The sequence below is a fragment of the Aythya fuligula genome, chromosome 17 (genome assembly GCF_009819795.1).
Source record: "Aythya fuligula isolate bAytFul2 chromosome 17, bAytFul2.pri, whole genome shotgun sequence".
NCBI lineage: Eukaryota > Metazoa > Chordata > Aves > Anseriformes > Anatidae > Aythya > Aythya fuligula.
In genome coordinates, this window is record NC_045575.1 from 9,642,899 (window position 1) to 9,698,883 (window position 55,985).

General features: G+C 56.3%; 8 protein-coding genes across 8 annotated transcripts; 4 read left to right on the forward strand and 4 right to left on the reverse strand.

Annotated features, from left to right (window-relative positions):
• Positions 1-3,660: 3,660 nt before the first annotated feature.
• TSSK2 (testis specific serine kinase 2) lies at positions 3,661-4,629 on the forward strand. Its single transcript, XM_032199101.1, has one exon. The coding sequence runs from the start codon at positions 3,661-3,663 to the stop codon at positions 4,627-4,629; it is 969 nt and encodes a 322-aa protein (XP_032054992.1).
• On the reverse strand, positions 4,621-14,304 carry ESS2 (ess-2 splicing factor homolog). The gene is made up of 10 exons (XM_032199292.1): positions 14,182-14,304; positions 13,881-14,049; positions 12,671-12,766; positions 11,915-12,081; positions 9,896-10,013; positions 9,145-9,278; positions 8,897-8,999; positions 7,445-7,554; positions 6,414-6,529; positions 4,621-5,871 (listed from the first exon to the last, which is right to left on the reverse strand). The coding sequence occupies exons 1-10, from the start codon at positions 14,299-14,301 to the stop codon at positions 5,586-5,588; spliced, it is 1,419 nt and encodes a 472-aa protein (XP_032055183.1). The 5' UTR covers positions 14,302-14,304; the 3' UTR covers positions 4,621-5,585.
• A 124-nt stretch (positions 14,305-14,428) lies between these two features.
• Positions 14,429-16,425, reverse strand: GSC2 (goosecoid homeobox 2). Its single transcript, XM_032199102.1, has 3 exons — positions 16,128-16,425; positions 15,054-15,301; positions 14,429-14,623 (listed from the first exon to the last, which is right to left on the reverse strand). The coding sequence occupies exons 1-3, from the start codon at positions 16,423-16,425 to the stop codon at positions 14,429-14,431; spliced, it is 741 nt and encodes a 246-aa protein (XP_032054993.1).
• A 4,136-nt stretch (positions 16,426-20,561) lies between these two features.
• On the forward strand, positions 20,562-26,154 carry LOC116496194. The gene is made up of 16 exons (XM_032199103.1): positions 20,562-20,674; positions 21,021-21,198; positions 21,313-21,399; positions 21,776-21,979; positions 22,082-22,204; positions 22,419-22,539; positions 22,799-22,950; positions 23,222-23,306; positions 23,512-23,648; positions 23,968-24,165; positions 24,284-24,965; positions 25,048-25,200; positions 25,298-25,407; positions 25,485-25,645; positions 25,846-26,006; positions 26,093-26,154. Exons 1-16 carry the CDS (start codon positions 20,562-20,564, stop codon positions 26,152-26,154), a joined length of 2,727 nt encoding a protein of 908 aa, XP_032054994.1.
• Positions 26,155-27,155: 1,001 nt separating this feature from the next.
• LOC116496195 (thyroid adenoma-associated protein homolog) lies at positions 27,156-31,757 on the forward strand. Its single transcript, XM_032199104.1, has 13 exons — positions 27,156-27,271; positions 27,408-27,512; positions 27,669-27,869; positions 28,142-28,292; positions 28,565-28,790; positions 28,898-29,134; positions 29,216-29,441; positions 29,588-29,794; positions 30,024-30,262; positions 30,448-30,630; positions 30,749-31,015; positions 31,155-31,360; positions 31,486-31,757. Exons 2-13 carry the CDS (start codon positions 27,429-27,431, stop codon positions 31,755-31,757), a joined length of 2,499 nt encoding a protein of 832 aa, XP_032054995.1. The 5' UTR covers positions 27,156-27,271; positions 27,408-27,428.
• An 894-nt stretch (positions 31,758-32,651) lies between these two features.
• On the forward strand, positions 32,652-34,626 carry LOC116496128 (vegetative cell wall protein gp1-like). Its single transcript, XM_032199035.1, has 2 exons — positions 32,652-33,538; positions 34,160-34,626. The coding sequence occupies exons 1-2, from the start codon at positions 32,719-32,721 to the stop codon at positions 34,366-34,368; spliced, it is 1,029 nt and encodes a 342-aa protein (XP_032054926.1). The 5' UTR covers positions 32,652-32,718; the 3' UTR covers positions 34,369-34,626.
• Positions 34,627-35,214: 588 nt separating this feature from the next.
• Positions 35,215-37,258, reverse strand: LOC116496130 (somatomedin-B and thrombospondin type-1 domain-containing protein-like). The gene is made up of 5 exons (XM_032199038.1): positions 37,060-37,258; positions 36,162-36,344; positions 35,979-36,069; positions 35,461-35,634; positions 35,215-35,345 (listed from the first exon to the last, which is right to left on the reverse strand). The coding sequence occupies exons 1-5, from the start codon at positions 37,256-37,258 to the stop codon at positions 35,240-35,242; spliced, it is 753 nt and encodes a 250-aa protein (XP_032054929.1). The 3' UTR covers positions 35,215-35,239.
• Positions 37,259-38,004: 746 nt separating this feature from the next.
• SLC25A1 (solute carrier family 25 member 1) lies at positions 38,005-49,258 on the reverse strand. Its single transcript, XM_032199037.1, has 9 exons — positions 49,158-49,258; positions 41,028-41,135; positions 40,813-40,912; positions 40,521-40,659; positions 40,347-40,431; positions 40,039-40,143; positions 39,712-39,827; positions 39,503-39,576; positions 38,005-39,312 (listed from the first exon to the last, which is right to left on the reverse strand). Exons 1-9 carry the CDS (start codon positions 49,246-49,248, stop codon positions 39,198-39,200), a joined length of 933 nt encoding a protein of 310 aa, XP_032054928.1. The 5' UTR covers positions 49,249-49,258; the 3' UTR covers positions 38,005-39,197.
• Positions 49,259-55,985: the final 6,727 nt, after the last annotated feature.

Here is a 55,985-nt window from a genome sequence, read left to right on the forward strand (position 1 = left end):
CCCGCACGCTGCCTGAAGCTTCTCGCCCTGCGCCCCTCAGGAGCCGAGCCCCAGCCCCGGGGGCTCCTTCCCCGCGATGCCGCGGGCAGACACGGCTCCCAGCCCACCAGGTTGGGGTGTGCTGACCCCAAAGGCAGCCAGACCCCAAGCCCACCTCACCTGGGGCCTGAGCATGGGGTGGGAGCAGTGCCCCAAGCCAAGCGGGGGCTGCTCTGCCCTCGCTTCGCACCCAGGGCCCCCGGCACAGCCCGAAGCGTCCCAGCAGGAGCGGGGCCCGGGCCCGGTAACACAGGGATGAGGACTGCACCGAGGGGGAAGCAGTCACGGCACCATCTTCCCCTCCCCTGCCCGGCTGGATTCGTTTCCATTATTTTTGCAGAGGAACAGCCCAGTCCTCCAAAATAACCCCAAAATAACCCAGTGTTTCCAACCGCAGCTTCCCATCCGTGCGAAACGTCCAGGGCAGGAGGAAGCAGCGCAGGGCCCCGAGCACGGCAGAAGCTGCCCATGGCAGGAGCAGAGCTGCGGGGCCAGGCTGCAGCCCCCGCCAGCCCCGTGCCACCCCTCGGCTGCTTTCAGGCACGGGGCCTGCCTCCTGCCTCCAGCAACTCATCCCGATCCTCCTGGCTCTTCAGTAACGGTTCTCGTAACTTTCTCTAACAATTACAGCCTGCCCTTGCCAAAACCAACACTGCTGAAGAGCCAGAATGCCCCAGTTTTCCTTCCCACTTACGCAAACAAGAAGCCCTTGTGCAGGGATCCCTCACCATCTCCTTTCCCCCACGGAGCCGAGCCCCGGGCTGCCCCTTCCCGCACAGACCCTGTAACGTGGGCACCGATATTACCACATCACAGCCCCACCTCGGGCCACGGCCCCAGCTCCACGGGGGCCACCCCGATTCCTTGCAGGCCAGCGCTGCCCCTCGCAGTGTCGCTCACTGCCGACAGCCTCCGTAGCTCCGCAAGTGCTCTGCCTCTTACTGCGGCCGAGGGAGGAAGCGTGCTTGGGCCTCACTTGTAAAAAGAAAAATAACGCTCAGAAAGTAAGAAGTCATCAACAACAAGCTGGTTTTTTCGCTTTTGATTTGGCCATGTAAAGCACGTTATCTGCTAGTGCTACAGTACCAAAAAAATCTGGCAACAAAGAGCCCACTGATTCCTTAATTACAGATAACAGGGTGCTCAAGGCTGCAGCAGGAAGCGGAGACAAGACATCAAAGCAAGTGTTACAGGAATAGCCCATCTGAAGAGCACTCCATAACCTTCAAGAGATCCAGTTTTATAGCATTTCACTGAAAATAAATTATAGTTCCAGCAAATACACGAAGGCCCTTCAATCTGGCAGAATCAAGACTAGGATGTTAGTGAGGTTGTGTAGGTTAATTCACTCCAGGGATGACAGAACCAACACTGTCCCACAAGATATTTGCTGCAATCTGCTTTTAGGCATGAATTGCACGATATGAAACTAACACTTCCCAGATTCCCCATTTGTCTACATGTTATTCTGTGAGCTGGCCACATCCTGGTATGAGCACAACTAGCCTGAAATACTAGGAAGCGTTCAGCCAAGGCCTTTCTGAGCAAAGAAATGCTTCTGTGTGTGAGCATCATCTGTTAACTAGGGACACTGATTGTCAGAACACTGTGAAATAAATGAATAGAAATGTTACCTAAAAACTTCATCGTTATTTACCCAGTTCGGTCCTCAATGGTCACTGAAAACATGGACACATTGGTAAACAGACATTCTTTACGTTCATTTATGAACATCTGAGAATAGTTTTTGTTTGTTTACCTGAAGAACAACTCAGCCCTCAGTTATTTCCAAATTAAAGAAACCAAAAACTCTTCATTTCATGCAGCCACAAACCCAGCAATGCCGGATTGATCAGTTCCTTTTCACAAGGTGCACTATAAAAACTCTTATTCACTTGGAAGGGCTTCCTGTTCAGGGACGTGAGTTTTGGAAGCGGCAGCGGAAACCGCGCGAGAGGAAGCTCTCCACCAGGACAAGCAAGGCAAACATCCCGGGCCTTACACAGGTCTGCAGGCACCGCTCAAAGAGCTGCCTAAAAATTTCCACGGATGTTCCCTGGGTAAAGCGTCACCTGATTATGGCAAACGTCAAGACTGCCAAGTGTTACACAGGCTGCCCTGTACTCAGGCGTGGTGCAAGAAGGGCACACACGTGGCTACGCCTGCTTCCTGCTCAAAAGGTGCTCAGAGATCAGCTCTTACTGGAACATGCACAGCTCCGAATGGTTAAAACTGCTCTTCATCTTTCTGGTTAATTACAACGATTAGCCAGAAGTTTCAAAGAAAGGGAGGAAAAAAGTTTTAAAAAGCCCCAGTCTGGCTGTCTGAGGTACTGCTTCAGTTCTTCAGAATGCTGTTGGTGTCCATGCTGGGGGACTGCACGATTGTCCCTAGCCCTGTGCTGTTCCCATCGCCGTCAAGTCTTTGAAGTCTGACACATGGAAGCTGAAAAATCAAGTTTGAAAAAGCTGAAACCAACACAAAGCACAAAGCTCCAGAGGCTGATGACAGTGAAGCAATCAACACGCAAAACAACAGGAATCCTCCAAACAGCTCTGAAGAAGGTGCTGTCCTGAACCTTTCTCGAGAATACCAGAAGCTGGAAGCCAGAACTTCCCAAAGAGTGAGGGTTTAAGAAAAAGCCAGATGCAAAGCCCACAAAAAGCAGCAAATCATGACCTGCAGAATTGAGGGGCTGAACGAAAACTAAGGAAATGAAGTTAAGGGATGGCACATCCTGCCCTTCCAAACCCCAAGCAAACAAACAAAAACCCACCACAATTCTTGAACGCAGCCATTGCAGACAAAACTGGTCCACTGTGGAACGAAAGCATTTAAGAAACTTAACAACAAGTCTTTTGTAAACTCAAGATAACCAAAAGAATTGCTAAGACTAGACTTCAATCTGTTAAGTAAAAAAGGAAACCTTCAGCAGTAGAAATATTTTAAAGGAGTTCTACTTCACTAAATTTAGTTACTTAAGACATTTTTCCAATAGCTTTATGCTTTCGGGAAGGAGCTTTTTCCTGAACATCATTATGAAAAATTCCTTCATATTACCCTGTGGAGGAGGGCAGGGAGGAGGAAGCTGGCAGACTAAAGACTGAAGAGGAGGATACCTCCCCCCCTCCCAAAATTCACCCCATGTGATTACATTCATTTTCCTTCTAATATGCCACAGATAATTCCCCACACCAATCAAATGTGTCTACCAAATTATTTACTGCACAGCTGAGCTCCTGGTTAACACAACGTTAGATATAAAAGATGTAGGCACATTTCAGAAAAAAAGAAAAACTTTTAAGCTGCTTCCACCCTACCAGCAAAACTAAACACAAAGACTGTTTTATGAAGAAGGGTGGAGCACGACCACTGTCCCTCAGACTTGCCACCACATTTTACCTCGGATGAGGTCACCCAGGGGCTGTGCAGGACTGGAATTGCCGATCTGACCGCGGGAGCTGTCTGTGACATCACACAGCGCCCGGTGCCGGGCCGGCCGGCCGCTCGCCCGCGGTTCCAGCAGCTCGGGCAGCCACCATGGTGCGCGGCCACACCACCTGCCACCACGCATGATGCTCACCAGCACCAGCTCACACAGCTCCCCAAAGCTCTCCCACCATGGACGATGCTGCGGTGCTTGAAAGGAAAGGTTACAGCCTGAGCGCCACGCTGGGAGAGGGCTCGTACGGCAAGGTGAAGTCAGCCTACTGCAACAAGTTGAAATGCAACGTGGCCGTAAAGATAATCGACAAGAGGAAAACTCCCCGGGACTTCCTGGAGAGATTTCTGCCCAGGGAAATAGCTGCTCTGAAACGCCTGCACCACCCATCGATCATCAAAACCTATGAGATCTTTGAGACATCAAATGGGAAAGTGTACATCATCATGGAGCTGGGGGTGAAGGGAGACCTCCTGGACTACATCAAGATCACGGGAGCCATGAAGGAGGACTTTGCTCGTTTAAAGTTCCAGCAGCTGGCTTCTGCCATCAAGCACTGCCATGACTCAGACCTTGCTCACAGGGACCTGAAATGTGAGAACATCCTTCTCGACAAAGACCTAAATGTCAAGTTGTCAGACTTTGGCTTTTCCAAACCCTTGTCTCGGGATGAAAATGGGAGAACTATTCTCAGTAAAACCTTCTGTGGGTCTGCTGCATACGCAGCCCCTGAAGTGCTGCAGGGCATTCCTTGCGACCCCAAGATTTCTGACATATGGAGCCTGGGCGTCATCCTCTATACAATGGTCTACGCATTAATGCCCTTTGATGATTCCAATGTTAGAAAAATGATCTATATTCAGAAACAACACAGGATTCCCTTCCCCAAGTCAAAATACCTGACTACAGAGTGCAAGGACCTTATTTACCACTTGCTCCAGCCCGATGTATCTCAGAGGCTGTGTATAGATGAAGTTCTGAAACACTCATGGTTGCAGACTCCAAAATCCCAAATCCCAACCTCTCCGTCAGCTGCAGAAACTGGTGAGTGTTCCCAAAACCTGCATGACAAAAAGCCTGAGCACAAACAGGAAGCCAAAACCCACCCTGCAGAACATGAAGGACAGAAGGAAAACGGATCCTCTTAAAAATCGGTCCAACTTGTGAACTGCTGGTTTTCAACTTGAGCTTCTCTGAACCCTTTAAGAAACACTCCTCGTCTTTTGCTTTACAAAGTATAGAAACACAAAATACAGTGCATCTGCTGAGCTGAACGAACACTGCTGTTTTAAAAGGCCTGTCTGATACGGTTTGCAGGGACCAGAAGTTACGGTCAAAAGCACATCAGAAAACTTTCAGGTCACAGTGCTGCTGACTGACACATTTCTCACACGTTTCTCAAGTTTCTGATTATACCAGCTGCAGAATTCAGTAAGTAACAGTGCAGATTATTAGGAAGTGTGAATTGATGTCTGGAACCGCATGCATACTTTTTTCACAACATAACAATTCTCTTGACAGGTCCATTGTACACTCAGGAGCATCAGTTTGAACTCCACTTACATTAAACAGAAGCCCTCTAAAATTCTGGGTCATGTCTCAATATATACACGGTTATATCCTCTCTTCTGCAAAGCACAAGACCAAAGAAGTTTGACAAGCAGGAGGAAAGTCCAGTCCAACCTTTTAGGAAGGCTTACCACGTTTTATAAATAGATATATCTGTACAGAAATGTATTTAAACGCATGGCCATCTTAAAAAAAAAAAAAGAAATATATCTTTAAAAAATTATCGCTGTTTTCTAAGAGTCCAGACTCTTCTCTGCCACTGCAGGAAGCATCCTTACAATACAGCAGCCCCGTGTAACACATCCGTGCAGTTCAGAGGGAAGTTATACCACAGCAGGAGATATTTTGCCTCCAAAAGCACATCACAAAGCTACTTCAGCCACATAGCCTAGACCTGGTCCCAGATCTAGTAACTGCTGCTTTCTGCTCTGGCAGCTGTACCTAGATACCCCTCACTACTGATGGCTTGTGACATCCAGCTTGCAGCCAGCTAAGCACAGACAGTTCGCTACTGCCTTGCTGATGACTGGAACATTTAGAAGAAATCAGATGCCTTCCTTCTTTTAGGAAGCTGCAGTAAATTGTCTGTGATCGATGTCGTGTCTTGAGATACTGGTGTCTGAGATACTGTCCTAGACTGTGGGGTGCCTGTGGGTGTCTGAGGCCCACTTGCAGGGGTCTTGTAACCCGGTGTTCCCGTGTGGGCTGGGGAAGGAGTATAGCTGGCTCGCAGGGCTTTGTCAGTGTATTTACTTGCAGTCCTGTTTACGAGTCGCTGCAAGGCCGGTGACATTGCTGGGCTTAGTCCTTTTGGAGTGAGGCTGGAATAGAAAAGACAGTTTTAACAGATTTTACAGTAAAAATTTGCTATTTATCAGGAATACTATCGATGCTTCCATAGGAGAGCTTGGTATCCACTCCCTCCACTGACCAGACCCACTGGCTGCAGAGGTCTTTCTGCCTGCAGGTAAATGCAGCCTGTCTCTCTAGAGAGAGAAGTAATGGAGAAACATCCAATACCCCTCCTAAACGTGACCAGCTCAGCCTGCCTTTTTCCTTTGAGCCTGTACTGTCCCTCCTGTGGCCCAGCCAAGCAAACCGTATCGCATCTCCTCTTACTGCAGTGAGGTGAGACACCGGCCAGGTGCGCTGCCTGGGTGGTGTGGGGCAGAACAGGAGCGAGTACCACGAACCACCACCACACACCTTCCCTTGGGAATTGAGTTCCTTCTTAAAGCTGTTGGCTTGCCTGTACCCCTTCTGCTCCCAGCACTCTTCTCATCCCTCCCTTTCTGTGTATGTTGATTTAAACCTCATCAGAAAACACCCCTTCCCAATTCCGCCGTCAGAACAGAAGTCTCACCTGGCCAAGTTTTCTGTGACTTTTCGAAGAGCCTCTTGCTTCTTTGCTCGGTTTTTAGCTGCCACTTCATTGGCCATCTTGAGTCCTAACCTCTCACGACGCCCAGGCTCCAGGATCTATAAATACATCACACAGTTTATTTGTCAAGGCACTAGCATGAGTGCTGCGTAGTGAGACAAAGCACCTCCACGGTTGGATTGCAGCTGACAAGGGCCTAAACCGGGAGGAGTGGGATCAGCCCACTCTTCTCTGCTGCTACATAAAAGCCAGAGAGGACACAGAGACCTTCAACCTGCCTTTGCAAGTAACAAAAATGGTAAAACCAGTTCAGTCAAGGAAGCAGCCATTACCTCTGGCATTTCCTCCCTCCTGCTGTCTCTGGTAGACAAACAATGTCACCTGTGTCTTGCCTAGCCTGGCCCGTAGCCAGCCGGCTCTCAGGCAAACACAGCCATAGCTAAACACAGCAGGAAAACCAGTCAAGGACTTTGACGTCTGACAAAACAGAGGCACACACAGAAAATTACACCTTCCTTAAACTAAGGAATCTCAGACAACTCACATTCAATGACACCAGCAGGAGACAGGTGGCATACAGAGTCAGGTGCCTTTAGCAAAGCCAGAGTACCTTCCCTACCCTCAAATGATACAGCTGCCTCAGACGGTGACAGACAGAAGATCAAGACAGAATAAAAGCTTATGATTTCTGCCTGTTCATACATTAAAATCAGAGAAACCAGGCACCTCCAAAAGCCCCTTCATCTGGGCCCAACATCGAACTCTGAGTCTCACTCTCTTGCCAACTGTGTGTTCCATCTCAGGTACCTTCACTAACTAGTTTTCACGTGCATCCATGTCCACCTCCACCCTCCAAGCAGAACCTAGGTTATTAGTCTCATGGACTGGAACGCAGCCCAGAGATGTGTCACACATCCCACAACAATGTTAATCTATTAGTTACTTGCTTGTCTTTCTCTTCTTAGTCCATCCCCACAAAAAAGAAGGACATCTTAACTCCTGACGTAAAATACCTTGAAAGCTGGCCCAGGTGTTCGGTCCACATATGGCGTTTCCGACCCATCCAGACGCAAAGGGGTGGTTTCGATTTCACCCCACGTCATGAAAGGAGACTCATTCACACCTAAAAACAAATTTGTAAAGTCATTCATGCAGGACATTTGACTATTTGGGCAGTACACACACACACACGCAAAAAAAAAAACATCCGGAGAGCCAAATTATGAAATGCGGCAGATTTATCAAGACACAAACGAGCCCTTCTCCTGCAGAGGAAATCACAGCCCATTTGAACAGTGACATGTTGTTCCCATTAAAAAGGCATGACCTTAAACTCCCAGGACTGCTTGTGGCTGTGACACCCTCTAGGTTACAACACCCAAGCTGTTCCTTCCATGTGTTTATTTTTCTATCCGGTATGCTTTTGCTTAGTGAAACTTTTTTTTTTTTTATGGTCTGAAAGCTCCTTCAACACGGGGAACTATTTAAAAATAGGGAAATGAGTAATGTATGTAATAAGCCAGATGTACTCGCAATTCACCTTGAGGTTAGCCTGTGCCAACCAGTGACAACATCTTGCCTAACAGAGCCTATTCTGTAGTTGTAGCTACGAGCCCAGCTAAGTCACCGGCTAGAAAATCCGGCTGTCCAGCATCTAGGAAAGGCATTTACACTGAGGAAAGGAAGCGCGTTCCACATGCCACCTACAGGCCTCTCAGATGAAAAGCCTCACTGTGCTCACCTTTTTGCACAGTGATAAAAGACAGGGAAACCCACACTAGTGAAGAACGGCTCAGAATTTGGATACCGTATCTGAAGTAGAAGAAAACCACCAGTATATTCTAACTAAAAGTATCCCGAAGCTAATACAGCTGAACAAAATGATCTGTTACACGCAAGTGTATTAAGATGAAAAGAAGAAATAGGAAGGAGGAAAATACTATGTTACAGTGTGAAGCCAGTGAGATAAAATATATCCCTATGCCCTGGGCTGAACCATCACACAACAACCTACAGGACACATGATCAGGAACGCTCCCCACTTTGTAAAAGGACCAACTGAACGTGTTGGAAGGTTAATGTTTGAATTTCTGTCTTTAAGCACTAGAGAAGCCTCACCCAGAGATTAAAAGAAAATAATAGCAGCCACTGAACACCAGGTGTAGGTTGCCTAGGATGGCTCAACCCTCTAGAGGATTCCTGTGCAATGGCAGAGCAGCTTGCTCAGAGCCTCTGGTACTGCGTGACTTTTAATCACTGCATCAAACTGGCACACACGGTACACAAGTCACCAGCACATGAGGCACATACAGCCTTGCCTCCTCATCACAAAAACAGCACTCCAGTGCTGAACAAACAGTACATCAACGAGTGCAGCAGCAATCCTCTTATATCACGGGGAGAAAAAAAATAAATAAATAAAAACCCACCACCACCAAAGACCCAACAACAACAAAAATTCTTACCAGGGGCAGGAGAGGGGGTAGCCACAAATCCGTATCCGTTCACTTTTGGAGACTCCTGGGGTATCAGCTCTTTCCCATCCGGTCCCACTTTGCCCTGTTTGTACTAAAATAATAGAAGACAATGTCATTCATCTGTCTTTAGAGAAAGGTGCCAGTCAGCTGTATCAAGCACACGCAGTTCTCCTGGCTGACAAACATCAGAGAGCAGTTTTAAAAGGCTTAGGTCAGAAGCAGTAAAATTATCCAACCTGAGCATTGAGGGCTGCAGCTTGCTGGAGCTGGGATTTGCTCACGGCTTGGCTAAAAGGGTCCTTCACAAAACGAGTGTTTCGATGGACAACTTCCCTGGGCTTCTTGAATGTGTCCTCCTCATCAGGTACACCTGGAAAAGCAGAAGTCTTTTATGGAAGGGCTCAGGTACCACCAGGATACGATTTGTAACACAAAAAAGATAAGTTAAGATCAGTGTTTTTTTGTTTGGTTGGTTGTGGTTGTTTGTTTTGTTTTTATTAAAGAAAAGAGTCAACTATATTTTCTTTTCTCTACTTCATTTTTTGGTAGAAATTATCATTTGTATATTTATAGCCAGAATGGAAGCTACAAAATGATGTAGTTTTCTATAGTAACCAAGGGACCAAGAAACAAAAGGTGCTTTGAGAAGCAAGGAATGAATAAAGATGACAGAAAAATGCTTATAAATAAGATAAACCAAACCGGAAAGATCTACGGCTCCTGTAAACAAGCACTTCTGTAACATGTTCAGTGATTGTGTTCAGTGACAGAACATGTTCAGGCTTTGCAATCAGAGGCAATGAAGCAAGATCCCAGGAACGGGGCGGGGTGCAGAAGACTAACAACTGCACATCTCTGAGCTCCACAGAATAAATAGCACAGTATCACCAGAAAGAGCTGCTCTGTCACCTACAGAAGTGCTCTAAGCACTGTTTGGAGTCAACCCACCTAAACCAGTGCATCTCCTGAGAGACTTGCATGCCTCACCTGTTGGATAATACATGAGGGTGTTTCGAGCAGTGTACTCCCAGGTCTCCAGCCCAGCTTTCACATTCTCCAGGGCTTGCTGCTCCGCTGAAGGAAGTGCCAGGTTTTCATTTCGTCGCTGGAAGAATGTAAATAATAATAATAATAAAAATGAAAAAATAGGTATGAAACAGACTCCTGCTATCTTTTAATCAGGCATATATATTACTTGGAGAGCTCAATCACCAGCTCAGCCACGTGCCCTAACGCACTTCACACCTGCATAGCATCAGCTCCCTCTCTCTAGCAACTGGCACTTGAGAAAACATCCTGTCCCGTAGGTGAGCTTCACAAACGAAAACTCTGTATGAAATTCTGGTATAAAATCAAGTGAAGACTAAAGACTTCTCAGAAAGATTATGACAATTACATCTTGCAACAACACTTAGAATGGTTCAACCTTTTTCTCTAGTAATGAAAATTAAAATGAAGCCTTCGTCACTAAAAAAGGGAACAGCAAGACATGCTATGTGTCTAATATCAAGGCAGTCTACAAGGCCAAAGAGAGTAACCCTGGGAGAATCTTTGTACCATCCCAGTCTCACGCAAAATGTATTAGCTGACATAAGAAGTAAGAAAAGAGCAGAAACTGCCTGAATACTCAGAGAACTGGTAAGCTTTTCCATAGGAATACAGCTATGGAAGTACTTGTCATATTGACACTATTACCTGCATGCCGGTACCAGCACAGTAGCATCACTAGTAGTTACAAGAAGCTAGCAGAATACAGTCAGCCATTGATAAGTTACTACACTTTTTATTTTTTCCACACTAAAATTCGACAATACTACCAGAACAGATTAACTGATATCATCCAGAGGTATCATCCATATACACTTATAAAGCAACATCATTGCTGAACACATCAAATGAGGCCACAGCGTCTGCTCCACAAGCAGGCATGCTGTGCAAGGAAGAGCAAGGTCTGAACACACAGCGCTGCCTGACAGGAAGACATGGCGCATCAGCACCAGGCTGGCTCTGACAACCTTGCCTTGACCCAAAACAATCCCTTTGGGGATGTTCTGCTGCCTGCCTTTTAATTCTGATTTAAAGCATTCTAGCCAAGAAGATGCACAAGGATACACAGAGGGTACTTTTATTGTAACAGGCTCTGAGGCTTCACATTATCTGGGATTTAAAAAAAAAAAAAAAAAACACAATGGCAAGCTTCACTTATGTATTAGTGCCAAAATTAATTCAAAAGGCATTGCAGCTCAGATCCACATTGACACATCTGGCAACACTGCGAGCTACTCACTACTGATCTAGAAAGACTGACGTGGCAGCCCCAGAACAGCTCCTGTATCTCCCATAAAGCTAGCTGACGAAGACAGCACAGCCAGCCACAGTGTGCAGTATTTTACATCAGCAGTTGAACAGATTATTACTGATAATAGACACAGAAAACTGAAATAAGAAAAATGATCCAACTGCAAATGATAAATGGTTAATGGACAAACATGGGGAACTGTACTTCAGCTGCTCGCTTTGATATTGCTGCCTCTGGAAGAGACTGCCAGGAACACTCACATGTGTACCTGGTGCTGTGCTTCCCAGGCTCAGAGCCCCAGGCAGAGAGAGATCTTCAGTGACTTACATCACTTTTATCACTGAAGACTATCCTTGTATTACAGATGGGAAAAACAGGATTTCAAAATGAAGCATTCAGCTATCACAGAAGCCAAAAAACTCAGGCTTAGCTCAGCTTTAGATGTGATCACTCCATGCACCTTCTATCAAGTTCTTTCTATTCTTATTGAAGAATTCAGTAATTCTATTCTTATTCAATAATTCAAAATTCAATAATTCAACAGCCCCATACTCAAAACCAATGAATTCTCCTCTGGATTTACAGCAGCTTTTGAAAACAGAAGGTAAGATAATATATTACTTATTCAAGCAAGAAATACAGCAAAATGTTGTTTCTGTGTTGTGTCATTTTGGAAAAGCAGCGCTACACTTGAGCCATTTCCTTACCTGGGTGTACTCCTCTTCTGCATTGTACAGCCACGCATGCTTGACTTTCTCCTTCTCTTTGGCCACTTCCATGATCTGCTCAAACGAAGCATTATCTTCGCTCGTGTGTTTTGCTAAGAAGCTGTCCAAATTGGGAAGCGCATCTTTATCATCTTTTTCTGCTTCTCCTAACAAGAGGAGGAAAAAAGCCTGAGAAAGGTTAATACCTCCCTTTCTATAACAGACCTACACGTAACTCCTTGTCCCTTCTGAGAGCTAGCCTTCTACTGACCCACTAATAATTAAACATAGTCAAAAAAGTACATACATGCAGAGTGGTAGAATATTATTTTTTTAGAAGACAACCAATTTTCACACAAAGGCTTCTACAGCATTTATAGCTACTTGTGTTAAAGGGAAAATGCACAAGCGGACAGCTGCTAGCAGACGTCTATAGTAAACTATACAAACATCTCTACCCCTACTACCATTGCTTATTGACCCTAATTTCAGGTGACACAGGAAAAAATTACTGCTTTGAAAGAAATAAGCTGAATTAAGAATTTGCACAGCCCTAACTCATAACTGAGAATTCACACACCCGATATGAAATTTGCATCAAGCCCAACTTCCAAGTGATCATTTTCACTTACTTAGAAGGTTAAAAGAAACTGCTTAAACCTTGGCTAAATACCCGAAACCTTCCCAGGAGACAGAGCTCACAAATATATGTTCCTGCTGCTGAAGAATTCAGCTACAGGAACATCATTCTCCTACCTTCCTCTGCAGCTTTGATGCCAGCTTTGGATTTATTTCCCAGTGGAAGACCACCTGGATGAACTTCTGGGGTTTCAAATGTAGCTGGAGTAACATCTGAGACAGAAACAAGAAGGTTTACATGGTTACCAGAGCACAGAACAGGCCACTGTCCGTGGTATCTTGCATCACAGTATGGGTCACGTACCAAATATGAGTCACAGAAGACGTATCACAAGAAGACTAATTTAATTAAAAAGTTGTGAAAAGACTACAAAATAGTCTTTTCAATACTGTGCTAATCACTGAACAAGATTTTGCTCTAAAACATTTTTTTCCTGCTGAGAAAAATACACAGGAGAACCAAGGCCCCATGTATTTGCCATCCTATGTACAGCTTTAACCAACAGAAGCAGCGGCATGAGCATGTTAACAATCTAACCCAGGTGAGTGTTAGCACCTATGGTAGGGAAGGAAAGGAAGCCACTTGGTGAGGTGTGTTCTTTTGCCATGAGAAGGCTAGTTACCTAAACTACGCAGCTAGAAGTCATCCAGGCACCGGGCTTTAGTGTAAAACACAGCTGAACTCAAAGTGAAAGCAAATATACAGTAAGGCATCAGATGCCTGCTACACAAACCTCTGACAGTCATGAACTTTCAACAACTTCCAACCTAAATATATGAAACTCTTCTTTATTTACAATTGCAACAAAATCCCCTGAAACTATAATAATGACTGAGCACATAGCCTAGAGCTTCTGATACTGCGAGTCAGAACATGTAACTTTCCCTGGAGCACATGAGCTTGACAAAATGTGGCTCTGAGTTATGGTTACTCTGCAGCTGTTTCCGCCCCCACTCCCCCAACAGCACTCCTTCTAAATGGCATTATTAAACGCCATCAGGGAGAAATTCAGCATTAGTCATCAGATATGGCTACTGCTGACTGCGGTATATGAAAGAATCAGGACTGACGTTACCTGGGACTTAGACAACCACCGCCAGCATGAAGTTAGGTAAAAGAGCCATAATATTAAATATAAAACCTTCCACCTTAAATAAACCTAATAAAAATAAAGTTCCAAACAGTTAAGGCAGCCTTTTTTCTTCCTTGCGTAGCCCACTGTATAAAAAGACAAAGCACAAGTGTGTTTTGTTTGTATTTTTTTTTTGTGGAAGCCACCTACGCTCTCAGCATAAGCACTAGGGCAGCCCGGCGAGCGGTTCTTACACGGCACAGGGGTGTCCCTCGAGGATTTGCCCAGCGAGGAGCCAAACTTAATAGCGATTTGCCTCATCTTCTCCAAGTCACCGTTTTCCTCCGCCTCCAGATACTCCTTCTGCGCTCGCAGCTTCTCCACGTCGGGGAAGAAGTCCCGCTGGATGATCTTCTCTAGACTCTACACGCGGGGAGAAACAAACAACGCGTAAACGAACCGCGGGGACGCTGAGGGGGCCCCGGGGCCGGGCCCAGGCCAGGCCGCGAGCAGCCGGGCGGGCAGAGCGCGGGGCCGGCCGCGCCCGCCGCGCACCTCGATGTACGCGTCCTCGTCCAGGATCTTCTTGGGGCCCGGCCGCGCCGCCGCCGCCTCCCTCTGGGCCGCCACCGGCACCAAGGCCCCGGCGGAGGCCGCGGGAGCCGCCGCCATCATGGCGCCTCCTCAGCCGCCGTAGCCGCCGCGCGGTGACGTCACGGCGCCCCCTGGCGGCCCGTTGCCATGGCAACGGCGCGGCCCGGTCCCGACCCCGTCCCTCCTCTCCCCCGCCTCAGCCCGCGGCCTACCCGGGGCGCCCCCCGAGCGCCGTGCCCCGAGCCGGGGCCGGGAAGGGCCGCGCCGCCTCGCCGCCGTCCTCCCGGCTGCCCCGAGCGCAGGGGGCTCCGGCCGGGGGCTCCTTGGTGCCCTGCAGGCCCAGCGCCGCGGCGGACGCCCTCTTCTGGTGGCGCCACTTGGCCCGGCGGTTCTTAAACCAGACCTGGAAGTGCAAAACACGAAGTGAACGCCCGCTGCAATCAGTGCGGCTCCCCACAGAGACTTTCCCCCACAATAAATGTAATACAAAGTGTAATCAGCCCTCCCCGGGTGATGGCATACATAAGGGACACAGGTTCAGGTGCAGGGCAGGAGCACGTCCATGGTTGTACAGGTGGTTCTGTGACAGGCTGGCTTTATGGCGCCAGAAACCAGAACAAATACCCCAGCCAAGCACTTTAACACTCTTCCATTACTTGCCAAACCTAAATTCAGGTCTTTTGTCAAATACCCGAGAAAGGTTTCACACTGAAGCCCTGCCTCTGCAGCTCCCAACACAGACAGTGCAACCCCTCAGCCTGTGTTCCCCTGGGGTGACAGCAGGCAGAGGCACAACGCTCCCCCTGCCACCTCACAGGGCTGCAGGACCTCACCTCCACCCTCTCCTCCTTCAGGTGGATGCGGTTCGCCAGGTGCTCTCTGGTGATGACGTCCGGGTACTGGTTCTGGTGGAAAAGCGTTTCCAGGGCCTGCAGCTGGTCCTCGGTGAATATGGTGCGATGGCGGCGCGTGCGGCGCTGAATCTGCTGGAAAGCCTGCAGCTCGCTCGGGCTGCCCTGGGGACTCCTGCAGGCTCTGGCTGCCGAGTGAAGCAGCCGCATGGGCCAGGGGAACCTGGCGTCTGCAAGGAGAGGGACAGTCAGCGCCATGGGGACAAGGGGCTAAGACACAGCCCTGGCTCAAGGCAGGTCAGGCACGGACTGCATCCACACCTGTGAGGTGGAAGGAGCACAGCAGGCCAGCTGGCATGGATGAAAAGCTGCACGATCATTATGCAAGTGTGAGAAGGGCTTAGGGCATCGCTCAGGGAAAAGTGTGCAGACAGGGAGCACTGGTGGTGTTTTCCTTGTTTACTTGCCAGTTACACAGTGGCCAGCTCCAGAAAATGACTGGAAACTTACATAGCGGATAGAGGTTGTGACTCCATCATGACTTGGGGGATTTCTGAACGTTCAGGATACTTTTGAACCACATGCTTGAGGTTTTTTACTTTTTCTTTTTTTTTTTTTTTCCCAGATGCAGAAGTTTTACTAGATGTAACCAAGAATATCTTTCCCTTAGAGGACAAGTGAGATTTCTGAGGGTGGGTTGCATCATGAAGCTCAGGCACAGCTCTGTGCACTGGCAGAATGACCATGGGCCCCCACACTCCCTGGAGAACTTCCACCCCTGGAAAGATCAGAGTTTGTGTGTTTTACAATAAAGCAGCCGTATGTGGTGATAAATAGCACCTGTTGTTTTTAAAACCCTGGCAGCATTGCAGGTAAGGTGCCTGCTCTCCCCAGCCACACTGAGAACAGATCCAGCAGTCTGAGGAAGCCAAGCTGGAGCTGTGGCAGGCCACATAGTGCCACATCGTCACACAATGTCCAGCATTTCCCCTCTACCCAGTGTCAGCACCAGCCCCTCCACAAGCAGCATGTAGTGGATCAACCCCAATGACTCACCCAGCCAACTCGGAGAGTCCTGCAGGGGCCGGACACTCGTGTGGGAGCAGCAGCAGCAGTTGCAACCTGCACCTTCCAGCTCTTCCTCCTCCTCCTCCTCTTCCTGCAGGTTGCTGGCCGTGATGGCCTCCAGCTGGCGCAGTCCCTTGGGCGTGCAGTCCAAGATGCCCTGCAGGCAGAGCGGGACCAGGACCTGGGAGCTCTTCTCAGCTGGGCTGGAGAGGATGTTCTCGATGCTGAACGAGCACTGCAGACCTCTTCTGCCCGAGCCGGTGTCTGGTGCTGGCTCTGCAGACATCCTCAGCCAGGAGCAGCGGCCGTGGGAACAGGAGCTCACGCTGAGTAGGGTCTGCTCTCTGTGCAGACTCTGGAATGGGGTCTTGCGAGGAAAAAAGGCAGCTTACATAGCCTTCAAAGCAGACCAGTGAGGCTATCCAGAATCGCTGCTTTGTCCCGGAGTTTCAAGTGACTGTCATTCTTGCAGCAGAGTTTTTATTTTATACACACGTGCACTTTTTCTCCCTCTAACCTAACTGCTTTATGACTGAAGCCACCCTAAATATATATGGAGAGATATAATCCTTTTGGAAAGAAAACCGTAAACCCCCTTGTGAATAAAATAAATTCTAACTAATCTTGGCGGCTTTGTGAAGGGTTAGTGTGGATCTAAGATTTAGCTAATCCCACAAAAATGACTCCAGAAGGAAATCTGATTTCTCCATCTCGGGTGTAGATTTGAGGCGGTTATGATCTCCATTGTGCCGGAGCCTCCAATTCAGGGCAGGGGGAGGACAGCCGTTCCCAGCCCGGAAATGGACCGGAGGATTAACTCCTTAAAAGAAGCAAATTATCCCTTTCTCTGGCCAAATGAAAGCTTTCCCATCAAAAGAGAGCTGTCATATCATACAATATGAGAGAGAATAGAGTTCAGCTTAATAAAAAGTCATTTTTAATGATAGCATAGCTTTGGCTGCACCAGAACTCTCTGCAAAAGTCGATTTATTTTCTGCTGAGAGCAGTGAAATCATATTTTCCCTCCTTCTCCTTTCCCCCACCTCCATTGCCCTAATCAGAGTAATAATACAGATGCCTTGCATATATCTAACATGCTCTTTGTCAGGATTCAAATCCCTTAAGAAATCAGATACGTGGCAGCTCAGTGGCATACAGCCACCTCCATAGAGCCACCTGTGAGGGGACAGGGGGACCGTGTCACCACTCAGCAGTTGGAGGGGACGGAAGGGAAGGGCACTGCCTCTGCACGCATGTAGGCAGCCCTGCTGCAGCTCCTGGGGAAACATGGCTAAATACTTCTAAATCCTGGCAGCCCAGAATTTAACCACTTATTTTATGCCCATTTTATGGGACAACCAGGCTTCTGCAAGGATTTGTTGGTTCAGTTAGCAACTTCTGTCCAGAAACAGAACCTCTGGGGAGGTAATATCCAAGAGCAGTCACTAGTCCAGGACTTGTCTCGGGCACGGATGAGGTTCTTGCGCTGGGCCTCATGAGAAAGACCAGGGCTGGTGGGCACGGTCTCTGCAGGAGAAGGGAGACCTTCTGTATCAGCCTAGTCTGAGACACTTCAGCACTAGAAATGCCCTGTTTCTTACAAGGCCTCAGTCTCAGGCACAGCATTTTTGTCACAGCCGCCATGGCATACATCACAGGGGAAGGAAGGGGCTTTGTAACCAGGAACAGCATAGGTATCTCCGGTTAAATTGGTGGTGATGACAAAGTGCTTGGGTTCATGACTAAAATAAGTAGCTGGAGCTAAAACAGGGAAGTTGTGGTTGAGCTCAGGTTGCTTTGGAAAGTTTAAACCTGAGTTTTCTTGCCCTCAGTGCACCTTAAGCTAGCGAGCTAGCGAGGCTTTGGGAACTTACTGGTGGAGCATTCCTGCTCGGTATTTCTTGGCAGGGGAGGTAAGGCACCAGCCACACTCCTGATGCAATGAGGAGATACACGAGAGCTGTGAAACTCCTGCACAACAAACATCCCTGTGGCAACTCGTGGAAATGGGAGCCTGTCCTCAGGGGGTCCCCATCTCTGGTCCTCTTCCTTTTTTTGGTCTTCCACCACCAGGAAGGGATACCAAATTGCCTTTCTACCCTCAAATCTCTTTAAAATCTCACTTAAAACAGTATTTTTTCTTCCATCCCCCTATTTTGCTTCTCCTTCAGTGGCACAGGGGACGGCATGGGGACGGGTCCTGCTCCCCACACCATGCTGCTGCGGGGCAGGCAAGCGTGGCGTGGTCAGGTGCAGGATGCGACCCGCCCTGCTCTCAGCTGTGATAATCATACAGCCGAAGCAGATTAATTCTCATTCCCCATCCTGCACAAAGGACGTCTTTCCCTGGCCTCCTCGGCCTGGCCCTGCCTTCCCACCACACATGCACTTAGCCTATTAGTATCTCCGCTGATTGCTTTCTTTCATTTCTCCCGTACCTTTCACTTCAGAAAATGGACTGGTAATACTTCTTTTATCAAAGAATTATGGGATTTAGGACCCAGATCTTACAAAGAGACTTTTGATAGCTGCTGGTAATCAAATCCCAATCGGCAGACACTTCTCTGCACCCTGTTACCGGAGAGGAATAAAGGAAAAGGATTACTGATGTTCTGTTTACTGAGCCTCTGAGAGATAGGATCGCTGGGCTATTTCATATTAGAAAAGGGAAGGAAAATAAAACAAGAAAGAAAAAAAATGCAGACAAGGGAGGACAATATAGATATAGATAAAAAGAAAAGAAACAGGCTCTTATCATTTTCTTATTGGTTAAGGAGATTCCAAAGCCATTATAGAGGATTAGCAAAAAGGTTAATCTGCTTTAGCCGTTTGCTTGTCAAAAGTGAATTTAGAGGGGTTGAAAATCCTTCCTATGGCAAAACCTGAAAAATCCTCCTCTTCCTCCCCAACCCCTGCCTTCTGCAGGCAGCACAAGGGGAAAGGGAACCACAGCCTCAGAGACCCTGAAACATGGGAGCCCCTTCCCTTGCCTGGGTGCAGGCACCATGGGCACGGGGGCTCTGCTTAGGCAGCGCACTCCCTGATTCCTCACCGCAGTGCTGGAGTGGGGAAGGAGTCGGTCTGCGGGTGCAAGCATCCTCCTGTGCCACCCTGATTTACTGGGCGGAAATCCAGGGATGTTTCCTTGGTTTATAATAGCAGCAGTGAGGGCAAACCTGGCCCCGTGGCTGGCTTTGGACTTCCAGGTTAATGTCTAAAGCAGAGCAGGGCTGGCAAACATTGCTGAAAAACATGGTCTGTCGGTTTCCAGATGCAGTGCTCTCCTGGGAGCCACGTCTTGGTGTCCTCCAAGCCGTGCTCTCCTGGGTGCCTGATGCAGCCATCACTCTCCTTAGTTCCTCTGCAGGAAGCAAAGCAGGAAAAATCACTCCTGCAGGGTCAAAACCAGCAAAGAGCATCCCGGGGAAACAAGCAGATGAGCTCACCCCATTCCTTGTGACAGAAGGTCCCATTGCTGGTGACAAGAGGGTGGCGGGGGGACCAGGTTAAAGCTGGCACACATATCTGCTAGTGATTTGGGAACCGTGGTGAGCAGGCAGGAGGCGAAATCTACAGATGATGTTAAATGACATGGTTATGCTCTGAGAACCTGCTGCCACTGACACAATGTCCTCTGTCAATCTGGTACAGAGTGGTGTGTTGGGAGAGGCGGCTGTGCCAAGCAGAAATGTTGGGCTTGCTGTGCAGGACACCTCAATGTTCCCTCTGCCAGCACCTCAGCCTTGCCCAGCTCCCCTCCAGTCCTTCCAGGGCTCGCTCCTCCGCCGACTATGGAAACCGCTCCAGATGTTGTTGTTTTAAGGCCGAAAACTTGTAGGCAGGTGAAGTGAGATCATGCTCACCCTTCTGTCCCACCTCTACTTTTAAAGCAAACACACCACCTTGGGCATGATGAAAGTGTGGCTGTGGCTAAGGGACAGAGCAGGCAAGAAGGCGGATTTTGGGGGAATCGCTCCGGGAAAGCCCGGGACTGGCAGCAGGGGTCTGGGAGCAGCTCCAGCACTGGCCCCGCTCGGTGCTCACCCGTGGGACAACCCCAGGGCTTGTGGACACCAGGCGCCCGACCTGGGGAAAAATAGCAAAATAAATAACTAAACAAACAAAGGGAAAGCCACAAACAACCCTAAGGAAACAAACTAGAAGTGACACCCAACAAAAAACAAACCCAGCAGAGGAGAAGCACGGGACAAACACCGCACCGAAGCACCCAACTTGTGCAACCCCAAGCCCCCAACCCCAAACCCCCAACCCCAAACCCCCCAACCCCAAACCCCCCAACCCCAAACCCCCAACCCCAAACCCCCCAACACCAACACCCCCCCGCAGCCCGGGGAAGCCGCGGGCCCCCAGGCGGGCGCTAGGGGGGGCTGCAGCGGGGCCGAGCGGGGCCGGGGCCGCGCCATGGGGGCCGAGCGGGAGGCGCGGGCCTGCGCCGCCTTCTACGGGGCGCTGGGGCCCGGCGGGCCGGGCAGGGCCGCGCTCCGCTGCCTGCACAGCCTGCGGCTCTTCGCCGGGTAAGGGGCTCCGGGGGGACACGGGGGAATACGGGGGGACACGGGGGGGCACGGGGAACCGGGGGCGGTTCGGGCAGCGCGGTTGGGACGCGCAGTGTGGAGCGCGCCGCTCCGAATCAAAGCCACCCCCACCCAAATGGGGCACCCCCACCCCAACCTCCCACAGCATCAGGGCGTCCCCACCCAACCCCCCACCACACCAGGGTACCCCCACCACACCCCCCATGGAGTAGCCCTAACCCCCATCAAGCCGGGGTGCCCCCCACGCTCCCCCTCCCGTTGCACCCCCAGCCCCAGCTGAGCCCCCCTGGGGCGCCCCAACTCGTCCATCCCGGTACCATGGCAGGAGCACCACGAAAAGATGCCGGGACCAGCACCTGGAGGAGGCCCTGCAGCTGGCGCGGGCGCTGAGCGAGGAGCTGCGGGCGCTGGGCGAGGCGGAGGCACGGCCGCTGCTGCGCTGCGTGCTGGCGTTCCAGCTGGAGGCGAGCGGCAGCTCCAGCGCCTTCCACAAACTGGAGCAGGTCTGTAACACACTGCCAGGCAGAGAAATGCAGCCGAAGCTGCCCTAGAAGCACGACACAGCTCGTGTTTCTCGGGGGTCCGCGTGGGTGGCTGACCCGGGGGTCTGTCCGCAGATTGTGACCCAGCTGGCGGTGGGCCAGGAGGCTCTGCTGGCCCGGGAGGTGGGCGCGCTGCTGGCCGGCCTGGCACCGCACCGAGAGGTGAGAGCACCCAGCACGTGGGGCAGGGACACCCCAGATTTGGGAGCATCACACGTGGGGACCGGCTACAGGAGGTTTTGGGGTGTGAGGCAGCCGGGAAGGGAGTGCCTGTGGCCGGGGATCAGCCGTACTCTGCAGCACATCAGCTGTGCTGCCTCGGGGTTCAGCGCCAGAGCCCGCTGCTGACCAGTCTCCTGCATGGGAGGGACTGGGAGCTGTGGGGAGCTTTGCTTGGAGGCTTTTCCCCAAAACACCCACACTGCGTAGCATGGCTGCTGCCATTGTGCTGGGTGTGAAGGGTGCCTGTCCTTCTGCCCCCACAGGTGCTGTCTCCTGAGGACCTTCAGGCAGGTCAGTCTCTGCTCCTCGTCCCCAGGGGCTTCCCTGGGTGCCAGGAGGGACAGGGACCGATGCTGTGCCCTCACCCACAGTGTGCATGTTCATCGAGGACAGCAGCCTGGGCCGGGACCATTGGCGGCAGAACCTGGCCCCGCTGCTGCAGCGCCTGGCTGCCACCTTGCGCTGGGTGCTGCAGAGCCAGCCGGCACCAAGCAGCACCTGGGGCCACCTGGCCGTCAAGGTAGGAACCATGTCGGGGGAAGAAGGAGCAGTCAGGGAAGCCAGGGGTTTGCGTGTTCTTCAGAGACAAGGGATGCAGACCCTCTCTCTTCTGGTCCTCCAGGCCTGCCTCCAGCTCTTCCAGGCACTGCCGAAGGACGTGGCCCCTCTGGCGTGGAGTGCAGCAGCAAAGAGCGAGACCCTGCAGAGCATCCTGGGGCTGCTGCTGGAGGTGGTGGCGGGGAAGGTGCGTGTGAGCCTGGTGGCACTGGAGGACAGCACTGTACTCCCATGGTTCTTTCCCTGTACCTGAGGAGACACTGCAGCATCTGGGAATGCTCTGTAGTTGGCCATAAGTGTCACAGGGGCATGGAAACAGTTTATGCATGTTTTTTTTTTTGTTTTTTGTTTTTTTTATGTGGTGTTTTGAGCTGTGCCTTTCCCTCCCCTTCTGAGCCCAGGCCCCGAGCAAGGACACGCAGCTGCTGGCAGGCACCGCGCTGAGCATGCTGGTGAACACAGCCCCGCAGCCCCAGAGCGGGGCCGGTGCTGCACAGGCCCTCTTCCAGCTCGCTGACCAAGGTGTGTGCTCCTCCCTGAGCTGGAACCACCTCACTGGGTGGGCAGCAGGGACAGGCGTGCTGGGCGAGAGGGGATGGAGGGGACAGTGCCACTCACTGGCAGTCAAAGCCAGGCTGCTGCTGTGTCCCCCTCCTGCGGTGCAGGAGCCCAATATGCCACAGTCACTCTGGGATGAGGCAAGCCAGTCTGGGCAGTTTGGTCGTGGATAAATAGTTGGGTTTGGGTCTTTCCCCCAGTTAACACAGCCGTTTTCAACCAGGTGTAAGGGAGCTGAGGTTTGGAGAGCTGGTGGTAGAAAATCCCAGAGTCTTGGATCCAGCCGGGCTGGAGAGGCTGGTGCTGAGCAGAGGCCTGCTGACGTGCTGCAAGGGCGACATCCTCAGCTGCCGGCTGGACAGCCCCACGCAACAGGTAGGAGAGTTCATACCCAGGGGTCTGGAGCCCCTCGCCCAGCTCTGCTTTGACAGCTACCAGTGGGGGTTTGGGATAAACCTCCTGATGTAGCCAGCCCACATCCCCTCACACAGCCTGAACCTGGGGCTGATCTCCCAAAGCAGCACAGAAAGCTCACCCTGAGCTGCTGGAACAGCAGAGCAGTGCTGTGGTCTTTTGTCCTGTGATGGGGTTTTCTTACCCCAAAAGCCTGCACCTTCCTGCTCACTGATGGGCTGTGTTCCTGCAGGCCTGCCTGCTGCTGGATGTGCTCTTCCCTGCTGTACGTGCCCTGAACAAGGAGCAGAAGGACTGCCACTACTACTGCTTCCAAGGTAAGGGACGGTGACCCCACCATGGCAGAAGACTGCTGCTAAGGCTGTTAACACCTGCTCCAGCCCACCGAATACAAACCTCCCTGGCTGCTGTACGTCTGTGTGGGCTGGTGGGAAAGTGCTCCCCTTGTGCCCTGCTCCCCAGCCTGGGTGGGCTTTGCCACACGTGGTGGCTGCATCGCTGTGTCTGCTTTTCTGCTTTCAGTCCTGGCGCTGTGGCTGCAGCGCCTGCAGGAGAACCTGCCTGAGCTCTGGTGCCTGCGGGGGGGCCGCATCCTGGCGGAGGACACCGAGCTGCTCCAGCAGCTCACCCAGCTGGTGTGGGACAACGCTGAGACCCCGGTAAGGCTGGAGTGTGCACCCCCAGCACCACCATGACCAGAAACAGCCCTTTCCTTGACCAGCTCAGCTTGTCCTGCTGCACATACACAGCCCTACCCTGTAGGGCAGGGATGGAGGTACCCCCACTGCAGCAGAGCTTTGCCCCTGCTCCCCATGCAGCAGGGCAGCCCCAGCTGACCAAAGAGCCCTGGGCCACATCTGCTGGCACATCCTTCGTACTGAAAGTCTGTGGCCACAGGAAAGCAAGAAGTCTTCTAAAGCAGAAAGACAGAAGGTGGGAACCACACTGACCTCTCTCGGTTGCCATCCTTCCCTCCAGGTGGAGGGGGTGTCCGAGTTCATCCAGAGCTCCTTTCAACTGCTCCTGGAGATCTATGACCTCGAGTGCCAACACTTCAAGGACCAGGAGAGACCCCTCTACCGACAGATGCTGCAGAGGGCGGTCTCGATGCCGTGGCAGATCAAGGCCAGATACGTGCCCCTGTGTGCCATCGTCCCCTACGTGGGCAGCCAGCAGGTAGGGAAGGTGGAGTCCCTGCTGTACGGAGCCTTTAGGCTGGCAGGACAGCGTGTGGAGGTGGCAGACGGGACATCCCTCATGTACTCCTCACAGCCATCGCCGGCCTTTCCCCCAGGTGCTGGACACATACCCAGAGCTGCCGCAGCACCTCCTGAGCTGCCTGGCCACCAACCACCTGTGTCCTGCAGCCACCGAGCTCTACAGGGTGCTGGTGCGGCAGCAGCGCTCCGAGGGACCAGGGGGCACAGAGGAGGCCCTGGCTGAGCGGTGGGCACGGCGCTGGCTGCCCCTGCTGTGCCAGGCACTGCGCTCGCCCCTGCCCATCCTACAGAGCAACGCCGCCAACCACCTCCTTGTCTGGACACTCCGGCAGCTCCCAGCCACCCACGCACTGCTGGCTGCCCAATTTGATGGCCAGGATGCCGCCGCGCTCCGGGCCTGGGTGTCGCTGCTGCGGGCACAGAAGAGCATCGTGGGGACCCTGCCCCTGCAGGGCGAGGCACTGGCACGGCTCCGCACCTGCCTGCGGGCCCGCGAGGAAGGCGTGCGGCTGGCAGCGCTGGGCCTCCTGTGCTGCAGCCCCAGCAGCGGGCAGGCCCTGTCGGGCACCGAGGAGCAGCTGCTGCGGGAGTTCCTGCCCCTCAACCTCACCGGAGACTCCTCTGCCTTCCGGCAGCTGCTGCAGGCGGCCGTGAGGAAGGCGCTGGTGCGGCTGCGGGACAGCGCGCTGGCCCGGCTGCGAGGGAAGGCGCCCGTGGAGCCGGGCGAGGAAGCGGGGCAGCCCGACCAGGCTGTAGGTGAGGAGGCTGCTGCAGCACCTCTCAGTGGCCCCCAGGGCTTCTCAGGTGGCTGCCACAGTGCTGTGCGCTCTCCCCGCAGGCTTTGTGGAGTGGCTGCTGCAGCTCAGCGTCTCCTCACTCACCCCCGGGGCCAACTACCAGAGGAAGAAGACGGCTCTGCTCCTCCTGGCTGCCATTCTGGAGACCTGCACGGACACCTGGAGCCCTGAGAGGAAGAAGGGCCAGCCCCCACGTGAGTAGGGGCAGCCTGCCCAGAGCATCCCTGCAGGTCTTGGGGCGCTCCTGGTGGTCCCCATCCCATCCCATCCCACCACCCGCTGTCCTCGCAGGGACCATGGCAGCGCTGCTGAGCCACGCCAGGCAGAGCGGCTGCTGGGACTTCTTCTCTCGGCCCAACTTGCTGGCGCTGCTGAGCTGCTTGCAGGACAGCACCAACGAGGTGGGTGTCAGCAGCCCCCTCTCCTGCCCTGCGTCTGCCACCTGTGTCCCTACTCCCTTTCTCTTCTGCCTTGGCAGATCAGAGACCTGGCCTCGGAGCTGCTCCTCCGCTACTTCCCCACGGCGTTCCCCTCCTCTCTCACCCCAGCACTGCTCCAGCTGGCCCAGGACGCCCTCAGCAGCCCCCGTGTGCAGGAGGCTGAAGCCGGAGCTGTGCTGATGAAGACAATCCTACAGAAGTATGAGCTCAGGGTGGGCAAAGGCATGGCAGCCCCGTGGCAGCACCAGGATCTCCTTGGGGCTGACCACAGCCAGCAGTGGCTTGGGTTTGAGTTAGCCTTGCAGTGGTGGAGCTGGGGAGGGATGGGGTCTGCACAGCACAAGTTGGGCAGAAAACTCTTGTACTCGCAGCACCAGCAGCACGTGCCTCTTCCTGCAGGTCAGATGGCAGCACCATGAAGATCCTGGAGATTGAAGCAGCCCAGACACCACCAAACCATGGCCTGTGCTTCGCCCAGCACCTCCTGCGGATGCTGCAGGCCCAGCACGCTGTGGCTCAGCAGGACCTGCTGCGGGCAGCAGCCGTGGCACCAATGCACGGTGCGTGCTCGGGCTGCTGGAGGAGAGAGGCCACAGCTTGGTGTGTGCCCTCCATCCATGAGTCCCATTTTGGGGAGATATTGCAGTGGGGGGGCAGGATGGTGCTGAGCACCGCTGTAACGTGGGTTGGGCATTTGTGCAGGTGTGATTGCAGCCCTGCGGAGGTGTCTGCTGCAGGTGCCAGAGGTGGCTGCCTCCATGCGGGCGGCAGAGTCGGTGCAGAGCTGGCAGGAGTTCCTCACCAGCCTTGTGACCACCGCGAGGGACATCACCTCCCTCCTGCTGGGTGCTCTGCAGAGCCCTGGTTCCAACGAGCAAGGTGAGCAGGTCCCCAGGGGAAGCAGCCCTGGGAGCCACCCACACCTTCACCGCAGCAGCCTTGGTCCAGCCGTGAGCTCCAGAGGCTCTCCCTCACGCTGCTCGCTGCTTTTCCTCTTCCCAGCGGCTGCCCCATCGTTTGCAGACATGGGGAATGCGATCGGCTCCCTCATCACGCTGGGGAAGGGGCAGCAGGAGGAGGAGGAGGACTCAGTCCTGCTGTCAGAGGAGCACAGCCTGATCCTGACCTGCTGCTGGGTGTCGGTGAAGGTAGGAGCACCACACAGCAGCACCCACTGCACAGCCTGACCCAGGAGCTGGGCACATCCCTCCCTGGGGGCAGGCAGGGCAAGCGCTGCCCTTACCTGGGGGCTGCTGCAGCCCCCCACTCCAAAAGCAGCCTCCTCCCTGCCTGCCCTTATGTAGCCCAGCTGCTTTCCCAGCGCTGATGGACCCCAGCTGTGCCGGAGCTGGTCTGCCCCTGCTCGCAGCTGGGCTGCTCTGACAGCTGCCCATCACAGCTCCTTTCCGACAGCCGCCCATCTCCCCCAGAGCCTGCCCAGTGGCTGGCTGCAAAAAGGACATCTCAGCCACGCAGGGCTTGCAGCAGGCTGAGGAAACGCCATGCTGCAGATGCTGCATGCTCAAAGTCAGCTCAGCAGTCATGGGCTGAGCTGCTGGCACTGTGTGCTCTGGGGTGACAGCAGCGCTTGCCAGGCACCCCTGCCACAGCAAATGTAGGGCAGGACGGCCGTGCTGGGCAGCACCACTGCCTTTCCTCTAACCTCTCGCCTCTTCCCCAGGAAATTGGGCTGCTGCTGGGAGGCCTGGCTGAGCTGCTGCTGTTGCCAGTGCTGCCTGATGCAGCGGGGCCCCTCCTGACACTTGACAACTTACAGACGGCTGCGAGGGTCTTCCAGGAGATCCTGCTGAGGTGCCGGCACTGGGTAGGAGCGTGTCCCACCTAGGGGGGGCTCGGCCCCTCTCCTGCCCCTCCAAACCCATTCATCAGCCCCGAGCAGAGGTTTCAGGGGGCTGTGGGAAGGTGGGAGCACAGGGAGCCCTGACACCACTCTGCCCTAGGGCGCGGTGGAGGGCTGCAGCATGGGCTTCACCAAGTTCTGTGCTGCTCTGCTGAACCACCCCGACACGGAGCTGCAGGCGATCCCACAGACCATGCTGGACCAGGTGCTGTGCTTGTTCTTCCCCATGTTCCCTTGTCCCCAGGGCTGTGTCTGTGTCCCTGCAGTCCCGGTGTTGGCTGCTGGTCCCCTCCCCTGCGGGGCAGCTGCAGGCTCCAGCTTGCAGGTTTCCAGTGGGGTCTGGATGGGTTTTGTTTCTCAGGGGTTGGAAGCACTGAGTGGGCCTCGGAGCAGCTCGATAACGCGCCGTGCTGCCGGCTTCCCCATGCTCTTCCTCTGCATCGTCAGTGGGGAAAACCCAGCCCAGGCCCGGCCGCTCCTGACCCGCTGCATCCAGACCCTGCTGGCCCTGGCCTCCACGGCCCTGCCCCAGGACTGGGACCAGACCCTCGACCTCCCGCAGGTGAGCACAGCGGGCACCGAGCCTCTTGCAGTTACATCTGCCTTGGGGACAGGGTGATCTGCAGGAGGCTGCCCAGAAGGATCTGCACCTCAGTGTGAGGCTGCATTAGCACAGAGACCTTGGGGTGAGCCAAAGCCACAGCCCTGGCTGCACTGCGCATCCCAGGAGCCCAGGAGCTGCTGGCCCCTTGGCTCCCTGCTCTCTTCTGAGCATCTTTGGTTTGCATCCTGGTGCTCAGTGCAGCACAGCTGAGCTCTTCATGCTCTCCACAGGTGTGTGCCCTGCACGTGCTGCAGACGCTGGTCCATGGAGCAGGGCTGGGCAGCGCACTGCTGCGGCACGCCACGCCAATGGTGGCCCTGGCACTTCAGGGCCTGGGTTCGCCTTGCTGGGCCATGAGGAATGCGGCCATCCAGCTCTTCAGTGAGTACCTGAGCCTGTGCTCTGCACCTGGTGTCCCTGCTAACAAAAAGGGCAGCGCCAGCAGCAGGGGTTTATCCCTGCAGCAATGCCCATGGGGGAACAGGGACCAGATTTGCACCCTACAGCGCAGTGGGGACATGCTGGTGCCCAGCAGGTCCCAGAGCTGCAGCTTGGCACTGCCTTTCAGGGATGTTTAATCAGCCCTTGGGGTCCAGTGCCGAGGGCAGGCAGGGGGACGGGGCCTGACTCTGCTTTCTGCCCCGTCCCTGCAGGTGCTCTCACCAGCCGGCTGCTGGGCCAGAAGCGGAGCCGTGCCGAGGGCAGCCCCGCGGAGGGGCTGAGCCTGCCCGCCTTCCTGGGGCAGCACCCGCAGCTGGGCACCGTGCTGCTGGCTGAGCTGGGGGCAGCCACAACGGGGGGGCCCCGCCTGCGCCCCGCGCTCCACGCTGTCCTCACGCTCCTGGCGCAGCTCCAGCCTGGCCCTGATGGCCCCGACAGGTAGGACGGAGCGGACAGGGGTGGCAGTGGGGGTGCTCTGCCCCAAAGCGAGGGCTCGCCGTCAGGGTGCGTCACCGTCACCACGCTGTGCCCTTTTTGCTCCGCAGCCCCTCCGCTCGCTTCCTGGAGCCGCTGCTGGGGCTGGCAGCGAGCCCCATCTACGCCGTGCGAGCCATGGCTGCCAAGGCACTGGTGCCCGTTGTCCCGCCGCCCCAGCGCCCTGCACTCCTCCTGCGGCTGGCCCGGCAGCTCCCCGCGCCTGGAGGGGTCCGCTCGCACAACGCCCTGCACGGGCACCTGCTGCAGATGCAGGCGCTGCTGGCCCCAGCCCCAGGATCCGATGGGTGAGTGGTCCCGCACCCTCCCTGCGGCCCCAGCACCTTTTTGGTGTGGCCCTGCGTTGAGGCGTGCTCATCCCCCCGCAGGCTGCTGGCTGAGGCACTGTGCCCCGTGGCTCTGCAGCTGGAGGCCCGGGGCTGGCTGCTCACCCCTGCCCAGCGCTGCCCGCTCGTCCGCGCTGCCTTTCTGCAGGTCCTCGCCCTCCTGCCCGCCTCCCTCAGCCCTGGCTTCATGCAGAGCATCCGAGAAGCCATCAGCGCTGAGCTGGGCAGCTTCACGCTGGGGAAGGAGCCGGGATGTGCTGAGCTGCAGGTACTGCTCCCTGCTGGGGACATCATGGCTGTGCCCTTCTGTGAAGCTGGGGCATGGGGAGTGGGGACCTGTCCTGCTCACTCCATGCCCACAAACGTGCCTCACTTGAGGCTGAGTGCTGGAAGTGGATCCTGGTTTCCCTCCAGGTGGGCTCAGCTGTCCTCCACCAAACCATGGCGCGCTTCACATGCAGCGAGGCCGCACGGCTGGCCGACAGTGAGAGGATCGGTGCTGTTTGCTCGCTTCTCCAGCAGCCAAATCCCGATGTCCAGCTTGCCATCCTCAGCTGGGTGATCGAAGGGGAGGGAGACAAGTGCGAGGAGCTGGAGAAGGCTCTCCGGCTGACGCTGCTGGTGAGATGAGGCTCAGAAGTGGGGCACTGACACACAGCAGCACACAGATGGGTGCTCACTGAGTGGTCCCTGGTGCTCCTGTATCCTGGTGCCATCTCTCGAGGAGGCACAGGTCCAGAGCATGTTGCTCAGGCTGACGTGCAGCCTTTCTGGTGGATTTGCTGATGGCTGCGTGGTCCCATGCTCCCAGGGGCACTAACCATGTACCTTCTTTCCCGTTGTTGACCAGGAGAACTTACAGTCTGTGCTGCGAGACAGAAGGAACAAAGAGTTCCTGAAATTGTACCTTGAGGCTTTGATGCATCTTTGCAGAAACCCCTCATCTTGGTCCCAGGAAGCTTCCCCTAAGCTCCAGGGCTCCTCCTCAGCATGCGTGGAAATGCTGCTCCTCATGATGGAGACGGAGCATCCTGGCCCGGACCTCCTCTTCCAGGCTCTGTGTGCCACCAGCCTGCTGCTCGCCCTCGGGTACGTCTGTGCCACATCCGGGGCTGAACCTTTGAGGATGTTTTTCTTAGCCCTCGGTGGAAACAGAGCCACGGCTCATGACTGCTTTGTGCCTGGATCCTACGATCTCGGGGCAGTCGGCAGCCTTTGGTGCCCCCAGTGGAGCTGGGAGGTGTGCTTGACCTGGATCTCCTGCCCTTGGACAGGTTTGGGGACAAGGACAGCCCGGTGGTGTGGCGGTGGGTCGCAGTGCTGGAGGCGTGCAGCCGGTCGCTGTCAGCTGAGGTGCTGCGGCTGGCGGCTGCACGCTCCCTGCAGACGGCGGGCATGGAAGTGCTGCGGCGGTCCCTGGGGGCTGCCCACCCCTGGCTCGTCCCCGCGGCGCTGCGGTAGGTCCTGAGCTGCACTGGGTGGCCAGGCTCACGGAAATGCCACTGCCTGCAGGCGCTGTGCCTTCCCTGCAGCGTGGGCTGGTTGTGCAGGGACATTTATTTCCCTCCCTCCCAGGGTGATAAACGTGGGCATTCACCTCCTGCAAGATGAGGAGCAGGAAGTCCGGCACGAGGCCGCGGGTTTCGCCAGCCTTGTGGAGCACAGCGTGGGGGAGCCAGGTGGAGGCGGCTGTGTCCTCGTGCAGGGCAATGTGGGGCTGCTGGGCCTCCTGCAGCTCCTCCCGTGGGAGTTTGGGCATCACCCGGACACCTTCGGCTCTCTGCTGCAGCACCTGCCTGTCCTCGACCTCAGGAGCATCGTGGAGGAGCTGGAGGCCAACAAGTGAGTGCACAGATGAAGGGCCAAAAGGGTGGTGGGCAGAGCCACCCTGAGGGTCAGGGAGAGGGATCTCAGATGCCTGGGCATCGGGGAGCGTTAGGTAGCCTCCAGGGCTTCCCTTGTGCTTCGGCTTCCCTCCCAGAGCCCCCAGCCTGTACAAGGAGGACGAACCCAACGTTTTTGCGGAGCCGGCTGTCCTGGCACAGCAGCTGCTCCCCTTCCTGCTGCAGCTCCTGGAGAAGGTGCCTGATGCCAGCCCACTCCATGCCTCAGCCCTGTGCTGGCTGGAGGCCACAGGCCCTGGAGTCCTGCGGGACCTGCGGTACTGCAAGGACCTCTGGAGCCAAGGTATGGTGAGCTGGGGAGCGTTGGGATGCCCTTTGGATAGGAAACCTGGTGTCCTCACCCCTAGGGTCACCCTGCCTGGGGAAGCCCAGCTGTGTTCACCACGTCTTTACACTCTCTCTCCGCAGGGGCCGTTGCACGCTGGTGGATGAAGGCTCTGGGCTGTGCCAAGCTGCGGGCAGCCCTGGCCGTGCTGCTGGTGAGGGCCAGGCTGGTGGCCCACGCGCTGCGAGTGCTGGGTGAGAGCCACGGGGCCATACTGGGGCTGGGCTGCGACGTCCAGGAGCTGGAGCAGGAACTGGCACTGGTGCAGGGGCTGCTGGCACAGCACGGGCTGGCCCCCGCGCCCAGCCAGGGCGATGCACCGAGGGAACCGGGATCACTGCCTGGGAACAACTGATGGCTCCGGGCACTGAGTGGCATCACACTGAGCTTCTGGCTCTTGCTGCTGTGTCCCTGCATTTTTTTGGGGTGCTTGCTGCAGCCCTGCAGCAGGTTTGGCAGTGGAACGCGGGAAACCCCACTCGCTGTGCGGGACGTGCTCGCTTTGGATGCAGCAGCCCGTGCTGGTGGTGGGAGCGAGCAGGTCTTTGCTCTTCAGTTCACACGGGGTTCGGTTCACATCTCTGCATCCCGGTGGCACCAGCACAGCATCACCTCCCTGTGCCTGCTCCCTGCAGCACTCCCTGCCCCCGGGTCCGGCCGGGAGGACAGGACATGCACCCCTGTCCCCTGCTGGGACACCCGCTGACTGTTTTCAACCAGGATTCTGGCTCTTTTTGCGGGAGCCTTTTATCCCAAATAAAGAACCCCGAAACCACCCCGCTGTCAAAGCCTTTCCATGGCCCTATTCGGGGGGAGATCAGAGGGGAGCCGGGCGGGGCCGGGGACCACCGAAGGGCAGCAGCCACGGGGGGAACAGCGGCGGGGATCCGCGGGTGCGGCCCGAGGAGGGAGCGGAGGGGCCGGGGCTGGTGCCGGTGCCGGTGCCCAGCCGTGCGCCCCCCGGGGCTGCGCGCAGCGGGGGCGGCCCCGGGCGCTGCGGGGCTCTGCGGGGCTCCCGCTGCTGCCGCTCCGCCCCGGTCCCGGCCCCGCCCCGGCGCGGAACAGGATGCGGCCACATCCGCTTCCCGCAGCGCTCGGCGCGGCCCCGGAGGAAGGTGAGCGGCGGGGGCGGCCGGGGGCGGCCCCGGGCACGGGCACGGCCCCGGGCGCGGCTCCGGCCGGGTGACGGCGCGGCCCCGCTGGGTGCCCCCCGGCGGCTGCCGGCGGCGGGGGGGTCGGGGTCGGGGTCGGCGGGGCCCCCCCGAGCCCCCCGGAGCCCCCCGAGCCGCCCCCTGCTCGGCCGGCGCGGGGGCAGCATGAGCGCGGCCAAGCCCAAGCGCATCAAGTTCTCCGAGGAGGAGAAATTCCTCATCCTGGAGGAGTTCAGCCTGCGCAAGGACATCCTCATCCCCAAGAGCGGCCGCTACAAGAACACGCTGGACCGGCAGCGGGCCTGGGAGGAGATCGCGGCCGCCGTCAACTCGCTGAGCCCCCTGGTGCAGCGCACGCCCGACGAGATCCGCAAGAAGTGGCACAACATGGTCATCGACGCCCGCAAGGAGCTGGCCATGGAGAAGCACCCGCTGCTCCGCCAGCGGCCCCAGGAGAAGCTCTTCCACAACATCTTCGCCCTCTTCAACAAGCCCAGCCCGCAGCTGCCCGACCCGCTGCTCTCGGGATCGTCCTTCAGGGTGACGGCGGCCGGGGTCCCGCCGGGGCCACCCGCGCCCCTCTGCGTGGCCGGGGGGATGCTGGAGGTCGCCCCGGACTTACTGCTGCACGGCCAGAGCGGTGCCACTGCCCCGGCCCGTGGGATGCTCTGTGCCACCGGCACCCCCGGCCCCGCTCCCGATGGCTTCCTCGGCACCCCCGGTGCGGAGCCCGACTCCAAGCAGAGCTTGCTGCCGGCAGGCCCGCAGCCCGGCATGGAGAAGAGACTGCTGCCCCCCAGCACGGCAGCCCCCGGTCCCGCCTCGCCACAGGGCACGGCCCCGGTGCTGCCATCCAGCTCCCCTGAGCCCCCCCGGATCAAGTGCCCGCTAAGCCCAGCGCTGGCGTGGCCGTGCCTCGGCGTGACGGCGAGCCCAGCGGTGCAGAGCGGGGACAGCCCCGGCCCCCCGGCCTCCCAGGAGAACGGTGAGGTGCCCACCTTCCTGCCTAACCTTCTGCCTCTTCCCCCGTGCCCACCCGTCCCTACCTGGGGTCAGCCAGCCCCGCACTGAGGCTCCCAGCCCCGTTTCTGAAGTCGCCACGATGCTCAGCCCTGGCGGGGTGAGCTCCCCAAACCCACACAGTGCTGCAGCCAGGCTGGCTGCCAGCTCCAGTCCAGGCAGGGGCTGTGCTGGTGAGCGATGCTCCAGCTGTTTGCTGGGGTCTCCTCTGCCACGGCCCATCTGCCCAAAATGTGCCTCTTCCCAAGAGAGGAGCCCGGCCTCTCCCCCTGCCAGTGCCACGTCTGTGCCGGCACAGGGGTCGCATCCTGCCCTGCTCCCCCCAGACCCGTCACTGCAGCATGTGGAGGTAGCTCAGGGGCAGGCTGAATCCTGCAGGTTTGAGCTTTTGGAGGCTCACAGGGGCTGCACACAGCACCCCCAGCCTGTCCCCAGCCCACGGCTGTGCCTCCATCCCCATCACAGACAGCCTGGCTCACCTCAGCGATGGAAAGGGCACTACAGGAGGGAGAGAAAGCACAGGAGGCAGCGGTTGCCCTGGCTCTGCCTCCTCTCCTGCTCTAACTCCTTCCTCTGCTCCGTGCAGGCAGCCCGACGGCACCGGCTGAGCCCCTGCTGGGGCCGCGGGGCTGCAGCCACACAGCCGGGGAGGTGTCGGAGAAGCAGAGCCGGCTGCACACGGAGATCCTGGAGCTGCAGAAGGAGACCCTGCAGCTGCAGAAGGAGAAGATCCTGCTGGAGAAGGAGAAGCTCCTCCTGGAAATCATCAAACTCCGCAGGGAGCTGGGCACGTGAGGGTGCTGCGGGCAGCGGGGCGGTGCGGGGCAGCTGCCCCCATGGTGGGAATGGGGACGGGGACGGGGACAAGCTGCTCATCCAGCGATGGGCACTGTGATACCTTCAGCCCCTGCCTGCTACGGGGTGGGGATGGTTCCTCTGGGAGCCCTGTCCCATGGCCATGATCCACCAGCCCATTCTCCTGGGGGATACAGGACATTTCAGAGCACCCTGGGCGCTGGCACATGTGGCTGAATAAAGGTGAGCTCTGCAGTACCAGCGCCCAGTGTGTAGGGCAGGGACAGGGTGGGGGTCCCGCAGGTAAGGGAATGGGAAGGGGGGCGGCTGTGGGCTGACACGTGGCGGGTGGTGAGCGTGGGCAGCCCCGCGGGGACAGCGTCCTGCACAAACAGCATTGCCAGAGCCTCGCCTTGCTTTCCACGCCGAGCTTTAATCTCGCTCCACAAACCACACGCAGCAGCCGAGACACCCTTGACGTTTCGCTGCAGTCACGTTAACGACGCCCCAAAACCATGCTGGTCTGGGTGGAAGCATGCTGCCTGCCTCCCTGCGTGCTCCCAAACGCCTGCTCGGGGGCTTGTTGCTGCTGCTGGTGTGACAGCGGAGCAGGACAGCGCTGCCTTGTCCTCCCACCTCCTGCTGGATTCAGCCTCCGTTCCTCCCGTGTTAGTCACTTGGCTGCGGACTGAGCAGTTCCCTCGTTTTTTAGTAGTGGAAATCGCAGAGGAGCTGCCTCCCGTCACCGCAGGCAGGCAGCAAGCGTGCGGAGGGCTGAAATTAAAGCAGGGCGGGGACGTTCCCATTTAATTTCCCCGCTTTTTCAAATCAGAAGGGAGGGGAGTTTTGGCTCACCTTCCCGGGGGGTGGGCTACACAAAGACGAGCGCTGGCGAGGGGCAGGTGCAGCCGTCCTGCAGTGCCTCCCGCACCCAGGAGCCCTGACACCCCGCCACGGAGGCGGCCACCCAGAATGTCCTGGAAGGGAAATCGGGCACAGGTTGCCGCTGTGAAAACCAAAGCGAGGTGCTGTGGGAGCTGCTCTTGGGTTTTTAGGGGGGGACGCCCCTCGGGGAGGCGTAGTGCCACCTACCTGGCTCCTTGCAGCCCGTGCCCGTCGCAGCGGGGGTGCCCGTGGTGTGTGTCTCCCCAGCACTGGACGCACACGCGCCGGTCCCGCTGCAGCCGGCGGCTCCAGGGCTGCCCCCGGCAGGCGGCCGCCACCTGCGTCAGGCGGAAAAAGCCGCAGGAGCTGGGGAGGGGGGAGCTGGCGGGGAGGGGGGAGATGGGAGAAATGTTGGTTGGAGGGCCGGGGGGGATGCTGGTGGGGTGTGCTCGGTGGGCAGGTTGGGGGTGTCTAGGGGTCGGGGTTGTGCAGGAGGTGGGAAGGGTGGGTTTGGGGGGCAGTGCAAAGGGGCGATCGGTTTTGGGGGGCTGCAAATGGGTCATGGGGTTTAGGGCTGTGAAGGGGCCAAGTTTTGGGTGCAGGGAGCGTGCACAGAGGCCACAGCTCCAAGCAGGATGCACGGGGTCTGTAGCTTTGGAGGGGCTGTGCAAAGGGGCCACAGTTTGGGGTGCCAAGGGGCCACCAGGATGCTGCCCTGCACCTACCTGGGAGCCTCCTCCGGCCTCTGCAGCCCGGCTCTTCTCCAGGGATCCCTGAAGTCCTGGCTGAAGGAGTCAGGGAGCACCTTGGCCACCCCTGGCACGGAAGCAGCGGGGTCACAGCTGCCCCGGTGTGGGCAGTGGGGACAAACAACATGGTGTGTGGGTCCGGAAGGGGGTACGCCTTACCTTTGGCAGCCCCGCAGGCCGGGTCATCCCCCAGGCACCCGCGGCGCTGCTTGAGGTCGGGGCAGGGCTCCCCACCGTGCCGGGGTGGGACGGTGACCTGGCGGCTGCGGCCCTTGCTGCCGACCCCACATGGGGAGCTGCAGCTGCTCCAGGGCCCCCAGGGTCCCACCACACAGCCCACTGCTGCGGGGCAGGGTGGAGGAGCAGAGGGGAGGGAAAAGGGGAAAAAAGAGCTTAAATAGTGTAAAGGACAAAGGGGAGAAGCTGCAAACAGGGGAGAGTGGGACCCCCGCATGGCTCATCCCCCAACCCAGCAGCATTGTGTGCTGCTTCCGGAGGCTTTTATTCTCGTGCTGCTGCATCGAGCTGAGCTGGGACCCCGCTAATCTCTGCAGAGATTAGGGAGGGCTGACGGCTGCGATTGTCCCAGGGCTGTGTCCCTCGGCTCTGTGCATCCCAGCACAGCCCCAGCCCTGGGTCCTGTGTCCCCACGCAACGGTGGCAGGCGTGCTGCTGGCCCAAGGGGTCGCTGTGGGCGTTGTGGGGGCAGCATCACCCCGTTATTTTTGGCTGCAGGCTCTGTCACTGCACAGGGAGCAGCCAGAATGCCCCAGTGGGGAAAAAGTGGCGAATAGGACGTTGCTCCAATGGCAAAAACCTGCCAGCACGCACAGCCACCCAGGCTGGGGGCTCCTTGCTGCTGTCCCCACCAAGAGCTACCTGCTGGTAACCACCCTGCTGTCACCCATTGTTACCAGCTGCGCTAACGAGAGGCATCACCCGTCCCCTGCCAGCCTGGGGCCAGCCCGAGCTGCACCCGAGAATCCTGAGGGGTCAGCCCCACAAGCCTGCAGCTGAGGGGCCAAGCCTGACCCCCTCTCCCCATCCCCACACTCACCGGCGCGGCGGCACGAGGCCTGGTAGTCCTGGCAGCAGTCGCCCGTCCTCTCGCAGTAGGAGTCGCAGTAGCAGCGAGCCCGGTGGGTGCCCGGGGCCCAGCAGGCGTTGTTCCTACCTGGGCAGCAGCGGTGCCGGCAGCCGCCCAGCACGTAGCCGGCGGCCAGCAGCCACCCCCCGCACAGCAGCAGCCTTTGCATGCTGCCCCGCAGCGTCCCTGTCCCCGCAGGTCCCGGCTGTCCCCCCGGGGGGGGAGCTGGGCTGCGCCGCCCCTCGGCTGGACGCGGGGATCAAGCACGTCTCGTTCTGCTCCAGCGCCCCGGCTCCGGGCTGCGCGGGTGGGTGTGAGGATGCCACGGCACAAGCCCCAGCCCCAACGGGGGTGATGCAAAGCAAAGGGAAGGAAGGGTTTGCTACAGCTCCGCTCCCCTCCCGCAGCCCCCAGCCCAGCACCGATGAAGCCCCCAGCCACGCTGAGGTGGTGGCACAGCCCTGTGACCATCACGCTGCCATCTCGCCAGGCTCCCTGTCACCCCCAGGACCTCAGGCACCTGCACACGATGGGCAAAAGTGCTACTGGCATCCCCAGGCATCGCCCCCATGCTTGCAGAAAGCCCACAGCGGGGTTCAGGGCTCTCCTTGGCTGGGGGAGGCAGAGCAGCGATGCCCTGGGGATTTATCTCAGCCCAGCGCAAGACCCAGGAGATCTGGGATGCAGCATGGCACCCGCTCCACCCAGCACCCTGGATACCCCCAGTGAGGCTGGGACCTGGCCAACGCCGCAGACAAGCCCCATCCGTATGGCGAGCAGCAGCCGGGCTCCCTGGGAAGCAGCCCAGGAGGGAGGGCAGCAGGAGCAGCCCCTGCATACCGCAGCACCACGGGGCACATCCTGCACGCACCCACAGCGCCAGGGCTGCCCCACACAGCACCACCTGCACAGCACTGCAGCCGCTAAAGCCAGACCGATTTTATTCAAATTGCGAATGTAAAACAGAATAATAATAATAACAATAAAAAAAAACAAACCTCACTGGCTTCAAAGCAGAAAGCCCCAGGGGAATCGCTCCCAGGCTTTCCTCTTTCCTCCTTGGCCCTCCCGCGCTAGTGTTAAGGCTGTGCTCGGGGCTGACAACACGACGAGGGGAGGGCAGCTCGAGCCCCGCGCCCGCTCCCCCAGGGAAAGTTTTGGCACGAACGCGGAGGGGCCGAGCCCCGGCGCGGGGCAGGGCAAGGCTGCGGCGCAGGTGTTAGTGACAGGTCAGGGTGAAGCTCCGAAAGCTACGGGGTCACCTATGGGGCCGCCTCGGGGAGCGGAACGGGAGGCGGCGGGAGGGCAGGGGGGGAATGTGGAAGAAGGGTTTTGCATCGGAGGTTGCCCCCAGCTGAGGGGATGTGCCAAGGGGCCAAGTCTGAGACGGGGGCTGCGCCTCCCCGCCCCGTCTCTCGCACGCGTCTCAACTGTAAACCGCAAGTGGAGGGGGCACCTGGCTCGCCTCGGTCCTGTCCCCCGGGTAAGGGGGATTAAGGGTCTGGGCGACTTTGGGTGGTGCCTGCTCAGCACCCCGGGATGAGGGGTGCCTGGGGTGAGGTGCTGCACCCCGAGCAGCCTGGGAGCCTGGCGCATCCCAAGGGTGGTGCTGGGGCATTGCACTGGTACGGCTCGCAGGTGGCTCTCAGCAGCCCCAAAAAGAGCTGGTCCCAAGCAGCCGGCAGCTTGAGGGGCTGCAGCTGCTGGCTGCCGGGGTGCTGCAGGGTGCAGAACCAGGGGCCACGAGGAGGTAGCACCAGGCTCATCCCGACCGGGGAAAGGGGCTGACGCATCCTGCTGGGACACAAAGCCACCCTGCTCCGGGCGGGCACAGCCTGGGGCGTGGGGGTGCAGCTTCCCCCGCCTCCCCGGCCATGTTCACGCACAACCAATAATTTAAACTGCTCCACGGCTTGTTCCTATAAATAAAGGCTGCTGGGTTGACGGAGGGAGGGGGGACGGGAAGGCCGGGTGGTGATCCCGGCCCGCAGACACGTGCGGGAGACTTGGGTCCTTGGCGGCGGTGGCAGCTCCGGCCTTGGTCATCGCTCTCCAGCTGCGGCCTTGTGGTGGTGGCGGAGGCGCGCGGCCACCCCGGCCCGCGCCGCTCAGTCTGTTTTCCACACCTTGTTGAGGAACTTGACCACCTCATCGTAGATGACGAAGACGATGGCCACGTCGAGGCAGACGCGGCCCAGGCGAGGCACCGTGCCCTTGTAGAACCTGCCGGGGATGGAGAGGGCGGTGGGTGGGGGTGGGAGCCAAGGGGATGCCCCACAAGTGCCCTCATTGCCCTTGTCCTCCTGCTGCTGGATCACACCTCACCCCCCTCAACCTCGCCTGTCCCCCAGCTCGGGCTGACACCGCTCCCACCCATCTCCAGCCCCAATCCCACACCCGCAGGAGGGCTTACGCCAGGGGTCCCTCGTATTTCATGATCTGGTAGGCGCAGTCCCAGGTGCTCTTGTACTTGTGCGCTTCCAGCCCCTGCAGGGAGGAAAAAGAAGGGTCAGATACTGGAGTAGGGCACCTGGGAGGGATTTAGGGGCGATGCAGAGCTGGAGTGAGTCAGGAGGAACTGACTGGTGGGAACAGTGAGCACGGGGTATCTTTGTGCCATACCTGCATCCTGGTCTTCACCACGTCCAAGGGGGTGTTGCCGAAGACGCTCGCAGCTCCTGCGAGGGCTCCAAACACCCCTGTGACGAAGGGGTTGATGACTTTGTTGGGATCATCCCCTGGAGAGGAGGAGAGGTTGAAAGGTGGTGACAAAGCTCAGCTCACAGAGAAGGCCACCAGGTTTGGCTGACAGTGGGCAGGTGAGGAGATGCTTCAGCACCAGGGCCCTTCAGCCCGCGACAGCCAGGACACCCTTCCCCTGGCTTTTATCGTGCCCCATCACAAGGGGCTGAGCTGGGGTGGCACTGGGGGGGCACAGGGACACAGTACCTTTGTACCAGTTCTTGAGGGACGTCATGACGAAGAAGCGGATGGCCTGGTTGGATCCTTGCTTGAGGACAGTCGCGGTTAAGCCCTGGTAGGTCCCCTTCAGCCCTGCGGTGAGGGAAGGTGTTGGAGAGGAGCACCAGCCTCGTCCCAAACCCACCCACCCTGAGGGGGCCCCCTGCAGCTCCACAGCCTCGGGTACAGACCAGGCCTTCCCGCTGGCCTCCTCCAAGCCACAGGTCCCAGCCTCTGCCCATCCCCACAGCACGGGGGTGGCCAGGCCCCCCTGTGACTGCTTCCCCGTGACTCACCCTGTTCCCGAACGATCTCCCTGACGCCGTGGAAGAAGCCGCGGTATTTCGGCTTGGGGGAGCACTGGTCGTGGATAAACTTCACCTGCGGGGAGACGGCGCGTTGGTGCCGGCCAAGGCCAGGAGCTCCTCCAGGGAGGAGACAACAGCCAGGACCTGCTGCGTGCCCCCCACCTTGACGGTCTCCATGGGGCACACCACCACCACCGCCTCGGCCACGCCGGCACCCAGCCCGCAGATGAGGCCCCGCGTGCTGTCCAGCCGGCCCTTCTCGTCTCTCATCTGGTTGCTGAGGAACTCGAACATGCCGAACCTGCAGAGAGGCCGCGGTGACAACCCCGGGGGTGCCCATACACCCTGCCAAGGGAAGGGGGGATGCCGAGTCCAAAGCCACCCCCGCTTTGCTGCTGTGAAAACACCACTGAGCACAGCCCGGGGACCCCCCCGCGGCGCAGGGGACACCTACCTCACGGCGGCCTTGGGGATGGAGCCGTACACCAGCGAGCTGAGGCCCCGGTACAGCCCCCGGATGCCATGGTCACGGACGGTCTGCTTCACACAGTCCCCTGGGGCAAAGCACAGCGGTGTCACCACCACCCGATGCACCAAGGGTCCCCATGCTCATCCTCCCCCCAGACCTGCTCGCTGCCTCCCCCAGAGCCTCCAAGCCCAGCCCCTCACCGATGCCCTTGTAGCGGGGCGGGTTGGCCTTCTCGTCCAGCTGCAGCTGCGTCTTCACATACTCGGTGGGGAATGTAATGCAGATCTCGATCCCTCCGGCGAGGCCACCTGGAAGAGAGGAGGGGAAATTTGGGCTGCAGCAGTGCCATGCCGGCCCCGGACCCCGTGGACATGGTGGCTGTCTGTCCAGGAAGGGCCAGGTTACCAGAAGCATGCAGCGAGCGAGCATTTTCCTTCGGAAACCATCTGTTTTGGTGCTCTGTGAAACCACTGCTCCCTCACCAACCGGCTGCAGCCCAGAGGTGAGGAGGTGCCATTTACAAACCCAACACAGCCAAACAGCACCACGCATGCCCCATCCAAACCCCTGCTCCTATTGCGAGGCACGGAGCTCACCCCACAACCTCCTCACGTCCCTCTCCAGCAACTCAGCACCAGCGGGAGCCCACTCGCAGACGGCGCGGTGCCGGCACAGAGGCACAATTATAATCAACCCCCTCCGGCTGCCCTGCCAGGACCCATGCAGAGGAAGCTGCCGCGTGCTGATTACAGGGGCTGAGGACGTGCCTGCTGCACAGCGCTGCCCAAGGCCACACCAGCACCCCGGGCACCATCACCATCCTGTGCACTCAGAGCTTTGGGAGCAGCAGCACCAAGCCTGGGGGATTCGCACCACCTGAGGGGGTTTAATCCCCGTTTCGCTGCATGCTGGTGCCTGCCCCTGGCAAAGAGCTCTTGCATCTCACCTCCTCCAGCAGCACTTGGGCTCCCCAGCACGCAGCCTCACCAGCATGGCCCTGGTTGGTGCCACAGGGTGTCCCCAGCAGGGACTGGCCCCCCAGGGCAGGAGCAGGGTGAGGCAGGCAGTGGGTTATTCTGGTCTGCAGCAAAACACGCGGCCCCCGTGCTGCACAGCAGAGCACGGCTCGACTTATCAGCACTCCAACGTGCCCAGCAAGGCGACACTGATAGGGGACAGAGGCTGCTCCTTGGCTGCAGCAGCGCCTGGGGGTGCTGGGAAGCCCGAGCTGGCAGAATGGGAGCTCGGCACCAGCACCGAGAGGGTGCCAAAGCGCTGGGCACATGCTGGTCATGCTGTGCCAGCTCCCAGCGTGGGTGCCAAAGCAGAGCACATTTCCAAAAGCACAGCCCCAAAAGCAGTGTCTCAATTCCTCTCCCAGCAGACAGGCACTGAAGCCAGCAGCTGCCACCACTGCAGGGCAAAACCTGCGGGGCCCTGGCACCCACAGCCCCCTCTCACCCAGCACAAACACCTCTTGTCAGCCCCTGGCATCCCAGCTGGCAGCACCCGCAGCAGCACTGCCCTATCTCAGACTCAGCCTTCTGAAAGCAGAGGGCAACGGCCCCACTGGGGGCCATTCCAAAGGACTTTTCAGAGTGATGCAGGGGGCCAAGAGCATCGTCACTCACAGGGGATGCAGGGCCAGCCCCTGCACACACAGGGGCCTCTTGTTCTCCTCCTGAGCTGCCCCTGGCTCTCTGAGAGCAGCGATGCGAGAGCAGCAGCCCCGGCACGCCGAGCACCACGGCGCTCCCCACCGCTGCCCCGCTGCGGATGTTTCACAAGCTGTCAATATTTGCTCCTGCTCATTCCCCCGGTGCCAGCTGCTGCCCTGGCAGCTCCCAGAGCAGGGAAGCACCCGAAACAAACCACAGCCCAGGCAACAGCAGTGCCCGCGGGCAGGGCAGACAAAGCAACCAGAGGCAGCAGGGAGGGATGCTGCTGGGGCGGGCCGTGCCCAAGCACCACAGAGCCTCTGCAGCACCCCGGCTGTTTTGGGACAGGACACACAGCTCTGGCATGCCAGGACAGCGTGGGAACTCTGAGCTTTGGGCAGCTTTTTCCTCCTTTCCTCTGCCTGCAGAGCAACATGAGCCAGCCAGGCAGGCAAGCCAAGCAGAGGTCCTGCCCTGCTGTCTCAGCTTCATCTCCCCACGCTGTTTTATTCCAGCAGAAACCTTATTCTATGCAAATAAATCACCCCATCCCCTGCAAGCCAGCCCAGCACTGGGTCCTTCCAACACGCCCTCCCTTGCCGGGGGTGCAGAGGGCCCTGCAACCTGTTTACCCGGACTTTAACCGGCCGCTGCAGCTCTTGCAACACTGCGGAGTCAGCACCAGCAGCAGCGACTGCTCAGGAGGTGAAAGAGCAAGCGGGCCAGAAACAACCAAGGCTCTCAGCCATTAGCTAGATGAGATGGAGAGACGACAAGGACGTCCTTCAGAGATGCATTGAGGGGGGCTCTGCCGGTGCCAGGGCTCACTCCCCGCCTGCACCGAGCCCACAGGCGCTGCCAGCACACCCAGACCCGATGGAAAGGCAGAGGAGGGCACCCGCTGTCAAAAACACGCTTGGCATTACTTCCCCAGAATAAATATAATTCACTTTTTGGATGGGCGAGACCAGTGTTGGGCCACAGCTCTTGGACACTGCCACGGGGACTTGGCAGGAAGGAGAAAAGGGTTTTTGGGGACAGCAGAAGGGCACTGCCCTGTGGCTCGGGCATGAGCACGCACAGCTCATGACAATGCTGGGGTCCCTGTGCACCATTAGCAAGCAGCTCCTCGGGGGCCCTGGGGATGCCAGCAGCACTGTCACCAGCCTGTCCCACAGGATGGGTGCTGGAGGCAGGAGGACACAGCTGGCTGTGTCCTGGGGCCTTGAGGGAAGCCCCCAGCAGTGTCAGACCCCACCAAGCCCCAGCTGGCATCCACCACCATTTCTGGGAGCCAGGCAGGCACTGGGGGCTGTGGTGATGTGCTTTGCTCCTTGGTCCTGCAGCACCAGCACCAGCTGGTGCCTGCACGGCTCTGATGAGAAGTAGGCACCTGGAGAGCAATCCCAGCCTCTCCATTTTAAGGGCAGTTTCCCACGAAGACACACAAGCACCTGATTTCCATACAAAAAGCTCCTCCTGCCTTCAGCTTTCACAAGATCCTTTCAGGATGTTACCCCCGAGGCCCTGGCAGCACAGGGCTGACCCACGCCTGGTGCAGTGTGTGGGGAACAGAGGGATTTCAGCCCTGCACAGGCCCTGGTACCCCAGGGGAAGCCGAGCCCCACGTTCCCCCCGTGGGAGGCTCACTCAGGTCTATGCCGGGAGCCGAGGGTCACGGCCCAGGCCGCACGCCTGGTGCATGCCGTGCCTGTGGCTCCTTCCCTCATGAGGGGACTTTGTGCCCTTCCCCTTGAGCCTGGTTAGCCTTCAGAGATGGGGGAAAAAAATAAATTCAAAGTCCAGCAGGGCTCCAAGTCAGGAATCCCAACCACGGCCTGGCAGCCCGTTGTGGCTCCCCGCAGCCCTGGCAGCAGCAAATCCCCCTGCCATGCCCTGCGGCACCGGCCCCTCTGCGCTATCTGATTTACACAACCGGGCTAAACCGGGTGGTGGAGAAACCCTCCGTGTGTGCAGCAGGGAAACTGGTTCAGCGGGCTCCACCCTCTGCTCTGAGCCTCCTTGTGCAACCCGCTTGGGAAAGCTGGGCCCCGAGCGCCAGGCCCCAAAACCTGGGCCCCAAAAACAAGGCCTGGGCCAGCTCCCCCCAAGGAGAGGGCTTCGGCTGGGGTGGCACCAGCACCTTGTGGGCCTCCCGGTCCGTACTTGGCCACCTCCTTTGCAGCACACCTCCACATCCTCCCCTTGGGAGCCCCGTCCTCGGGGAAGACCGAGGCTGGGCTGCTCTGTGGGTTTCAGTGGCAGCGACAAGAGGCAGGACTGCTCTCAGCATGGCTGCTTCCTCAAAACCAGGTTACCCGAGGACTACCCATGGTGTTGTTTGAATGGGGAAAGTGTCCTGCGACAGGTCGGCCCTTCTCAGAAAACATCTCTGCTGCCCCGGGTGCTGGGGCCCTGGAAAGTCTCCCATCTGATACGGGCAAGGCCAGTGGGGCGCGCTGGGTTTCATCATCTGCATTGGTAAACACACACGTGGGCACTTTCGTCACCGTGACAGGCTATGGACAGGCTGGTGAAAGCCTTATAGCCCCGGGGGCACGCACAGCAGCACAAACACGAAGTGCCTCTGTACCCCGTGTCGGCAAACATCCCCGTGCCAACAGTGCTGGAGGCAGTCCTGGGGACTGGGAGGGGGGAACGGTCCCCAGTCTTACTGGAGCTGTCATGTTTCAACAGGCCGGCCTCTCACAACTTGCTCATTCAACTCAGTTGCTTCTGAATGGGCCAATATTGTAATAAAACATTTTATAGTGTATTCTAAATGCCTTGGCTGTGAGCGTAATGGCAGAAGCTGTTTCCCCCTGCTTACAGTCACAGCATTATCTGACTTGGCCCCTGGCTCAACCAGCCCTCACACCATCCCCCTGTGCAGCCCAAGCTCCCAGCTCCACACTGGTGTCACCAGCTGTGAGCAGAGGGGTGACAGCAGCACAGGGCAAATGCTAGCTCCCTGCTCCACCACCCCTCTCCAGACACTACCTTTAAACATCCAAAATCTTTCTGAAGACAGGCAGCAGGGAGCTGACACCAGAGCTGGGGGCTGTTGGATGCTTCCCCTCATGATCTCCAGCTGGGCATGGATGACGGAGCACTGCTGGGACCTGGGGACAGTCCCTGCTCCCCAGCTGCCAGCACAGGGGAGCTGTGCCGTACCAGGCAAGACAACAGACAGCAAAATATCAGCTCCTGCTGACAGGGGGGCAACACGGAGACTCCAGAGGCCGAGCACGGGGTCACCGCTCCCTGCCTGGGCAGGAGCAGAGGCCTCCCATTGGCATGCAATGCACGAGGCCGCCAGCGACGGGAGACACTGCAACATCCCCGAGCTGTCAGCTCACGCTGCTGAGTGCCGCCGGGAAGACGGACGGCTCTTTCCCACCATTTACGTCAGCCCACAGAAAATGGTGCCCTGCAGAACGGCAAGCAGAGCGTCGGGCAGGCAGACAGCTCGGTGATGCATGCTCCAAAGACCTAGGCTGACCCCCAGCTCGCACACAGCTCGCTCTGACCACAGCCTCTGAGTACCTTGATGCAGTTTTGCAGCCCGGGGGGCTGTCAGCCTCCTCCCCTGCTCCCTCAGCAGCCACACACGCAAACAGAGGAGCTGGAACAAGCAGGACCTGGGCAGGATGACTGCTGCCCTCCAGGAGTGCCCTGGTGGACTGGGGACACTCGGGAAGAAGCCTCCTGTAAGGAGCGGCTTTCACACCCAGTCCTGGACTCCTCTTCAGCAGGTATAGCGCTTCCTAAGAAAGATTGTATCAAGAGATAAACAAAGAAGAGGAAACTAAAGCTCTAGTTGCTACTTTGCTCTTTACCTGCCCCCGGACTCCCTGCTGAAGGTGCAGCTTCGTGCCCTTCCCTTCCTGCCTACAGGAGCCCCTCTCCCTCCTGCCCCACTCCAAGGACACATCGCTGCTGTTCCCAGCAGCACTTGATGTTCGCAGCAAACAACAGAGCAGCAGCCATGACCACTGCCAGCTCCTTCCAAATCAAGCGCCGTGTAGGACAGCATCCAGCAGCGCTGCTCCCCGGCGAGGCAGGATTACACGGAGGCAGGGGCGGTGAGCAGAGGCACAGTGCAGGCAGCAGGCGGCTTCTCCGGGGGAGGGAACAGACCCCAGGCTTCAAAGCCAGCTAAAAACGGAGTCAGTCTGTACTTAACTCTGGGCAGGGCAGGCAAAGCCTTTCATCAGGCAGCCGCTGCTAACCAGGAGCAAAGTTCTCACGAGCAGCGCAGGGGTGTGGGGCTTTGCCTGCTACCTGGGGGCTCTGACAAACCCCAGAGGGCTGGCCTCAAGCACTGCGGTGCCCAAAAAATGAGCTTGGAGAGCTCTGGGTCTGGCTCCTGCCGGCTCTGCAGCCAGCTCTCAGTGAGAGGAACGGCAGTGCCTGGCGCCGCGGGAGGAGCAAGCAGCCCCATGGGCTAAGGCTTTGCTTGGAAGCTGGCAGCAAGGAAAACAAAAGCTTGCTGTGAGGAGGGAGACCCGGCTGGATTCCCTGCTAGCAGCTCACCCAGCACTACAGCACAAGCTGGCCGTCAGACCAGACACAGCCCATGGGAAAACCATGCCAGCTTCACACCAGATAACAGCCAGCATGCGAGTTAGAAAGGAACAGATCATGCCCACTCAGCACAAAGCCTGCACAGTTACCCACAGTTACCCATCTTTTAACCAAGTTTCAGCAAGACAAAGTCACACCAAAGCTGTACGCCACACTGCTGAGCCGGTTCCAGGACCCCAGAACAGCTCTGCAATATGGGCTCAGGGCCAGGAGGCGAGGCAGCAGCAGGGACCCGCACCCACTTGGCGTGCCCCTCGCTGACCGCACGTGCTGGTGCCCGCAGCACCTCTGAGGCCAGCTCCAGGCAGTGCCTCACAGGACGGGCAGGCTGCCTTCGTGCGTCCCGGCCACGCGGCACCAGCAGCGCTCTCAGCAGAGGCGCAGGCGCTGTGGCCACAGCGAGGTGAACGGCTGCCCTGGCACACAGCAACTGCTTGGACACAGAAGGGCCCATTTGCAAATTAATTTTTAACTTTTTGTTTGTCTGCGGTGACAACGAAGAAGAACTCTTGGCAGCGAGAGCTTTGCTGGCATCCTTTAAGATCCTTTAAGTGCCAGACCCATGCTGCTCGGGTCCAGGAGGTGCAAGGGAGCAGAGGGACCCATGGCAGAGGGTCTGGGCTGCACAGGGTGCGGTAGCAGACGTGCACCCAGAGCAGGATAGGAGCAGGATACTTAATGCAGGCAGTGCAAGGCAGATGAAGCACAGCACAGTGGGAATGGTCTCGCCTGAGCACTTGCAGCTCTCCAAAAAGCAGAGCTCTGGAGCACGGGCACGCATGGTGCTGGCAGGGGTCAGGGAACGCCCTCGGGTCAGCGCGGGCACCCCCTGACTGCACCGCACCCCCGAGCAGCCCGGGGCACAGCGAGTTAACGGCGGCGCTCCGGCACTGCTGCGCTTCTGTAACACAATTAGATGCCACAGAGGCAAGGCTGGACTTCTGCCCATTAACCAATTACTCTGATTTGCTGCCTGCAAGGAGAGGACTAGCATCTCAATGGGGCCCTTCTTCCACCTCCGCAGCCTCACGTGGACCCATGAGGGCTCCTCCAAGAGCAGAATTGCTTGCAGGAGTCCTGGCCAGCGAGGGAAGGGCAGGCCTGCAGCACTCGCTGCTAAGCCACCTACAGCTGATGATCCCCGATTAGGGACCCACACAGGAGCTGCCGAAGCCTCCTGACGCACAGGTCCTGGCAGCAGTAACCTGACACAGCGTGTGGGCAGCGAGCTGGGAGAGATTGGGGTTTTTGGGTGGGAGTAAGCAGCCAGTCCTTCCCCATCCTAAACTTGGGTTAAACTGTCTTTTAAAGGCCTCCGAATAAAAGGCGTAAGAGCAAAGCTGAGCTAACTCCCTGCTTCGAGGGGGTGGCAGCACAGATCCGGAGCTCGAGCCGGCAGCTTGTTCCCTCACTGTTTTTTTTTTGCTGGATGAGGCTCCTTTGGCCGTGGTTGCCCCCTGCTTGCACCCCAGTCCTCCGGCAGGGCAGGATGTGACCCGGGGAGGTTTTGGTGCCCTTTGCACACCCCAGCGCCCGCATCCACTTGGGGCAGGGGGCAGCAGGAGGGGAGCAGCCGGGGCTGGGCTCCCGGCACCCAGCCGTGAGGGCAGCCACAGCCCCTGCTGCGGGAGGCCGGGGCTCGGCGGGGAGCTGGCAGCTGGGCAGAGGAACAAAGGCAGGACCGCAGGGAGCAGGGAACCGGCTGGGAAACACAAAAGCCTTGGGCGTGCGGATCGGGCGAAGGCGGCGAGGGCTCGTTTCAGAAGGAAGCCGCTCGCCCGCTCTCTGGGCACCGTCCCGCAAGAAGACGCCTGGCAGGGGAAGGAGGCAGCAGCACACCCAGCACACCCAGCCTGCCGCCACCCTCCCGGACCCCCGGGGACGGGCAGGAGAGCGGGGAGCAGCGCCGGGGGCACCCGCACACCGGGAGGCTCCCGGGGGCTGCCCCCAGCCCCCAGCCCCCGGCCCCGCTGCGGGGCGCGGATGCCCACGCTGGCACCGGCGGCTCCGGGCACGCCCCCGGCCTCTTCCCACCGCCCTTTTCCTTCCACCTGCGGCCACCGGGCCCCCCCCTCGCCCCCTTACCCGCCAGGATGGCCTTGCCGGGGTGCGTGAGCTTGGCCTTGCCGGCGGGGGCGGCGGCGGCCAGGCTGCGGGGCGCGGCGGGGGCGGGCATGGCCGCGCTGCTCCGCGGCTCCTGCGCTGCCCGGCGGCGGCCGGGGCCGGGTTTTAGGGCCTCGCCCGCCGAGGGGGCGGCCCCGGCGGCGTCACATCCTCACGGGGCGGGCCGGGACGAGCCGAGCCGAGCCGGGGCCGGGCCAGCCCCGCAGCTCGGGGGTGAGGCGCTGGGGCGCAGCCTCGGCCACCCCCCGGTGCCGCAGACGCCTCCCCCGGGGGCGTTTAGGACGGGGCTGGGTGTAATAAGCAGCCTGGGCTGTGGGTGCTGGGGGCTGGCAGCGGTGCAAGGTGGGTGTGGGTCCTGCTGGCTCCGGGGGTGCTGCTCCGCACCCCGCTTTGCCCCCCCCGGGCGGGCAGCAGGACGCCAGCCCCGGGGCAGTGACCGCAGGAACGCCCAGCGCTCGGAGGCGGAAGAGAAACCAAACCCCACAGGCTGCTCGGGGGGGGGGGGTTCCCCATAAATCCCCGAAGTGAAAAGCTAAAACCACTCCTCAGGCAGCAGCTCGCATGAGTGTGGATGGGCTGCAGGCCCGGGCAGCCAGCCTTGCCCCCTCCGTAGCTGGGGCGTGCTGCAGGGAGGCTCGGCAGGCAGGGAAAGCGCACTGCCCTGCTCCACAGAGGGAACATTTTGTGTAAGAAACCTCCCCCGGCCATGCAAAGTGCAAGCTCCTGTCGAGACTTGCTGCCTGTGCGCTCTGTGAAATGAGTTTTGCCTCAGCAAGGCTCCACAATCTGGTGGCAGGACCCTGGGCAAAGGCTAAGGGCACATCTCCTGAGCGCTGCGGCCGTGGCCTTGTGGGCAAACCGCCTGCAGGAAGGCTGGTCGGGAAACTGAAGCACCTTTATTCTGCTAGGACTCAGGCATGCACATGAATGCATGCTGGCACTGCAGGACTCCTTCCCAGACGTGGCCAGAGGTGTGTGGGGCTTCAGAACAGCTCCGGCAGTCAGAGGCAAGTCCCGTGGGGTGGCCTTGTGGCGATGGCCGTGATGCAGGCTCTGGCCCGCTGGTTTGTAGGACAGCAGCGGGCAGGGCCACCCTCCCATACACACCTGCACTATTGCAGAGCGGAGAGAGGCTGCTCCCTGGGGCACAAAACCCCTCCCCAGGAAGGCCTTTAGCTCCAAACTGTAATGCACTTGGCTGTTTCCTTTGCCACGTGTGCTACTAAATTTCAAAACCCCTGTCAGAAAGACCTTTGCTCTCTTTCATCAGTACAAACCCTGCACCTGCCCCACAGCCTCATTCTCTACGTGAGTACTGACCGCTAGGCCCTGTGCAAGCACAGAGCTGGGGGGGCTTAACAACACCATGAGGCTCACATCCATGTCCATCTGCCTTCAACTCAGCTATATGGATACAGTCACCCTCACTTCAAATCCAGCATTAGGGAAATAAAGGCAAAAAATTAACGTGAAGAAAGAGTGTGCAGAAGAAACAAACACCAATAATCCCAGTCAGATGCAGAGCAGCTTACTCAGTGCTCTGGCATGGCAAAAATAAGATAAAACCTTTCAAAGATGGTGATCAAATTGAAATGCATTCAGATTTCTGACCAATCTCTGCAATACCTCACTAGCTTTCCATCAATTACCATAACATTCACGTATGCCAGTAGACATGTGTACCTACTGCAGTGGGGACATGATTACCTTCAGAACAAAACACTGGCTGCTACAGATTCCCAAGGCTTCAAGACTGGTGCACAATCCCATCCTGTCCAAGAAAATACTTCACCACATGCTTAATAGTAAGCAACCTCAATGGGATTCACAGAGGTGCTTACTTTGCTGAACAGAGAAAGGATTATTCATACTTAATCACACGGATTGTAAGCCATCTCAGCTTGACCTCCAAGAAGCTGCTAACAACGCTTGTCAGCAGAAAGCCTGAAGCATCTAATGAAGATAAGCAACCTCTAAAATACTAGAAGCTGCAAAAAGCATGTTTTCAATCCTGTGACTTACATGACCAGACTCATATGGTCAAGAACATCTCCTAAGAGTTGGGTGGTCAAAGCATAAAAGAGCAGCTTCTACTACTGACAGGGTATTGAGTCCTCTTTTTTACTGCTCTCAAACCAGGAATTTTCACGGAAACAACCACCTGGCAATCTGAACCCATTTCCACTGCTGGTGTCTGGCACTTGTTTCTGCTGTCATAGAAACAGATAGGAGAACTGTTAAATACACAGACAGGTGCTATAGTAGTTCATAGACCTCAGAGCACTCCTTTCAGGACCCAACAATCAGAATTGAAAAGAACTGCTGAAGATGAAAGCAATGTTCAGAATTTTTTTTGAACACACAAACACTGATTGCAGACAGAGCATTCTGGATTCCAAAAAGCACGTAAACAATGACCACACTTGATCAGCTCCAACTTATCCCTCCCTTGCTCTCATTCACCCTCCCCCAAATTATTTATTTATCACTGGCATAACTTTCACGCACAGCATGGTTTTAGAGACCATAAGTGACCAATAACTTTCTATTAAACATCCTTGAATCAGAAAATTTCACTGAATAAACAGCTGTCATCAGAATTATTACAACTCAAACTACTACAAGTTTTTCCATGCATTATTAATCCACATCACTTGGGGTCTTATGGTACAATAAGAAACCTTAGTTCCTCTCAGGGTTCCTGACAGAGCAAACAATTCTTTCAGGCGGAACAGATCTTACACATAACAGACTTCAAGGAGAAGCAATCGTGTCAGACATTTCTGAGTCAGTGTTTCACCAGATTTTAGGTGTATGCAGAGGGAACCTATGACTATTAAGATAAATCTCTTCCAAAACAACTTGCATGATTCCCACTTGGGTACACCATACAAAAAGAGCTCCTCCATACAAAAAGAGCTCCTGTTGATACTCAAGAGTATTTACTGAGATCACCAGGACTGATTCTCCAGAGAGCCCAGCAGAAATCCCTGTGACATTTAACATTTTGACTGGCCTTGACTCAGAAGATGAGTGAAATCCACGTAGTGCACAAAGCATTTACATGTTCTCATTCTCCTACCAGACTATAGTAACACTTCCCTCTCAGCACAATATATTACTGAAAAAACTACTCTAGCTGATGAGCAGTTTGCTGTTTACTGTAGATGAGACCATTTTCCCTTCCCACCCAAACACCTCCTAACTTCCTGGCTGGATAACCAGCACTTTGGGAAGTTGCGCTCTGCATAATATTGTAGACCTCGCTACTGTGGAAAAGAACGTATCAGATGACTTGGCAATTCTTTCCTTTTATAACCGTTAGGGGGAGGAAAAGGAGAAATACATTTTTTTAGACAAAGTGTTTTTTTTTTTTTTTAAGTCTTGATTATAACCACAGCAGACAGAGAAAAAAAAAAAAAAAAAAGATGTTTTTCCTTGACTCACTGAACCATGCAGGATGTATGACTGAATAAACTCCAATTTTGACTCAGGATTTTTAAATTCTGACACATAAGAGGAAGACAAGACTTACCCTTTACTGACTGCATTTCAGGTTCATAAGAACTTAATACTTAAAAGCTGACAACATTATAGTATCTATTCTAGTTCAGATGAAAACTGATGTTTTTTGCTACCTTCCTGAAAGACCTAAAAGTCTCCACGCTAAAAGACCTAGACTGAAATATATGTATGCTAACAATTTTGCAGTATTTTATTAGTAAAATGTGAGTCAGGATCTATCATTACCTTTGGAAATATGCCCACAGAAAATACATAGTAATGAAAAACAAGAAAACTATACTAGCAACAAACTCTTTGAAAGCTGAATGCTTGTTGAAGTAGAAGATGTAACAGAATAAAAAGACTCCAAGACCATTAAGCTAGACTGGTACACCTGCAGGTTGCTATAGCAAGTACTAATTCACTCTGCAAACCACAACGTAATTACACACCAGTGTTACAAAGCACTCTTGTGTCGTTAAGCATTTTTCAGCTCTGGGTTCCATTATATTTTATCACAGATTCAAGACGTCCCAGTTTGACCTGGTGGAAACAAATGAGATTGAAGCACTCTTGGTGTATGCTGTAAAACAACAACAACAAAAATATACTCAGGTTGGAAACAGTGACAAGCCAAACCACTTACAACAGAACACGAAGGACCAAGAAAAATGGGAATAAGTTCTACAGTTAAGTAATATGCCCTGTCACAAAGTTTTATGCATGCTTTCCAAACTGCTTATTATGGAAACCTGGTACATATAGTACCAGGTTTATACATATTACTTAAATACATATTAATATAATACATATTAAATACATATTACTTGTTCTAAGATTTGCAAGTTGTATAGCCTCATTTTTTTTCAGTGCAAATTTGATCCACGGGCATGCTGCTTTAATCACGCTAAAAGTTTCTCAGTGGCCTGGCAGGTTCTAGCCTGCCAATTAAAATGTCACACACACAAGCATTATCTAACTACGCAGCAGTTTAACAATCAGCTTTGCCTAAATATATCTATCATACGTGCCCAAGTACAAAAGGTGTCCACACATCTAAGCCAGTGGACATCAGACAACAAAAAATGTACTTGTCAGTTTTATAGTTGAGGGAACAGAAGCTTTTTATGCTTCCTTAGCAAAACCAGCAACTGTTATTCAGAAAAAAAAATGTTTCTCATTTTATGCAACCTTACTAAGGGATCCATGTCATTCTAAGTGCCAGTTTTCGGCATTGCAGTTGCTAAAATAAATACATAAATAAAAATCAACAAAAAAAAGCTATTAAATCAAAATCAAGTTTTGGACCTTATAGTCACTATTTCTTCTATCACCCCCCAGATCAGTACCTACTTGAACAGGCTTTATCCACTCATAATTTTTATTTTTCAAGCAACAAAAGCACTTAGGAACTTTTTCTTCTGCTATGCTACCATTTAATTGTATATCCCTAGAAAGAGAGGTGATGAATAGAAGTCTTGTGAAACACAACTTAACATAGACAAGAAGCAGCACTTACCCCAGCAACACATTCCTCCTGAGCTCATCTGGCCCACCAGAGCAGACAGCAGCAGCTACACGAGAATTCTGCTTCCAACAGCAGCTCTTAGGCACTCATCCTTCTCTCCCCTTTCACTTGGTGTTTATACCAAAATAAACCAACAACATTTGAAGATGTGAGGGAACAAACAATAGTGGTAAGGAGCTCAAGTGCTAGCTCAGAATGAGCAGCTGAATGCAGGCCAGAATTTGATGCCAAGATCAGCACGTGCCCCTGCACACATTTGTTGCAAGGTTCATTTCCACCTAGCTCACCAGACATTAAAGTGGCTGCACGGCAGTGCTTGTCATCTCTGATGCCAGACCTGTAGCTGCCCAGAGTTTGACAGATGGGGCAAAATCCCCCTGAAGTCTGACAAATAGCAAAAACTATTACAAAGGAAATCCATACTTGGTTTCTTACAGGACAATCACAAGTACGTAAGATACACTATGCAGGTCCTTAACGAAGTTACCGTTTGACAGTATCGCAAGCCCAGAAGTTGGTCTCTGGATACTGCTCTGTGCAGTGAGTTCTGCATGAACAGTCCATTCTGCATAACAGCACTAGCCCAGTCTCACTGAAGCAGTGGGAATTAGTGAGAAGCTTAGTTTCAAAGGAGGTTTTGTGCAAACAATTTTATCCGAGTTTTTCAGACTTAGATTAATGCTACGACTTCATAAAGTGTATTAAGTCTTCCACGTAACCCACTAAAAGAGGGGCTTTTCCTGCTGAAAAAGACTTAACCATTAAAGAAACAGTTAAATAATCTGGTGTGCAAGCATTTGTTCCACAGTTTAGGTACAGCCACACCATAACAGCAGGGAGTATACTTCTGGATGCATTTTAGAGTGTAAGAAGATCACAGAATTTATGAAAGCCATTACACTTAGCAAGAGCTTAAGATTCCAGGAGACCAACTAAAGCACAACTATTTATCAGAGCTGACAGCCTTGCCTTCCTTGAGAACTCAGTCATTCCTGTAATTAGATTTCTCGACTGAAACAAATTAAGATCCCCAGGCTAGCTCAATTCTCTACAGGTCACGAGCTGTTCTACTATTTAATCCAGCGGTTTACTATATTTCACCATCAGCTTGTAATTGTTGCTATCAAGTCACAGTAAATTCTCAATTTGAGGGGAAGGAAACTCCCAGTCATATTAATTGTCAAGCTTGTCTTCATTTCTAGCTGCCTCACCCAAGTTCCTGTTGACCCACAAAGAACCGGTTACAAAATGGAAGTATTATTTGCCTGGAAAATAGCACGCTACCTGGCTAATTCCTGCTAGGAATAAGTCTAGACAGAGTGCAGATTTGCTTGAACTCGTTAGCTGCTCAGTATTTCAAGCTGAGCCATTGAGTGCTGATCAGTACAAAACCAAGGTTAGTGTGTTACATCAGCACTTGGAGCACTCTGGCCTTTATTGGAAAAGTAGATAGCAAATCTCTTTGCCACTGCTATCACACAGTACAGCAAGCAAGGGAGACAATGTACTAGTTAGAATCACGCTAAAACAGTCTACTGTTACGGATTTCACAGCACTGTTAAGTCTCTACCAGTTGGCACATAGAGATGTTTTGCCCCATTCAAGTAGCACTCAATATGAAAGGTGTAGCTTACCAATACTGCTGCTGTATTAACGTATTTCAGTGGAGCTGACTTAGAAGACTACCGGCAGCATCTCCCCCAGCACAGGACTGAGCTTACACTATTCCAGTCCTGTGAATGAAGTCACGTAAGCAT

What these genes read in the sequence shown, in the direction of transcription:
- LOC116496195 (XM_032199104.1), top strand. Translation starts at nt 27,429, where the DNA reads ATGGGCTTCACCAAGTTCTGTGCTGCTCTGCTGAACCACCCCGACACG. An exon ending in CCAGCCCCAGGATCCGATGG is followed by an intron (nt 29,135 to 29,215) that starts GTGAGTGGTCCC and finishes ATCCCCCCGCAG; the next exon opens with GCTGCTGGCTGAGGCACTGT. An exon ending in CGGGATGTGCTGAGCTGCAG is followed by an intron (nt 29,442 to 29,587) that starts GTACTGCTCCCT and finishes GTTTCCCTCCAG; the next exon opens with GTGGGCTCAGCTGTCCTCCA.
- TSSK2 (XM_032199101.1), top strand. Translation starts at nt 3,661, where the DNA reads ATGGACGATGCTGCGGTGCTTGAAAGGAAAGGTTACAGCCTGAGCGCC.
- LOC116496130 (XM_032199038.1), bottom strand. Translation starts at nt 37,258, where the DNA reads ATGCAAAGGCTGCTGCTGTGCGGGGGGTGGCTGCTGGCCGCCGGCTAC. An exon ending in GGCCTGCGGGGCTGCCAAAG is followed by an intron (nt 36,070 to 36,161) that starts GTAAGGCGTACC and finishes CTTCCGTGCCAG; the next exon opens with GGGTGGCCAAGGTGCTCCCT. An exon ending in CACGGGCTGCAAGGAGCCAG is followed by an intron (nt 35,346 to 35,460) that starts GTAGGTGGCACT and finishes TTTCCCTTCCAG; the next exon opens with GACATTCTGGGTGGCCGCCT.
- ESS2 (XM_032199292.1), bottom strand. Translation starts at nt 14,301, where the DNA reads ATGATGGCGGCGGCTCCCGCGGCCTCCGCCGGGGCCTTGGTGCCGGTG. An exon ending in GAGGGACACCCCTGTGCCGT is followed by an intron (nt 12,767 to 13,880) that starts GTAAGAACCGCT and finishes TTTCTGTCTCAG; the next exon opens with ATGTTACTCCAGCTACATTT. An exon ending in CACCTGGGCCAGCTTTCAAG is followed by an intron (nt 6,530 to 7,444) that starts GTATTTTACGTC and finishes ATGTATTTATAG; the next exon opens with ATCCTGGAGCCTGGGCGTCG.
- SLC25A1 (XM_032199037.1), bottom strand. Translation starts at nt 49,248, where the DNA reads ATGCCCGCCCCCGCCGCGCCCCGCAGCCTGGCCGCCGCCGCCCCCGCC. An exon ending in GCCCCGCTACAAGGGCATCG is followed by an intron (nt 40,913 to 41,027) that starts GTGAGGGGCTGG and finishes GCTTTGCCCCAG; the next exon opens with GGGACTGTGTGAAGCAGACC. An exon ending in GGAGATCGTTCGGGAACAGG is followed by an intron (nt 40,144 to 40,346) that starts GTGAGTCACGGG and finishes CCCTCACCGCAG; the next exon opens with GGCTGAAGGGGACCTACCAG.
- LOC116496128 (XM_032199035.1), top strand. Translation starts at nt 32,719, where the DNA reads ATGAGCGCGGCCAAGCCCAAGCGCATCAAGTTCTCCGAGGAGGAGAAA. An exon ending in CCCGGCCTCCCAGGAGAACG is followed by an intron (nt 33,539 to 34,159) that starts GTGAGGTGCCCA and finishes TGCTCCGTGCAG; the next exon opens with GCAGCCCGACGGCACCGGCT.
- LOC116496194 (XM_032199103.1), top strand. Translation starts at nt 20,562, where the DNA reads ATGGGGGCCGAGCGGGAGGCGCGGGCCTGCGCCGCCTTCTACGGGGCG. An exon ending in TGGAGGTGGTGGCGGGGAAG is followed by an intron (nt 22,205 to 22,418) that starts GTGCGTGTGAGC and finishes TTCTGAGCCCAG; the next exon opens with GCCCCGAGCAAGGACACGCA. An exon ending in GCAGCCCGACCAGGCTGTAG is followed by an intron (nt 24,966 to 25,047) that starts GTGAGGAGGCTG and finishes CTCTCCCCGCAG; the next exon opens with GCTTTGTGGAGTGGCTGCTG.
- GSC2 (XM_032199102.1), bottom strand. Translation starts at nt 16,425, where the DNA reads ATGTCTGCAGAGCCAGCACCAGACACCGGCTCGGGCAGAAGAGGTCTG. An exon ending in GGACTCTCCGAGTTGGCTGG is followed by an intron (nt 15,302 to 16,127) that starts GTGAGTCATTGG and finishes CTCTCCTTGCAG; the next exon opens with ACGCCAGGTTCCCCTGGCCC. An exon ending in TGAAGGAGGAGAGGGTGGAG is followed by an intron (nt 14,624 to 15,053) that starts GTGAGGTCCTGC and finishes TTGCACTTCCAG; the next exon opens with GTCTGGTTTAAGAACCGCCG.